Below are 60948 nucleotides of genomic sequence, written 5' to 3'. Positions count from 1 at the left end.
GGGCAGAATTATGTGCAAAAATGAAATCGATCTGTTTATTTATGGATGAGTGAGCACGCATCAAAGTGGGAAAATTAGTATTTTCAACGTCAGAGACTCATTTTAAAGGGTAATAAAGTGAATATTGGGGGCAAATTCGGTTTCAAATGTGACTTTAATTGCTGTTGTTTTTATCATCTACCATTTCTATCACCACGCACTTTCCGAACTTTAAACATTTTCATGGTTGAGCGAGCACATTCGAAAACTTAGGAATGAATACTCTTTATACTGCATAAATGTATTCTTTTCCTAACAATTTCTCATGATCAGTTTAATTTATGGACAAATCAGTGGTGGACCCAGAATTTTAAAATGGGGGAGGGGCCTATAATCGGGGGAGCCACCAACATTTTCAAATTTTAACATGATCTAACAAGTTGTAGAGATATACCATAAACCCCTATGATGATACGTCACAATACAGGGGTAGCGGAACGGTTTTCGAAGTGGGGGGGGGGAGGACTGAGCCAAAAGTGGGGGGGGGGCTGACCATGCAAAAAATCATTATCTTATGGTAATTTTTACATTTTTGTACATGCTTGAGGCTGAAGCCCTCCCGACCCAGCCCCCTCCCCCGCTTCCGCGGCCCCTGCAATACATTGTGCTCACTCAACCATGAACATACGATATCAAAATTGTGTGTGGAGTGGCTAAATGATGGATAGTTAAACAGCATAACACCATAAAATTTACCTAAAAACAACTTTTGCCCAACTTTGTATTTGCACAATCTGAAAAACGACTCTTGTGACTTTCAAAAATTGTCATTTTTAATTCAATCTTTAATTACTCATGCATGACTCAACCGATCAATCTCATTTTTCTTCAGGAGTTGTTTAATGAGTATACAAAACCACCTACGAAATATCATATCTCGAAATAATTCCGCTCAAAAGTTACAGCAATTTGATTTAGGGGGGACTTACTTTTTTTGTTGTGTATATATATATATATATATATATATATATATCGTATTTTTTACAACAAATTTTTCGTAAGGGTGAACTTCCCCTTTAATTCTGAATGTGTGATTAATAATTGCGTTTTATTAAGTACCGTATGGGTACTAGTATTCAACCCGGCATAATTCAAAGATTTTGACATATATTCCCCAAAATATTTAGAAATAGGGAATTTATCTTAATTTCACACCTTTGTTATTTCCAGGGTAATCTGTTGTCGATATTTTCTTTGTCAATCTGTCGACTGTATGCGCGGAGGATCGAATTATGCAGCGATGGCCTTTTGCACTGAATGGTACTAGTATTCAACCTAGTGAGGATTGATAGCAAATCTCAAAAGGGTTTAGATTGCTAAATTAGATCTAGATCTATGTAAGTCTCTGGCTTTGATTAATTCCCTGTTTGGTCTCATCTCAAATGGTCTAGTCCATAGTCGGATGGGACAAGGGCAGATTGAGAGACAGGGCCATCTTTCATCGCTAGGTTGAATACTAGTGCCGACGGGTTGAATACTAGTACCAAAATCTGTCGCTGTATAATTCGATCGCCCGCGCACAGTCAACTGGTTGAAGAAAAAAATAACGGAAAAAGAATAACCAGCATTTGCTCTTGGAAATAAGACGGGTCTGAAATTCAGGTAAATTCTATATTTCTATATATTTGAGGAAACTCTCCAAACGGGTTGAATATAGTGCCCTTACGGTAAATGTAAAATACTTGGTAAACCGCTATGTGGGAAACCTTATATCAAAGAATCATAGCAGTGTAGCTTTGTTACGTCCTACTAAAAGGCCAGTGTCGTCATCAAGTCATGCGCACATAATGTCCGTCGTCTTCGTCGCGCATATCAAGCGTACGCGTACAGAGCGCAGGACGCGCCCCATATGTATTTGTAAACAAAAGCGAAATGCATGATGGGAAAACAGAAAATGTACCGCCGCTACTCGTTACGATCATAACAAATTGTAGTTCTGTGATCGTGATTTAGGCCTCGTTTGAATTTTTGCACCATGCATTCCCATTTTTGCTCACCCTCATTTACTTTTCGCTGTCTTTCGTTTGTTATCTTTTTTTTTCTTTCCATATTTCTGTCCCATTAGCCCCCCCCCCCCATCCCATTTTAGATCCGAACCGATGAAAATCCATTGAATATGCTGTTGCCATAATTATAATACGATTCATGGCAATAATCAATTTGCTCAGATTAATTTGTAATTGTGGATTGCAATTTGGTTTCAATCATATACATTTTATAATTTTTATTATCATAGAGATAGCAGTCGGAATTGCAATCTCTCAACCTTTTTGCAATGTATGGGTTATCATTTAAAAGTATATTCCTTGTATTTGTGTAAATTTGCATAAATGCATATATTCTGACATTATCACATTTGACAACTGAAAGGGCCGTGGATGGGGGGGGGGGGGGTAGATGTGGGGCATAATCTCTAGGGGCACAACCGGCCATTAGGGTGTTAATCCTTTAATATTCTGTCTTATATTTCCAAGTTTATATCTTTTTTAACTCTATTATTTTTGTTCACTGTCTGAAAAAATAAATTTTCCCAATTCGAATTCGTGTTTCATCTTATTTCAAGATGATGTGAACTATGTACAATTGTGCATGGGCGGGAATCCCAGGGGACACGTCCCCCCAACCAACTTAGTAGGGGGACACAATATCAAATGTCCCCCTATTATTTTTCGGTTATTTATGATTGAAAGAAATACATCATTAAAAATCGAAATAAACATGTGTTTTGGACGAGATGACCTTACTTTTGGGGTATACCCTCTTTTTTACTTGTCAGATTTATTTTAGTCCAAATGACCTTTCATTTGGAATATTATATTTCCCTTTTTGGATCAAATTTTCCATATGTCAAAATCTAGAATTAACCATCGCAACTTTTTATAAATTTTGCCCAGATAGTCCCTACACTTATCCTGCCTCCCTAAAATTGTTGGCCCATTTATACGCCACTACTTCTCTTTATCTCGATCCTTGTCTTACATAATTTATCTGAGACGAGGGCAGCGTTTGTAGGGAATTGCGTCCTGTTCTGCGAACAAAACTTATATCGTTTTTAGTGTATTTTTTGTGTGCAAAATTTGAAGAAAATGAATTTATTTGAATGGAATTGTGAGCTAAAATTTGTTGATATTCAGACTCTGAAAACGAGACATTTAAAGCAGTTTTTTTTAAATAATTAATGCGAATATAATGCGATAATGATTATGACATGACTGAGAAAGGAATTGATATTTTAAGGACTTCTAAAAAAAAGTTGTGAAGAGAATTGGCGTGTACGATGCTGATTTTTCACAGCGCGAAGCTCGAGTATAATAATATAATTTGTCATATTTGTATCGGGTCAGTTTATTCTTCCCTTTTGACTTTTCTTTTTTATTTCCTCCTCTTTGGCTTTCCTTCCGGCTTTTTTCTTTTCTCCTCATTAGTCATTTGCCCTTGGGTATGTGCGTTTTGCAGTGGTACACACACTGCAGATCTATGTGGGTCTACATTTGTAGACTAACAAAACCTTGCTCTCAACTTTACACCAATCATCATAGCTCGTTTCATGCATGCAATAATCATTGAAGCGGCCGGAGTCGAGTTAACCCGCGGAGCTCCCGCCGCGCCCCCGCGCGCTCGCTGCGGGCGATCGCGAGAGCTAGAGCTCCATGTCCATGGTTAGAGTCGAGTGGACGTGTGCATAAAAAATGCTGTACAGATCAGAACCTGGTGTGTTTTACAACAACATGGACTCCGGGCATGGACTGCAAGATAATTATTGAACAGATGATCAAGACGAGGATTTCTTTGGTTGTATTCCTGTGTGCATTCGACTTTTTAAATCCTGTGATGTTGAGAATGGAACAGTTACAGTACCGGTATACATTACAGCATGCATTGGTATTGGAGTCGTGGACTCTCATCGCAGACAGGCCAAGCCAGGGCAAGGCACCATTCTCCCAACGCGACGCGATGCCTAACTTTGCCGTCTGAACATATCAGTATTGCAAATATTCACGAAATGACGAATTCATCGAGACGAGGTCATGATAATCCTAGTTAAGTCATTTTATCATCAGGAGTTTTATGCCTATTTGAATTAAACTAAGTAATACCTCTAAAGCCTTGTAAACTATTTTGCCAGATACCACATGGCAATACTACCATTTTCTTCGAAGAGCTCTCGAGTGTGAGAGCGTGCCTGCTATACATCGAATACGATGATGGCCACTGTTGACTTTGAGTCAGAAGACTACAAGAAATGGAGGGGCTTGTTTGTAAATGCTCTTCGAAAGGTGAGTATGGATTGTGTAATCTATCTGAACACTTTAGGAATCAGACATGTCAGAAATTCAAACAGATCGAGTGCCTAAATATTGGACAATGTCTTTAAGTTTAATAGCGTGATTCATTGGACCAAAACTAAAATAAAATCATCGAATCAATTAAAAATCATGTGTATGTGTATTTCCATATGAACTGGGGTTACTTTGGACACATGGATGACTTTGGACAAGACAGAAAAAAACGTATTGTTTTTACTTTCATTTACATTTCTCCCTTTTGCTTTTGCCAGTAATTTTTCCTATAGGGGAATGTATGAATATTATAAATGACTATTGTGCTCTTGTATACTGCATTGCCTTAAATGGTTTTTCTACTTTTCTTTGTAGGGTCCATAAAATTCTTGATTTTTATGGCCATCAAACTTTTGGTACTCAAGGAATATACACTCAGCAAACAAAGTTCTTGGACACTTATAAAAGTTAAAATATTCCATATAGATATTTGATTAAAGGCAAATTATTGTATGTCAACATGACCAGACAACATGGGTACTTCTTTAATGTCCAAAGTCACCACATACATGAAGACAAATCATGGGTGAAAATTGGACATGGCCTATTTTCAGATTTACAAGGGTCACGGTGGTTAAGTATCATGATTACGGTATACATGTGAGTTCATGAACCCTTTATGCTCACTATCCAATCAATAGGATTGAGCTTCCATTCTTCTACACTCAGCAAAAAAAGTTAAAATATTCCATATATTGCAAGAAATGGACCATTCAAATGCTAATGATTATGGCCATCCTGTAGGCATCATACATTAAGCAATTTCAACATGCGTTCATCATTTGAATTGAATGCTTAGGGATGCATCATGAGATGAATAAATGAGATGGATAATTTGGACACTCACTTTCAAGATGAAACTTTCCAACCAAGAGCATGCAAGAGCAATAGGAATGTTGCAGTCTGGGCAGTCATTTAGACAAGTGGCTCAATATTTCTAAGTTTCACCAACAACAATTTCAAATTTGAACCAGCAGTCTTTGGCTACTAATGAAGTTAGAGATCGTCCTAGGAGTGGTGGACTTAGGGCCACCACCCCTGCAGTTGATAGGAGGATAAGGATAATTTTATTTTGCTTAAATGCCAAGATACTGAAATTTGACATTTTGTTCATCGACTAACTTTGACTTAAAATTCCAGTGGAATAGTGATGCATCCAAGGTGGATAACTTTCTCTTCACTATTAGAGTGGTATTTGACTTTAAGTTTGCTTTTATCGTTTAATGGATATTTATGCCACACAAACTTTCACAACTGAAAGAATGACTGATCGTTTGCAAGCAATTTTCTTTTACTGACATTGCTGTTGTTAGGCCTGTAACCAGCCATGCACTGACTGATCCATTTCTTGCAATTTTCTTTTACTGACATTGCTATTGTTTAAAGCATTTAACCACCCATGCATGACTGTTCACATGAAAATGTCATATCATACTGGAAGAGGAATATTGTCTGGTCATGTTGACATACAATAATTTGCCTTTAATCAAATATCTATATAGAATATTTTAACTTTTTTCTAAAGGGTTCATGAACTCACATGTATACCGTAATCATGATACCTGACCACCGTGACCCTTGTAAATCTGAAAATAGGCCATGTCCAATTTTCACCCATGATTTGTCTTCATGTATGTGGTGACTTTGGACATTAACCCTTTGCGTGCGACGGGCTTCCACAGAAGCCCAGCGAGTCGTTCACTTAGCTACGACGGGCTTCTACAGAAGCCGAGATTTGTTTGGTTTAATTCGATGAAGTTTTTCAGCTTTTTCGTAATTGTTTTGTACTAAAACCTTTCCCACTATTTCCTTTATAAACCTATTTCGACAATCAAATGAAAAAAATACACAGCTACGTGGAGAAAAATCCCTAAAATAGGAAATCATTTCAACTTTACCCGAATTTTTCGTTGGAGTCAGACGGGGAGGATAAATTTTGTGACGTGCACGTACGCGCGCGCACACTAGGCCTGATCACGTGATTTGTTCTGATCACGTGATTTGATCCATATCGTTGTTCTGAAAGCCTAAGCTAAAATATTTTCTGGAAGATCGTCACGTAATAACCTACGCATTTATTCACCATTTTACGGTCTTATTTATTTCATCAAGACGATATCACTCTAGAAAGAATGATATCTCCTTGGTTTCATCGATCGATTGTATTTTCAGAAAAAACAAAACGCTTGTCATGTCTTGGTACTTTGAGCTGACCTTGGTGCACTTTTGAACTTTTTGCCTCCCCATCATCCCTCTTCTTCTCATTATTTGTGTCTACTATTCAAAAAAAAAGAGAAAAGAAAGCAGTTTAGCACACCATTCATCTTCTGCTCTTTTCAAAAAGGAAACGTCCATGTAGTTCATGATATCGGCACTATCCAAACAAAAGAATGTCTGGGCGGCCACTCAAACAAATTCCTTCCGAAAAGAGCAGGATACAGATGGTCAACGCCCCGAACAAAAGGAAGATTAGTGTATATCGGCAGGATGACCCGATGAATGCTTTTCGTACTTAGCAATACAAAAAGCTTTTATGAATACTTTTTTTTCGACCAACATACCTATAAAAAAAAAAATGTCCCATTTACCGATAACACAGGGGCTTATGACATCCGTCAGTGGTTCATATTGCATAAAAGCGCTTCCCCTGGGTGATGATGCATATAAGGATGAACGAAGAATCATTTAGGGAAATTATATTAAAAAAAAATATGTTCAGATGTCACGGAGAACGAGAGAGAATGAAAGACAGAGATAAAAATGAAAATAGACAAGTGCGCTGTTGCTAAAATTCCTTGAATATCTACTTAAACGAATAACAACATGACTTTATTTTTTGGTTAGATTACTTTTAAAAAATCCCACAACGTTTGTTTGTCGCAACTCGGTCCTCAGACCCTTGCCAAAGCAGCCAAACTGATGACTTTTTATCATTATTCTTGTTTGACCTTGCCCCCCCCCCCCCGATGGAAATGTTCTGACCTACACTCTAATATTGCTTGTTTGTCTCCTCTCTCCGATTTTCTGTTTTTAATTGCAAGTAACGCAGTAGAAAAGATGAGAATAAAGACCGTCCTGGCCACTTCATTTCCCCGTAACGACCGCCCCCCCAAAAAAAATCGCATTTGGGGCGCTTACCATGGTTAGCATATAAACCAAAATATTTGGAAAAAAGATGTTATACATGCAGGGACAGCATTTTTTTTTATTGTGCAGGGGTTGAGCTGTGGGCGGGGGTGAAGCGGCTAAAAAATCACAATTTGTTAATTCATGTCATTTTACAGAATGAATTTATAATAGGTTAGGTTTTAGAAGCTTTTCATCTTATTTCCGCGAAATGGAGGAAATAGAATGATACAGGATGAGAAATTACGTTTAGGCACCCCCTATAAAGAAAACACGTTTGTCTGGCGTGTCACGCGATAGAACCCTCTCAATCCTACAAACTTTTATTCATGTGTGGCCTACACACCTCCCCCCCCCCAAAAAAAAAAAAAAAAATTATACCGATCCAAATTTTATGGATTTTCCTACTTTTTCGCCAATTTCTTTTTTTTTACCGGCGAATAGCATGGAAGAAAAGATTCATAGAGGAAAAAAGTTTCCGTGACTGCAAACAATCATTTGGGGCGCTTACCTTGGTTAGCATGAAAACTAAAATATCTGATTTTTTAAATAAAAAAAACAGAGAAAGGGAAAACGAGGAAATCCCTAATTGGTACCGTTTTATAAATACATTATACATGTACATTTTATATTGACAAATGCGCAATAATTTAAACATTTACCATCCGTCAGTCAAATAGAAGGATTTCAGTAGCTATCTAGTCTTATTGAAAATTTTATATAAAACGGGCCCCTGGTAAATGTTTGACCCCCCCCCCTCCCGCTTTCTCTCGTTCTCTCATCCGATATTGCTCTTATTTTTGTCTTCTATTTCAAAGGAAACAAACATAAAATAAAGGAATTTAGAACACCGTTTATCCTCTGCTCTTTTGAAAATGAAAACGTCCATGCAGTTATTGATCTCGGCACTCCCCAAACAAAAGAAAGTCATGGCGGCCGCTAAAAAAATTCCTTATGAATAGAGCAGGGGACAAATAGCCAACGCCCTGAATAAAAGGAAGATGAGTGTATTTCGTCAGGATGACCTACTGAATGCTTCTCGTATTTAGCAATACAACAAGCTCTTAGGAATACTGTTTTTCATATTAGGACAGTAACATTAAAAAATTAAATGATTACTCATTTTATATTGACAAACCTGCTTAAGCTTAAGACATGGCAAATATTGGAAAAAGATGTATAAATAACAGGGGCCGCTGAGCGTGTTTTTTATAATGGAGGGGTTGAGCTGAATGTAGAAGGGAGTGATCCGGCCCCTAAAAATCACAAATTTATGGACTTCGCGTTTTTGTATACGTTTGCTGAATGGGGGGGGGGGGGTGGACTGACGCCTCCTACCGACTCCAACGCATCTGTATTTAATTGAACGATTAAAAGATAGAGACAAAATGGTATACAAATCTTTCATGGTTTATTTATTGCTTTTGTTTTCGGTTGTGAAAAAATCTAGAACGGTTAGAAAATGAATAAATGAAAGAACAAAATAAAACACTTTTAAATTAAAAGCATCTAAATTAATTTTAGATGCTACAAATTCTATAGATGAGAATAATTTACTTTCTCTCATTGTGGCGAACAGTAATCGGTAGCATGGTTATTTTGGAGGGAAAAGGGAGATAGAAAAATGAAACGTAGAACGAGACAACTTGGGAGAGCGTTGGGAGGTATTACAGATCCACTGTTTGAGTCACATTTACCCCCTTCGCTCTTTGAAATTGCAACAGATAACAAATCGAAGACTGGTATGCAATCTTCAGAAACAAAATTATATTTTATTACAAGCTATAATTCATGAAAAGAAGAAAATAAAGGCGATTTTTAGTGAAACATTGAGGCCACCGTCTTGAAGCCCAGAAGCCAAAAATCACAAAATAGTTTCGGACTTTCGTTGCGCAGCATCATCGTCGTACTTGCAAGGGAATATTCACCCTTTTTTATTCATTCTGGAAATAAGGTACTTGGTATGCTGTGATTTCACCCAAAACGGACTATCGTCGTAATTATACACTTTGCAAATGATCTGTATACAAGGGGGTAAAGAGACCATTCATGAGTAGCGTGACAATAGGCAATGAAAAAAGCACCAGAGCAGACAACAAAGCGGTATCGATCGAACTCGACTTGTCCGCGCGTGCTGATTGCCCTTACGCATTTTTGTACACAGTGCCCATTGACTTGGGAAAAAGCGAAGATTTGACAAAATAACGACTTTTTCATCTTAAATTTCTTAACTATTCTGTTGATTCGAGAAGCGAGACCTTTAATTCTAGTTAGAAAAATGTCTGATCGTTCATCTTTACATTTACTAAAAATCCTGAAAATACTTCAGTTTGGCGCAATTAGCAATAGATTAGGAAAACACCGCCACAGATCCAAAAACCAGCAATGTACAAAAACGGCTCCGCCGCAGGGAGAGGTATCCGGTTTCACGGGCCCGCACGCAAAGGGTTAAAGAAGTACCCATGTTGTCTGGTCATGTTGACATACAATAATTTACCTTTAATCAAATATCTATATGGAATATTTTAACTTTTATAAGCAAAAGAAAATTATCCTTATCCTCCTATCAACTGCAGGGGTGGTGGCCCTAAGTCCACCACTCCTAGGACGATCTCTAACTTCATTAGTAGCGAAAGACTGCTGGTTCAAATTTGAAATTGTTGTTGGTGAAACTTGGAAATATTGAGCCACTTGTCTAAATGACTGCCCAGACTGCAACATTCCTATTGCTCTTGCATGCTCTTAGTTGGAAAGTTTCATCTTGAAAGTGAGTGTCCAAATTATCCATCTCATTTTGCATCTCATGATGCATCCCTAAGCATTCAATTCAAATGATGAACGCATGTTGAAATTGCTTAATGTATGATGCCTACAGGATGGCCATAATCATTAGCATATGAATGGTCCATTTCTTGCAATATATGGAATATATATATGTCCAAGAACTTTTTTTGCTGAGTGTAGAAGAATGGAAGCTCAATCCTATTGATTGGATAGTGAGCATAAAGGGTTCATGAACTCACATGTATACCGTAATCATGATACCTGACCACCGTGACCCTTGCAATTGTAAATCTCAAAATAGGCCATGTCCAATTTTCACCCATGATTTGCCTTCATGTATGGGGTGACTTTGGACATTAAAGGAGTACCAATGTTCGACAGCTACATAACTATTCTTTCTTTTTTCAGAGTAGCAAGCACACTTAGGATAGTAAGGATAGGATAATTAGGATAGTTAAGATCTAAACAATGGGGAGATCACATAAAAGAAGAGATTGAGCCCTAAAGAACTATTTTGAAGAATCTCCTGAAAAGGCTGTAGTCATAATCTGGTGGCTGTTGAAAATAAGTGTATGTCAAACCAAGCTTCTGGAAAGAGTGTTTCTGTTGCAGAGGTCAACACAAGTCTCTTTCTGAAAAATAAAAGAGAAAAAACCAAAAAGAATGTTGAAAAGGGAACTTTGGCAAATAGTTCATCTAGTAGGGTGTCCAAGAAAAAGCCAGTCCATGGAAAGAAATTGAAGGAAGGTGAAATTGAAAGCAAATCTGAGGAAAGTTAAGGTGAAAATGAATCAGATGAACATTAGTTTGAAAGGGAATTAGAGGAAAGTGAGATGGAATGTGAATCTAGATGTGAGAGTGAAGAGGAACTGCCTATTCGAAAAAAAAAATTTGAACAAGGCAACTGAGTTCTTGTCAAGTTTACAGGGAAGAAGTCTGTGAAATATTTTGTTGGGCAGATCCTAGTCTTACTGGTGACTTTAAAGTAGACTTAAAGAACATGTTTGTTGGCCAGCTAAGAAAGATCTCTCCTAGGGAATTTGATCAAGTGGTATAAATAAGAAGCTGCCACAGCCAGAAAATATTATGAGAGCATTTATGCATGATGAGATTCATGGTCATAGCCATTTCAATTAATGACACAGAGGGCCAAGAATAGAGTGTTTATGTTTCCAGTAGGCAGTGCTTTTTAGGTTGAAAAGTTTTGCTCTCTTTCATGCAGTTTAAACTAGGGGAATTAATATGTCATTTAGAAGGCCCTGCCAATATCATCTTGATATTTTGCAAATGTGAAAAACTGACCTTTACAATTACCTTCATTCAAAGGAAGTTGGTATTTTGTGAAACTAATGTATAAAGGACAAGTCCACCCCAACAAAAAGCTGATTTTAAAAGAAAGAGAAAAAAATCAAACAAGCGCAACACTGAAAAGTTAATTAAAATCGTATGTAAAATTAGAAAGTTATAACATTTTGAAGTTTCGTTTAATTTTTCAAAACAGTTATATGCACATCCTGGTCGGTATGCAAATGAGGGAACCGATGATGTCACCCACTCACTATTTCTTTTGTATTTTATTAAATGAAATATAAAATATTTTGATTTTCTCGTCATTGTCTTGTGAAACAAAGTTTCATTCCTACCTTAACACATGTAATTCCATTATTTCAACATTTTGTGGTTCAAGCAAGGGGAACCTAATTGTCAAATTTGTAAAAATTGAAATATTGTATAATTCAAACAATAAAAAACAAAAGAAATAGTGAGTGGATGACATCATCAACTCTCTCATTTGCATATCACTGAGTTGAGCATAGAACTGTTTTGTGAAAAATAAGCGAAACTTCAAAGTGTCATAACTTTCTTATTTTACATCCGATTTTCATGAAATTTTCAGCGTTATTCATGTTTGATTTTTCTCTATATTATCTAAATAAACTTTTTTCTGATGTGGACTTGACATTTAATCTTGCCAACTAGATATATATATTTATTTCCTGGCATGCAATCAGAAACTCTGCTTAAAAATAGCATTAACGTGTTTCATGAACAAATTCAAATGTATTGTGGCTAGTTATTTGCACAGTTAAACGTACTGTGATAATATTGCAAGTAAAAAAACATGTCCACAGAAATTTACATGCCCTTTTTGCTACACTTTTCAAATTTCATCATTTACTATTTTGAATATTTAGGCCTATCAGAAATCAAAATATCAAATTTAATTTCAAAATCTACAGAAAAAAAGTGTGCAACCAAGTGTCTGTTAAGGCCCTTTTAAATTGAAATTTCTTTATTCTTAGCAAAATATGATAACATGTCCTCTTTATTGGTACTTGCTAACCCCCACATTACCCCTAGAATTCCTCTCTTCATAATGAAGATAGTTTAAATTTGTCCAAAGCCACCCCAGTTTACGGTTTTGTATCGTATTACCAAACACTTTTCATGAATTCAATCATATCAAACATAAACTCTCATAAATTTCACCAAACTTTCACCATAAATACAAAATTACCTACAAAATATAAATACCGGTATGTAAAATTTTTGTCTACGTCGTTTTTCCTTTTTACGATATTAGCTTCCAATCGCACCGCTCTTCGCATATGAAATATTTTGGTCACTTCAAAAGGTGTCGTATTATCGAACACTTGAAAACAACAAAATTACTGATGAGCTATTTTGCCCATATTTTATTATTTTTTTAATATTAAGACTTTGAAAATGTGTTTTGACCAGTTTTTCTCTTTAGAAGGATGTTTTGGTTAACTAGTGGTTTAAAAATATATTTTTTGTTATATAGTACTGTATGCCATGCTTTGTGAGTTAGTTTTGTGTAAGGGTGTAGCCTAGGCCTGATGTTTTTAGAGCCTTTGTGAGTTATTAGCCTGGCGGATTGCCTTCTGGGCAAGTTCCTTAAACTTAACAGGGCATTGAGATCAGGCACCAGTCCCTGTAGATACATTTTTAAGTCCTGTTCAATGTAATTTCATTGAAATTATTAGTTCTTCATTGTTAAGCGCTTTGATCATATTTTTGGAAAAGCACTATATAAGTACAGGTCTGTTATGTATGTATGCAAAGTTTTGAGCAAATGAAATCTTTTTCTGATGCGAACGATGCGTGCGCTATGTAATACAAGGGTGGTCGGTAATACAATCACTATGCAAATGTTTAATATTATTGTCATAAAAAAATAGAAGTAAAAAAGGATATATGGTAGATCGAAATGGAAATCATTGTGAACTACCAGAAGGCAGAAGCTTGTTTTTTAGCCAAATATCGGGTGCAGAATCCAAATATCCGACACGTAGAGTTGAGCACCGCGATCAATTTTGGCGATTTTAATCACGCTCTAGACCCCAAAATAATTGCTTGATTGTTGAGAATATAACTTGTTTTAGCTATGCAAGTGCCAATTTTTAATAATTTTGATACAGGAATCGGTAATGATTATTACCAAAGGGACCTCTTTCGGCTCTAAATATCGGACGTCTTTGCTCAGCTCGCGACTTCGTTCTGAAAATGAGTGTGCGTGCATCTACAGCATGCATTTCCAATTCAATCTGCTGATATTTCCGATTTTTAGGAGAGTGCCATATTTGGAAGGGTGTTGAATTTCGCGAGGATTCCCAATGGCGGCCATTGCAGATTTTTTGCGATAGATCGTACATGTGCAATCTTGGCCGCGATATTTTTGGCAGAGATCACTTCCACCTTACAAGATTTTTGGGGTCGTCAATCTTTTAGAGTCCATAATTAATCATAAGAAACTTTGTAAGTCAAAATCATGGATTTTACCCCTGGATTTAACCCCTGGAATATAGTTTTTGAGCAGCAACCTGCATCTGCAGTGCGTCTCACAAGAAACGAAGCCCAGGTTTAGCGATGATTTATCATAACTTAATCACAAATACAATAGACAAATTATGACCTATCATTGTACAGCTTAGAATGTCCTCTTTTAGCTGGTATAACATACAAGATTTTTTAGTCACGCATGAGTGAATAAAAACAATTTGAAAGAGGATAGTAAAAAGGGGTATCAAAATTTCAAAAAGAAAATCATATGCCTAAAATGTTCAATATCTGTTCTTTAATTTGAAAGCTAAATCGCAGAAAATGGTCAATACCATTAGATTTTATGCAAAATTCTTTATTTACAAACAAAAATACAATGAAAAATGCTGGTCTTCAATCACTTTCAAAATAATTATATTTTTAGATAAAGTATAGCGAGCAATCGCAGTAAAAAGGCAAACTCTCAGTTCACCCCTTTTGCTCATGTGTCTCTTGCAGATGAGAAGAAGAAGGGAAAGAAGAGTGAAGATGAGAAGAGCAAGCCGAGAGTGATCATTCTATCTTGCATCTACTCTGATCAGAATGATTGTAGTTATATCTTAGAGAGAGACTTAGAAGAGATACTGTATACCATTGGTGTTCATCTATCAAGGGCTCAGGTAGGTTGATCTTTGATCAGAATCATTGTGGTTATATCTTAGAGAGAGACTTAGAAGAGATACTGTATACCATTGGTGTTCATCTATCAAGGGCTCAGGTAGGTTGATCTTTGATCAGAATCATTGTGGTTATATCTTAGAGAGAGACTTAGAAGAGATACTGTATACCATTGGTGTTCATCTATCAATGGCTCAGGTAGGTTGATCTTTGATCAGAATGATTGTAGTTATATCTTAGAGAGAGACTTAGAAGAGATACTCTGTACCATTGGTGTTCATCTATCAATGGCTCAGGTAGGTTGATCTTTGATCAGAATGATTGTAGTTATATCTTAGAGAGAGACTTAGAAGAGATACTCTATACCATTGGTGTTCATCTATCAATGGCTCAGGTAGGTTGATCTTTGATCAGAATGATTGTAGTTATATCTTAGAGAGAGACTTAGAAGAGATACTCTATACCATTGGTGTTCATCTATCAATGGCTCAGGTAGGTTGATCTTTGATCAGAATGATTGTAGTTATATCTTAGAGAGAGACTTAGAAGAGATACTGTATACCATTGGTGTTCATCTATCAAGGGCTCAGGTAGGTTGATCTTTGATCAGAATGATTGTAGTTATATCTTAGAGAGAGACTTAGAAGAGATACTGTATACCATTGGTGTTCATCTATCAAGGGCTCAGGTAGGTTGATCTTTGATCAGAATCATTGTGGTTATATCTTAGAGAGAGACTTAGAGGAGATACTGTATAGGTTGGTGTTCATCTATCAAGGGCTCAGGTAGGTTGATCTTTGATCAGAATCCTTGTGGTTGTATCTTAGAGATTTAGAAGAGATCCTTTACATCATTGGTTTGCATCTACCTATCGAGTGAGTGAGAAAAAATGTATACCTCATGCATCACCAATTTAAAGGAAATTGAAACCCCAAAATTTGATACCACATAATATCATTGAAAATGCAGGATAATCAAAATTAATCCTCTTATTATACCCCAATCTGATTTCCTAGTGTGGAGTACCAAATCTTCTTCAAAAGAAAAAGTTAAAGCCAAACCAAAAAAATGGGGCAGAAACAGTGGTCTCAGAAATAGACTAGCGAATAGTTACAATATGTCATGTATTAGTTCCTACGTTAAAATTGAAACATTGACTTCCGAGCTTCTTTAGTTTTCACACAGTTGAAACTCCAAAGTCAGGGTTTCAATTTAAATGGGACCATATTATTCATGCAGACACACAAAATGGGCTTGCAGCTCACCAGATCAAGAGACATATCAACACTGAATAAAAAATATCTTGGCTTATAGTTATACTCATTTTTTTTCCAGCGATTCAAAGCTATATGTGGGGTAACTATCAATGTAAGAAGTCCTATTAATAAAATAAAGATGATATACAAAAGTATGCAAATGAATCAGCAATGACCAGAAATTCAAGCCATTCAGAATTAATCTGTGCTTGTGGTCATATTTAAAACCACAGCCAAGAACTGGTGATAGGGTATGTGTAAACAATATATCTTTGCAACTCCCTTCGAAATACAAGTCGATCATGTTCGTTTGTAGGGGGTTATTTTTTCATTTTAATATATTTCGACTGTTGCCAGTCCAATTTTCATGCTCTAAAGTTTATTTTGGGATATGAATGCTCCTTTTCAACTTTACAATTTACAATTTTAAGATAATTTTGGTCAAGGATAGTGACATTTACCCAGCATAGTCCTTTCTTTAAAGCAATTCAGTGGCTGCTTATCTGCGATTATCAGCCTTCCCTTGCACACGAGGGCATTCTGTGGTCTGGGAGATAGATGAGGTTTCTTCCACAAGTGTGGTAGGAAATCTAACTCAATGAGTCTCAATTCCGCATTTCAAGATTGTAACTCAGAGAAGTGTAACCCTAAAATGACTGGGCTATTTCAACGCCTTAGAGGACTGGGGGGCTGATTCAGCCCCCCCCCCCTTATGATCTCAGCTGCCAATCGTGTGATGGCGACAAATAACTTCACATGCATTGCCTATGGCATTATCTACAATATTGTAATATCAAATTCTTTGTAAAATCTCATTCCTAATTAATTATGATAATTTATGTGTCAAATAAAAATTTTGCTTTAATTAATTGAATTAGGCCCCCAAAACGCTATTTTGTGTTAACAAACTCGTTCTAGGATTCTGATCAAATGTACATTAATATCACAATCATTTTCTTATTCTAAATTTTTTATGTACAGTATGTCTTTGTTTTTTTCAATGGAAATGTTGAGAACTTTATTTTGACCATAAACAAGATGAAATTAATTCAGTTTAATAAGTAAAAGGAGAAATAATGATGCATTTATGAATTTTGGCTAAGAACACTATTTGCATTGACTTTGTGCACAAAATCATGTTTTTGACCAATTTTGGGTCTGACATACAAAATGTTGCATAATTGTGAACCCAGATGTCACATATTTTGTCTCAAATATATGCACAAGACCTGAAATTTTAAATTCAGTGAGCTGCACGTTAAAATGATACTAGCATGGATCCCAGGAATTATATTGATTTTGAGGTTAGAAGATCAAAGGTGATGTCACCACCTTCCACTTTTCTTACTCGACCAATAACTCTCATTTTCCATGTTATAGGCGGGCATATTATGTGCTTGCCTTAGTGACACTCGTGTTCTTTGATAATGTCATAAACAAAGCTTCTTGTAAATAGGCCTACTTGTAAATTATTTTTTGTTCTGAAATATCCTAGAAGTCTGGTTAACATGCACAGAAAAATATTTGAAATCAACATTCTTTTGTATTTCATTGCTTTTTTGTTACATTTTTTAGTACATTATTTTGATCAATATTATGTCAAAATGAATGATAAACAAAGCCAAATGTAAAGATTACTGATTTACACTCCAAATTTAAAATATCACTTTCCTATTGGCTTTTTGTACACAAAATGGGAAAAAAAAAAAATAAGTTTTCAGGTTGACCTTTGTCACAAAAGGTCGCATGACTCCGTAATAGATGGTCTGATTTTTACAAACTTGGTTCCAAAATATGTGCAAAGCTTCAAAGATCAAAGTTATAAGATCGTTCGGCACGAGGTGCAGTGGTGTGGCACGAATGATAAAAACTAAGGACCGTCATTAACTCGTTGATTTTTAAGGTGTAAAGTTTTTTCTGACTTATTCAGTAGAGCAACATCGCCACTACTACCACCATCATCATCATCATCATCAATACCATCAGCGTCATCATTACCATCATCATTGTTATCACTATCACCACTGATCCTTCCTTTCTTTTCTTCCAGGTTCGAAAGCCGTTCAGAAGATAGTCACCAGAGACTGTTGGAGTTACAGAAAGCTTACAGATGGACCTGAGAAGAAAAAAGATGACACAATAGATATTAAACATGAACCTCCTGATCTAGATCTTTCTAAGGGTAAGCTTGTGCTTGTGATCCTATCTATCATTGATTTCAGTAGTAAATAGGGAATGATATTGGCTTTATTTTTTAGGACCGAGTGCTCCAGTAGTCTGTTTAAAATTATAGTGGCTAGATTTTCTGAAGTGCAACTACTGTATTATCACACTGGCTTTGGTACAAACCTTCCTCTTAATTCTGGCTCTTGTTGCATTCAAAGAAATAATCATACTAGGTTCCCAACCCGGGGGGGGTACTCGACCAAAAAAGTGGCAGGGGTGTGCCGCGGGCGAGGCAAAAAACGGGGGCCTTGGAGCGGGCTTATTGTAAAAAGGAGGGTCCTCGGAACGGGCTTCGGAACTACAAATGTTTGTGAAAACGGGGGTCCTCGGAACGGATCTCCGTATGTCTGTGATTGCGTATGCATAGCTATGGAACGGGCAATCGTGCATGACGCAGCTAGCGCGGCCTCCGCCGGGTGCGCTCGGGCTTAGGCGATGGTCGAAAAGCGCTCTACGGCCGCTTTTCACCAAAATTGTAGCAGATCAATGCGACCGGAACAGCGTAACGAAAAATATGCGAAGCTTTGGAGCGGATTTCTTTCTTCTTTTTTTTCTCGATAAGAAGGAAATGCTATGCCTTGGAGCGGCTTTCTTTGTTCTTTTTCTCAATAAGACAAAAATGCTATGCCTTGGAACGGAAATTTGAGTGTAAAAATGGGGGTCCCCTCCGCGGCACATACCCACTATGCATTATATACTGAGTGCCCCCCCCCCGGGGTTCCCAACCACCTCACCTAGGCGGTATTCTTAAAATCGTGTCGACTTTGGTGTTAAATATTGTGTTATCTCTCTGATTTTACACGCCCCTTAACAAACCCCCAAATTGGTATTCTGAAAATGATTTCAATTTCAATGCTTGTAGGTTATACTTAATCTATCTCTCCTGCCAAAGAGGTCAATCTATGTTTCAGATGGGGAAGGGGGGGGTAAAGAAAACAACAAAAATTGCTGATTTGCTCTGCACAACAAATAAAGTTCTCAAAATTATTAGGGGAGGGGCAGGGGGCGATTGCCCCATGGAAATATGGGGTGGCAAACATATCGATTCACCCCCCCCCCCCATAATTTTGAGAACTTGAAAAAATAAACATGCGATGGAAAATTTAAAAGATATGAAAAGCACTTTAAGAAACATTAAACTTGACATAGAAATATCAAACATACAAAATTATATTTTTTTGGTGTGATATTTTATTTACACCCCCCCCCCCCCTCAGAAACATAGATGGACCTCCCTGGCAGGAGAGATAGGTTAAGTATAACCTGCAAGCATTGAAATCTTAATCATTGGAACTATAACAATTTTAAAAGGGTTCAACATTTTGTGAATAATAAGAGTTCCCCCAACCCCCTGTTCTTAACAATTTCATTCTTTTTAATTTGTGTTTGTGCTTTTAATTTTCATCCTCTCCCTTTTTTTTTTACAATATGGCAAAAAGTAACCAAATAAATCATTCATTAGCTTATTATAATGATTATTTAAATAATCCATATTTCAGATGCATTTGAAGGGTGTTTTAACAGGACGTTTCTTCTTGCTGAAGAAAAACATGCTAAGGCTTGGATTTAAAATAATGACCCTCTGTTTGAAAGACAGAACCACTAGACCACAATTTATCCTGCTCATAGTGAAAATTAATTCAATTCTTTCAATTCTAAGACAGTGTTTGTGTCTATTATTTATATGTAATCAGGTAATCAAGTGATCCTTGATAGTATGACATCCAATAAAGAAAGGATCAAAGACCATGGCCCCTGATGGAGTTACCAATGCAGAACAGTAATTGACATTAATACTAATCCATTGGAACAAGTACAGAAGGCTGATCAAGAGTGATCTATGGCAGAGAAGAAGATTGAATCTTTGGCGAAACAGATAGGTATGTAGTACCTTCATTGAAGATAGAAAATTGATGACATACCTTGATAGTGATTTTGTTTGACATTGTTATAAGCTACTGAGTTCCTTGCATCTGATTGGCTCAGGACAAATTAATCAGTGAAAATCACTGACATCTTTGAACTTGCCTTTATTTGAAAGATGTCCCTCAGGATTCATTATCTTCTGAATCAGTCTGTAACTTGAACAAGTAACTTGATTACATAAGTGCTTAATCACTACAGGGTTCATATGGGTCATTGAATACCTGGAAATCATGGAATTTTATGTCATTACTTCTGGGTGAGGCCTTGAAAGTCATGGAAAATCGTTTTCATGGAAAAGTCATAGAATATTGAAATTATAGACAAGTAAGGAGTTTCTCACTACAGGAGTGAATAAATTTTCAACCATGCTATCCTGATTTCTCACACATTTTACCCACTTTCCACAAGTCATATTTGCACTATTTTCTTTCATTGACACTCAAACACATACAGGTATATTAGTAAATTAAAAAAAACGTAATTTGTGTCAAACCAACTGCATCATTAAGCTGTGCAGCCAGCTAAGCTAGCCATGCTCAGCCCATCTACAAAGTAACTCCCGGTGCTGATTTGCTCTGTAAGAAATCTCCCACAGAACTGTCAAAGTTCACAAATGCTCTGTCATTTGCAAGCAGTAAAAGGAGAAATCACTTTTGTTGTAGCTCAAAAAGATTGGGTTTCAAAAATTATTGTGTGTATCAACAACTGTTCTGTACAATATCTGGATGGATGGTAAAGTGTCATGGACTATAAAAGCCATCGTCCGCCATCTTAGGACCATCAACACAGCAAACAAAGCTGTTTGTTTTGCACATAGTGTAATGCCTTTTCCCATATTTTAGCATCGCAGAAAATAAAATACTATCAATTTGACAAGGCTAATAGCCCTTCTCCATTTACATATTCTTTTTATTTTTCAAATAGTGAACTGATTTTTTATATAAGCCTTAATTTATAAACGTTTTACTATTTATCATTTCTTAGAGTTATTCACTTCCTTTTTTTCTTTTTACCTGCTCTTCACTTTGATTTTCTCAAGTCTCTCCCTCGTCTTTTTGCTCTTTGCAGTCGATCTCTGTGTTTCATGAAGTCTTAATTGACAGTGACGATGGTTGAAATATATATCTATTTCATCATATTCTTTATCAATTTTTATTCATTAAGTTAGGGATGGTCCATGCTGAAAATATAAATAGAGTAAAATTCGCATAGCAAAATGCTGAAAATTTCATCAAATCGGATAACAAATAAAGTTATTGAATTTAATGTTTATCAATATTTTTTTTAACAGTTATATGTACATCGTCATGAATATTCATTAGGTGGGCTGATGATGTCACATCCCCACTTTTTTTCTTATGTTATTACATGAAATCATAAATGTTTCATTTTTTCATACATGTGTTAATGATGTGTCTCCATTATGATGAAATAAGCTGTGGCATTAAATAACAAATGTACTTAATCAGTTGTCAATCGAATTGTTTTAGTTCTTGGTAGAAAAAATTTTAATAAACCTAATTTCATATAATAAAATACAAAAAAAAACAAATGGGGATATGACATCATCAGCCCATCTAATGAATATTCATAAAGACATGCCTAGAACTGTTTCAACGTAATAATGCAAATCTTTAAAATTCAATAACTTTGTTATTTTGTTATCTGATTTTATCAAATTTTCAGCATTTTGTTTTGTGAGTTTTACTCTTATTTATTGAGATATAAATATTTCCAGCCAGGACCATCCCTTTAAAAGCATATGCATTTGGATAACACTTGCTTTTAAAATTCAAGTTGACGACGGATGTAAACAAAATGATTTTTTCTATAATTATAGTTACTGATATTCATTCTACTTTTAAGTATATGTTACTATATTTTCATAGATATTATTATTATTGCAGCCTGGTTCCTCTTAAAAGCACTGGTTTTCCTTGTATCACCTATCATCAAAATTTATGAACAAATAGTACACACATAAACCAAGAGTCTAATACAAATTGATAGCGCAAAATTAAGTTGGAAAACCTCCAAATTATATAGAATTAGTGGAAAATTGATTGGAAGCCCATGCCTTAGTGCAAAACCGATGTGTTTTTTTATGGTCCCAAGATGGCCGCCACTCTGCATCAATGGCTTCATTTCTTAATATCCAATCAGATAGTATTCAGATCAGTGGTATCAACACACACTTAATACATAGGCGAGTGTTTTACAGTCCCGCCTGTACACTTGGTTTATTTCAAATTTCAAAACTGTCTTTTTAAGCCATAATGTGTTGACTTTTTGGTTTAAACTATCTTCTTTTTTTCCTTTCTGTCTTTCTCTCATTCTTTCTTTCCATTTATTTCCTTTTGGTGCCTTTACCAACTTCAGCGGTGAGCTCCTGGATGCTCTCATTGGCTCATCCACCTGCTCCAAGAAGCTCATGGACATCATTGGGACCGCTCAGAAAAACCTGGATGAAATCATGCTTAAGTTTAACAGGTCCCGGAGGAAGCCCTGCTGCCCCCTACAGTCAAGATTCTTGAGGTTATTGAGAAAGGCAAGGAAGATATCAAGGTCAAGACAGAGAGCAAACCTGTTGTTAAATAAAAAATCAAAAATCCCAAGAGTAAAGAAGTAGAGATTGCATGGGGTAGTTCAATACTGCAAGCACTAAGAAAAGGTAAAATAAACTAATGCTTTTTAACCTTTATTCATATAATATCACGTTTTTCATACATGCAAAAGACCCTAGAAATTATTATCTTGCATAATCAATCATAGAGGTTGAAATTACATCACAAAATATGTGGGAAAATGCATTCAATGATGATTGTAGTACAAAAGAAACTATAAATACTGTTGATAAAACCCCACAATACCATTCATTTTGAAAAGGAAAATAATTTAATCGATAAAGATTTTACTAGGTTAGGCCATCCATAACTGGACTCATATTTGTCGTTTTCAGACCCCTATTAACATTTTCATCAATACTATCTCTAATTTATACATAGAACTTGTCAAATCGTATGTTTCGGTATCAAAGATTCAAAAAGTTTATGTTAAACTATACAGTGCGTATAAAAAAACGGGACAGTTTTGAAAAGTCTGTAAAAAATATGTTTCAAATTATTATATCGATATTTTGATGTAAATAGGTGTTCTAAGATCTTATCTTTGAAATGCCATTAAAAAAATAAATTTTGTTCAAGCTTGAGCGAACACGGGCCTTTTTTGTCAGGGGTTCAAAAAAAGGTTTGCGCCAAAATGGCAGAAATAGGAAATTTGATGATTAGACTTTTGGCTAATCAGCAGACTTCCTCTTTATCTTTTCATTATCTTTGTCATAATTTTTTAATTATGCTGTCAAATTTCATTTACAAATTTATTTATTTACCCTGAATTATATTGTTTTTCATTTAAACTTCTTTTACCTTTGAATTTTTCTTCATAAGTTAGAAAAGAAGAGACTTTTTGTCAACCCAAGTAAGCAGATTTGCATTATTAATTGGGAGAATTTATAATTATTCAAATCCTTTTTATTATGTAAAACAAATAATGTTATGGTACCTTTAGTAATTATTATGTGAAACAAATTATGCTATGGTACCTATAAAGACATGAATTCTATTTTCAAAGGGTTATTGAATCCTTCACCAAGTTTAATTATGTTCTTGACATGACAAACAGGAGGGGATTCATGTCTTTCAATGGCAATGGTGCATTGAGTCAATTTTGAAGGAGCAAGATATGGCAGATCGGGTAAAATGTATTAAAAAGTTGTGAAGCGGGCAAGAACATTTTTTTATTAAAATATCAAATTTTGTGATTTTGACATAATATTCAGAAAATGATATCATATTTCTTTTTCTATGTTTTCTGTTATTTTCCTTTACACTTTTTTTTCCTTGGTCATAATTTTTTTATTTGGGGAGGGGGGGGGGAGCACCCCGAGCCCCCACCCATCAGTATGCCACTGTTCAAAGGCACCATAACCTTTGTAGCACACAATGAAAGGATTTGAAAAAAACATGCTCTCCCAAACTCCCCCATACTTTGGTTTAAAAAAATGTTCTTGCCTAAAGAAGGAATATTTAAAGCTAAACGAGAACATATTAAAAAGGAACAACAACAAAACTATTCAAGCAAATAAGTAGATTTGGAAATGAATTTTGGCCGCATAATTCGAGAATTATGGCAAAGATAATGAAAAGGTTAAGAGGAAGTCTGCTGATTATCAAGAAGTCCGACCATCATATTTATTGTTTTATGCCATTTTGGCACAAGCCTCCTTTTTTACCCCAGACAAAAACATTCTGTGTTCGCTCAAGCATGAACGAAACAAAATTATTTTAATGGCATTTAAAGGATAAGACTCCAGAGCACGTATTGACACCAAAATATAGAGATCATAATTTGAAACAAAAAATTTATAGATTTTTCAAATCTGTCTCGTTTTTTTTTTATATGCACTGTATTTTGATGATGTGTGGAATCTTAAAAGACTATGATTAGTAACATTTTACAAACTGTTATGGTTTACTTTCGTAAACTATTAAAATTGGATACCCTTTTCAATGTCCACATGTGATTTTTTAGTCATGAAGTGAATTGTTCATAATTTAATTTTCTCAGCAATTGAATGCTCCAGTCTTCATGGTCCAAGTATTTATGATGCATAATATACCTGAGCTATTATTTTGAAAAGATGTATTTCCCAATTCATCACATTATCTGCAATTTTGTCATAATTTTTCTTTTTGAAAATAATGCTATTTTGTGACTAAAGCTGTCTGCTCTTTTTACTGATAGTATCGATATCAAGGTATTCTAGTTAGGAACCCTTTTGTGAAACAGGTTTAGTAAGATTGCTCAGTGGTTGATGGATAAAGATATGACTAACTTGTCAAGGTGTTGAGAAATGGGCCCCAGCTTTGTTCGCAGCGGTGCTAACCATTAGTTGAATTGCCAAATATGCTTTGACATTGTCAGTAAGATAATGATTGGTATCACTTTTTATTTCATCCTGAATAAACTGTTAAAAATGCTTTCCCCACCAAAATTCTTGTCTTATCCCCAAATCTATAAATTGTTTGCTAATGTTTTGCCCCTTGATGTATGAATAAGATGGTGCTGTTACTGGTGAATCCATTTCAGTTCAAGGCAAACTTACTCTGTTTGGGTTTTTTGTTTGTTTGTTTTTTGCTAATTATTGACTATATATGAAAATGTCTTTTCTTATACAGGAAACATTGCAAACTCAACATCAGGATAAATTTTATTTGCTTTAGTTCAATCTCTGTAGCCACTAGGATATTGTACTGTACAATCATATTCTCACACTGTCAGCTATTACACATTCAATGACATCCAGGGATGATCTTAGTTACCACTTCCTATCAGCAATACAAGTAACTCTGCCTAAGTCAAATCTCTTGGGACCAAATAATAATCAATATGTTCGACTTAGGCAAAATTCAACTGAAAAGAGGTATGTAACACATTTTGAATCTGATCTAAAAGATTGCTTTGACTTTAATAGGCAGAGTTACCTGTATATGATACTTTGCTCATTATTGTGACCCTGCTAAATGATAGAGACTTTCTAAGTTGCATGACATGTAATAATTACATTTTCACTATTCAATTCAATCGGATTGCATTTTTCTCTCACCTGTGAACTAGAGTGAGACTATAGGTACCGTTTTTTCCGACGGTGGCTGCGGCGGCGTCAACACCAAATCTTAACCGAAGGTTAAGTTTTTGAAATGACAGCATAACTTAGGAAGTATATGAACCGAGCTCATGAAAGTTGGCCATAAGGTTAATCAAGTATTACTATAGATTCTGCTTTAGTTTCAGGTCACATGACGGAGGTCAAAGGTCATTTATGGTCAATGAACTTAGACCATGTTGGGGGAATCAACACCAAAATCTTAACCTAAGGTTAAGTTTTTGAAATGACAGCATAACTTAGAAAATATCTGGACCTAGTTCATGAAACTTAAACATAAGGTTAATCAAGTACTATTGAACATCTTGCTCGAGTTTCATGTCACATGACCAAGGTCAAAGGTCATTTATGGTCAATGAACTTTAGCCAAAGGTATCTGTTGAATTACCATAACTTTAAAAGTTTATGAATCTGATTCATTAAACTTGGACATAATAGTAATCAAGTATCACTGAACATCCTGTGCGAATTTAAGGTCACATGACCAATGTCAAAGGTCAATGAACTTTGGCCAAGTTGGGGGTATCTTTTGAATTACCATCATAACTTTGAAAGTTTATAGATCTGATTCATGAGACTTGGACATAAGAGTCATCAAGTATCGCTGAACATCTCATGCGAGTTTCAGGTCACATGACGAAAGTCAAAGGTCATTTTAGGTCATTGAACTTTGGCCATTTTAGAGGTAATTATTTGATTGCTGTCATAACTTTCAAAGTTTATACATACAGTGTACAAAAGGTGGATATAAGGATAATCAAGTATCACTGACAAGTTTTAGGTCACATGATCAAGGTCAAATATCAATGAACGTAGTATTGTATCATTATATGAATGTTTTTTCTTGTGAATAATTATTTTATAGTAGTTTTCAAAGTCAGCACTGCTGCTAAATAGAATCACGTGATGCAGGTGAAACCGCCAGAGGCATTCCACTTGTTTGACCCTTTGAAAGCATGTGTGGTTATTTGTTGGAAGTACCAATTTTTCTGTATGTAACTTACATTTAAACTTGGATATTGTTGATTACGGTATTGCTTAACATTCCAATATTTTAACATTTATTTTTATGGATGTTTTATCAAATATGAGTTTACCCTATCTTAACTGGGCTATTTCAGACCAGCGGTCAATTTGACCCCCCCCCCCTCAAATCTTGGCCGCGAAAATTTGCAAGCACGTAGAGCCAGATTTAAACTACAAGAGTGTATAGAAACTTTTTCAAAATTTTTTTTTTTAATATCTCTTATTGATTAATCAAAATAAGCATATGAAATTTGCCATAAATTTCTTTTTTGTGTATGTGTATGTATTTGCCTTTAACTCAAGTTATATAGCTAGTAGAATGCTAATTTTTGGTGGGAGTATCAATTATTACATTTCTAACAAATGTCTACAAAATATAGTAAAAATATAATGAATTTCTTATGTATTTTATTGTTTTTAAATTCTTATGTATTTCTTTGTTTTTTTTCAAAGTTGAAACCTTTGTTTTTTATTGTTTTTCCCAATGAACTCTGTCGAGAACACTTTTGCGATCATAAAAGGCATAAAATAAATCCATTTAAACCAACAAAACCCTATGATTTTTGGTTGAAAAACACAATTTGCATTGACTTTTTACACAAAATCACGTTTTTGAGCAATTTCTGGTCTGACATGCACTTACAGAACGTTGCGTAATTTTGGAACCGCGTGCCTGGGCGTCGCAAATTTGGTCTCAAAAGATGCGCAAGTAAAAAGTCAGTGAGAAGCACAGTAAAAAACAATTGTGCCACGGCGTAGTGACAACATTTGTTGAGGGGGGGTCAAATTGACCATCTCCCCCCAGTTTAATAAGTGTTAATATTGAGTAGGATGCAGGTGATTCATTGATAGTCATAATTTATTGACCAGCTTTATTACTTGAATTATGAATGATGACAAAACATAGAACACTGAATCTTAGTGAAATTGTATGCTATTTTGGGGGAATAAAAGTCAGATTTTTTCATTATGCACTTAAAAAGAGATTACTAAAATATGCTTGTAAAATTAGGGATTTATTTGAATCTATAAAAGACAGATTTTTATTGTTCTTTTACAGGATTAGGGATTGCAAAGAACATACCTGCTCAATTAATACAATATTTTCCATACTATATTATTTGTATAAAGTAATCAGTGTAATTGATAATTGAAAGTTTCACAATTTGAAAGGGCGTGGAATTGCGATACATTATAATAGTTCTTACATATGCTCCAAAAAACAGAAATTGGTTTGTAATTGTGAAATGAAATAAAATAATTTGGTCATCCTTCTATGATCAGGAAGGGATGAAATATATTATTTTGTTTTAGAGAGTATGCGGGGATGAATTCTTTAATAGTTTGTTAATTTGCTCTTTGAATGATACATTATGATTACATATTGTAAGGCAAATATTGTCTAAGTTTAGAATAAGGGGGAACCACATTCTCTGATAAGTAATAGCATATTTGTGAAATGCTAAATCTACCCATAGATAGGATATTCAAAATGGACATGATAGATTGATTGAAAGTATATATTTTTCTTGTGAGAAAAAACATTCCTTTCCTTAATGTGGAACTGGAAATATTTGTTTACTTATTAGCTTTCATAAAGTGTTCTGTAGTTCACAACCTTAATATTATAATATGTAGAATAAGAGGGAGAATGGTGAGAGGGGGAAAGAAAGAAAGAAAGAAAGAAAGAAAGAAAAAAGGAAGGAAGGAAAGTAAGAGAAAGAATGAATGAAAGAAAGAAAGAAAGGAAGGAAGGAAGGAAGGAAAGTAAAAGAAAGAAAGAAAAGAAAAGAAAGAAAATAGAAAACAAATATTTATATAAACTAATAAAGGAAATCAATCAATAAATTAATAAATTAATAAATTATCAATCAATCAATTAATTAATTGATAAGAATTGCATTAAGGAAGGAAGAAAAAAAGAGTGATGAAGAAAAACAGGGCATACAAATGCAAAGAAATTTCCAAATTGATAAAGAAGTATAAAAAAATAAAATAAAAATAAAATAAAAAAAAGAACAAAATGGAAGACTATAAGAAAACAGAAACAATGCTACAGACTGGTGTCAACAAGACGAGAGATGGCGCTTATTTGACTGGTGGCTTTACTTTAGGTAAGGGATTAATTCTATAGTATAGAGTATTACTGGATCTGTTCTTGATGACTTTGACTCTTTTCATTGGATTATGATTATAATAGAACCAAGTCATTGAATCACCCAGACACCAAAATGCCTTATATTGCAAAATTTTAGTAGTTAAAGGGTAAGAGAGGAAGAAAGAAATGAAGATATAAATATAGAGAAAAAAAAGAAAAGAAAGATTGATAAAAAGAAAGTGAGAAAGAAAGAAAGGAAAGAGGGAAGAAAGTAAGAAAAAAATTAATAAACAAAAATAATTAAAAAGTAAAATATCAGTATGAATCTGTTTTATTTTATTTAGTCAGTGTCATATTAAAGATGATGTAGTATGTGCATCCAGAGCAAGAAAGGAAGCATGAAATAAAGATATGAATAGAGGAAAAAGAGAAAGATCAATAAAAAGAGTGAAAGAGAGGAAACTAATAGAATATAAACCAATAATCAAAAATTGAAATAAATAAATAAATGAAAAATAAACGAGTAAAGAATTATAAAAAAAAAATAATAAATTGATTCATTGAAATTAAATACTAATGAAAGGAAAAGAATAAAGATAGATATTAGATACATGTAGATAGATAGATAGAAAGATAGATACATGTAGATAGATAGATAGAATGAGAGAAATTTGGAAAGCTAGCTTGAGCATACAAAATAAATAAACCAGTAAAAATAAAAAAATAACGAAGTAAAAACAAATAAGAAAAAAAAATTGAAAGAAAGGAAAAAACCATAGAGATATAATGTACTAGTATATCTCTATGGAAAAAAAAAAAAAAATGCTACAGACTGGTGTCAGCAAGACGCAAGATGGCGCTATTCCACTATTCTTCATGGTGGCTTTACTTGAGGTGAGTGATTTAGAGTCTATTTCTTATTTTCATGAATGAGAATAGTGTGATATGTTCTTGATGGCTTCGAGTTTTATCCTTGGATTGTAATTATAGTTTAACTAAATCATTTAATAAAAATTAGTTTATATTGACAAGCCGTGCTAGCCGTATTCTTCAACTTCAGTTCAAGACCTCAGAGCTAACGTTAGACTTTAACCTGTAACTTAGAGTGTACCAGTGTTACTGTTAGTGTTAGACTTAGAGATACGATCTTTATACGTACCGGTACGGTATACACGTTAGGCAAGCTCCCGAATATAATGGAACTAGTACTAGTAGGTCATTGAAAGAGTATTAAATCTCTAAGGGGGTGTTGCAAGAAAATATTTGCAATCAATCACAAATTTTCTGTTGCAATTTTACAATTGATTGATCACTTTTAACTATATCAAATCAGACTACATTCCTTGTTCCATGGAGCAAGTAGCAACGCCCCATTACCATTAGACTATGGTCTAGATCCTGTTAGAGATCGAGAGGGAACTCTTTAATTTTGCGCGTTTTTATTTTCCACAGGTTCTGCACATAGCCAACATGTCTGCCGATGCAATTTTAAAGGTTGACTTTGGAGGTCAATGTTTTTCTTTTCATGAGAATAACGTCAAATTACGCAAAATCTATGATCTATGTTTCTCAAAAAAATATCATCAGAATGCTCATGTAGGTCACCTGTAGTGTAGTGTAATCTGTATTTCAGTTTTATTGTCAATCATCAGGGGTAGATGTGGACTTGTTTCTGACCTCCTGTTTTACTAGTATTAGTAACGAAAAACTTTCGATTTTAGGCCTAGTCTATTGTTGGGCCTATTAAAATTTTGGTCAATGTAGGGATATGGTCAGAGCGGCAGCGGGATCCGGCCTTTGACATCGCAGGTGTTAGCCGGCTAGCGAGATTGTCGATGTAGTCCTGGGGTATGAAAATAGCTCGGACGGGCTAGGCCCAAGCCTTCAAGTTGAAGTTTAGGCATAGTCTGCCCCCGCTATTTCATCTTCATATGAAGTATAACTCTCAGCACAGCAGTTTATTTTATTCATGAACGTTTTACTTCAGAATAATCAGTGTTGAAATACAATTCATTTAGCCTGAAATGACTTGGCCTAACGTTAGACCTAAATCAAGTCTCTATTTGAACAGGATGCCCTGGGCCTTGGCTAGGGTGGTACTGGTATTCTTAAAATATGTTTACTTCATTTAGATGTGATTTGATTCGTTAGTTATACAGGCCATGTGTAGACCAGCTAGGTCCTGATTCAGCTATACAGCTGCAGCAATATGTGGTTAAAATCATTTACTTTAATAAACAGAGTCAGGTACGGTATGCCTCTTTGTGAAACTTTATGATAGAGAGAGAATTAAGTTTTGGGTCCAGATATTTTTTTTTTCTAGTTTGAATATTCATAGGCCTAGGATATGGGCAGCTGGAAATTTTAGAAATATTTTTTAAGGAGAGTAATTTTATTCATCTCTAAAATTCTCAACTGTAAAATGTTAATTTCAGATCCAATGGGACCAAGTTCTTAGCAGTTCTTACCCAGTCAGAAGTACAAATTTGAGAACCATTCAGATATGCTTGCTGTTTTAATAATATACAGGCTGTATCTTAGCTCATCACCCCCCCCCCCCAAAAAAAAAAAGAGTAAATAAATAAATATTCCCCCTTTTGCTTTTTTGGGGGGGGGGAGGGGGCTGTGGCCAATTGTCAGATATCATGATGTGATATTATGTAAAATTAAAGCTCCATTGTGAGTTAATATTTGTTTGAATTCAGATTCACCAGTTTTTCCATTTTCACCAAATTATCATATCTCCTGTCAATTTTGCACTCTTCATTATCAAAACATGCTGTAAATCATAATTATATTGATCTATCAATTCTTCTGGATGTACATGTAGGACAAACATGACTGTATGTGCTAAACTTGTTTTATCACTGAGGAGTATTGAACAGAGTTTAAATCTTCTTTATATCAACAGCTCATTTTGTTCTTTTTAATTTTTTTTAACATGCATGTTTCCCACTTCTCAAGCTGTTAAAGTATACTGGTATCACAACAAGTACCAAGAAGAAATATTAAGGCCAAGTTAATAAAAGTAGTTACTTCATTGCAATAACACATTCAAATATGAATTAATTTGAATAAATACATTGATAAAGCATTGAATGTTACTAAAACTACACATCTGTAGAAAAGACTGCAGTACAAGCAGGGGTGTGGGTGTTCAGGTTTTTATTTGATTTCAATTTTTTTTTTTCAGCTTTTTTGGTTTTCTTCTGTCAGTACAAAAAGTATGGGAGCTTTTTATATTTCACCCCTGAGTACAAGTTCAGGTTCATCACCGGGCTATGAAATTGAAGTACACAAGTTAAGGTGCAAAATTTCACTCATAATACAAGTAAGAAATATTCTCCAACGGGCAAATGCATCACCTTTTATTGATATTTTTGCTTCTACTATTTCTTAGTAGTTTTCATGAAACTGAATATTATTTTCCTGTTTAAACGCCTATTCAATATCAGAATAGGTCTTCTTTTAGTGACATACTTAGGGTTTTATATAAGACAGAAATATTGTATTTTGAAATTAAAATCATGCATAGTTAAATGTTAATCAAGGTAATCAGAGGATTAAGGACCTCATTTCATAAACAATTTATTACTATTGCAATCTTGTCATAATGACAATTACCATGGTAACAGGGCTGAGCAAGAAATCAAGGTTTTTATGGTAGCTGCAACAGGCTGGGGCCAAGTTACCATAATTGCAAGTCTTCATAATGCTTGAATAATTATGTAGGGATATTAAGTTGCATTTATTTTTTTCTAATTGAAATGGGTTAGTTTTGCAAAAATAAATATAAGTATATAAGTATACTATATTTAAAAAAATAGATTGAATTCTAACCACAGTGAAAGTAGACAATATCAAATTTTGTTAATGATTCACTAATGTATTAATTGGGAAAGGAACTTGTGCACCCCCCCCCCCCCCTTATGAAGGTGCTCTCAAGTAGACTATTTCCTTGTCAGCAAATTTGAAAGGAATTTACCAAATTTTTTGAGTGAAAAACTTTTGTAAAAAAAAAATATATATATCAAAAAATTGTATGCTCTTTTCAAAAATCCTGGATACATGAATCACATTACCTATTAGGCCTCATCGACATATTTTGAATGAAATTTGATTAAACATTGTACATTATGACTTGGGTCTAGGAAATTTACTTAATCTTACGTTGATACATTTACCCCCCCCCCCCCATACTACCCAGCCCAGTAACAGCCTTTTTAGATATGAATGGCCTTCATTTTCTTTTTAAATATAATTTAAATCTTGGTAGACTATAATTATTACTTTCTATGTTATTGTACATGTTTTAAAAAATGGATTCCTTAATAAACATGTTAATTTTGAATATAATTATAATTGAACTAAATCATCGGATCACCCAGACACCAAAAGGCCTTTTATTACTAAATTCTAGTAAAAAATGTATTGATATCTCATTTTCTCTAGTCAATGTCATAGCAAAGATGAGGTAGTTTGTGCTTTAGAAGCAAGATAGGAAGCATGAAATAAAGGAATTAAAAAAGAACATAAGAAAGATCGATAAAAAGAGAGAAAGAAAGGAAAAGGGAAGAAAGTAATAGAAAATTTATGAACCAATAATTAAAAATCAAAGTGTATAAGATATTATTAAAGGAATAAAGGATTAGTAATAAATCAATTGATTAAAAATCATTTACTGAATAAAACAACTGATAATCCATATATCAGTGGATTCATCAAAATCGATAAAACGGTTCGACAGATGCATATAAAGTCAGGGGCGGATCCAGCTTTTTATAAAGGGGGGGTTGGGGTGGTATACGAGGGAGCGTAGCGACCGAGTCCAAGCGAGGGGGGAGGGTGTGGGAGGGGGGTGTCCCCCCTCCCACAGTAGGGAAAATTTTTGAAAATCTGTGTGTGAAAATGGCGTTTTCTTGCATCTAAAACACCACTCTTTTTGGTATAGAGGTCGTTGCCAAATTAACCCCCATGAAAAAAAAGATGCGAGACTGGATTGCCGCAACTTCTTTGCCCTGTTTGCTTCCATATTGCTTGTCACTACATGTACACTCAGATCAGACTGATAAAAAAGTGAGCAACTTGAACAAGTAATCCAGGAAATGAGCAGCCCAGCTCAGCGTGCGTTGCCAGGTTAAATCTTCACAAAATCCCTACCCAAACGACACTTAAAATATCCCCAAAGTTGCCAAATTTTGACAGAAAATCCCCAAATTCGTTTTTCATAAAACTCAATATTATTTTCATTCCCAAATATTTATTTTTCATCCCCAAAGACTTCAACAATCCCCCAATTTTTTTTTTTTTTTTTAATGTGGGGATTTTGGGGATGAGAATCGGCAACGCTGGCCTAGCTTGTCACTTCGGCGGTGGCCCGTGTCCTAAAAAAAGCTGATGGGGGGGGGGGGCAAGGGACTCTGTGACATTTGTTCGCCCAACCCCCCCCCCCAGGCCTCCCCCCCAAAAGAAATAATAATAATAATAATAATAATAATAATAATAAATGAAATAAATACATAGAAATAGAATAAAATAAAATTACAAGTTTTAAAAAAAAGATAAGATTTAAAAAAATGGTCCCCGGATTTTTTTTTGGGGGGGTTGCAACCCCCCAACCCCCCCCCCCTCTAGATCCGCTTCTGTAAAGATAGATAGCAAAGAGTGTATAGTGTATATACAGGTACGTTAGATTCATATATAGGGCAGTGTGTCAATGTCTGTAACAGAGAACATGACTGCACGGAGAATCATTGAAGCATCCATGTCTAAACAAAGAAGTGAAATTTACAAACACTGAGCAGATGAACTGAATTCCATCAAACATTCCAACTTGTTTATAGAAAGTTCTCTGACCTATAGAATACAAAAGTGAATCTAACCTGTACATGACTTGTATGTAATTATACAAAATTCTCTGACCTATGAAAATAAGGCTCTAACTAATTAGTATGATATCTTTATGGTAATTTCTTTCTAATTTCTATGATTGAGAGGAGTGTGATATGTTCTTGATGAATTTGAGTTTTATAATTAGATAAGGCTTATGAATTGATCTAAATCTTTGAATCACCCAGACACCTAAAGGCCTTACATTGCTAAATTCCATTTAAAAATATTTTCACGTTGACCAAAAAATCTGTTGCATATTATTTAGTCATTGTCATATCAAAGATGAGGTGATATGTGCATCCCGAGCAAGAAAGGAAGTATAAAATAAATAAAGAAATGAATAGAGAAAATAAGATAGATCGATAAAAAGAGAGGAGGTAGGGAAATGGAAGAAAGTAATAGAATATTAAAAAAATAAGCAAAAAGTAAAATGCATTAAAGAATGGTAGATACCAACGAACAAAATGTTTATTTTGATTAAAAATCAGTCAATACTGATAATCTAAAAAACAGACAGACACAGAGTGGGGAAAAGCAATAAAAAATAATGAAAAAAAGAAAGCTAGAGTATACAAAAGAAATGAACCAGAACGATTTAGATACAAATAATAAATAAAAAACCTTTGAAAGATATGAAGAAAAAAAACAATGCTACCACTGGTGTCAGCGAGACGCGAGATGGTGCTATTCCACTATTCTTCATGGTGGCTTTACTTCAGGTGAGTGATTTATTTCTTATTTTCATGATTGACAAGAGTGTGATATGTTCTTATTGACTTCGAGATTTATCATTGGATTTCAATTATAATTGAACTAAATCATTTAATCACTCAGACACCGGAAGGCCTTATTATTGCTAAATTCTAGTACAAAATATTTTAACGTTGACAAGAATCTGTTGCATTTTATCTAGTCATTGTCATATCAAAGATGGGGTAGTATGTGCATCCCGAGCAAGAAAGGAAGCATGAAATAAAGAACTGTATAGAGAAAATAAGATAGATCGATAAAAAGAGAGGAAGAAAGGAAAATGGAAGAAAGTAATGAAAAATTAAACTAATAATAAAAAATTAAAATCCATTAAAAAATGTTGGATACCAACGAACAAAATGTTTATTTTGATTAAAAATCAGTCAATACTGATAATCTATATCTCAAGTGATTCATAAAAGTCAATTACCTATTATGAATAATGGAAGGAAAGGGAGATAGATAAACAGATAGGCGGTTATATATATTTATAGATAGATAGAATGAGAGAAATTGAAAATAGAAAAACAAACAGACACAGAGTGGGGAAGAGCAATAAAAAAATATGGAAAAAAAGAAAGCTAGAGTATACAAAACAAATGAACCAGAATGAAGAAAGATCGAAGTAAAAACAAATAAGAAAGAAAACCCTTTCAAAGATACGAAAAAAAAAACAATGCTAAATACTACGGGTGTCAGCAAGACGCGAGATGGCGCTAATCCACTATTCTTCATGGTGCGTGGCTTTACTTCAGGTGAGTGATTTGTTTGCGTTATGAGTGTAGGGTGGCTATACTGAAGTTAGATCGCTAATTTTAGGGTTCAACTACACAAATATATTCTTAAAACGATTGTCCGGGCTGGAAATAGTTATATCTAAATAAAGAAAGGTTAATTCATAACGCAAAATGCTGAAAATTTCATCAAAATCGGATAAGAAATAAGGTTATTGAATTTGAAGGTTTATCAATATTTTGTGAAAACAGTTACATACACGTCGTCATGAATATTTAGTAGGTGGGCTGATAATGTCACATTCCCCTTTTCTTTTGTTATTACATGAAATCATAAATGTTTCATTTTTTCATACACGATTGTGTAATATGTGTCTCCATTATAGTAAAATAAGTTGCGACAGTAAATAACTCACGTACTTAATCAGTTGTCAATTTATTTATTTTAGTTCTTGGTAGAAAATTTTTGAATAAATCTTATTTCATAAAATAAAATACAAAAGAACAAGTGGGGATATGACATCATCAGCCTACCTAGTACATGTTTACCTAGAACCGTTTCACCGGAATAATTGAAATCTTTGGAATTCAATTACTTTTTATTTGTTGCCCGATTTTGATCAAATTTTCGTGATTTTGTTTTGTGAATTTTATTCTATTTATTGAGATATAAATATTTCTAGCGCATGGACCATCCCTTTAACAAATTAAGACAGAAGTCTCTCAGTTCAAGATTAGGGTAGAACTGCCCAAGAGCACAAGACCCACTTTATTCCCCTCTCCTTTCCAAAATCATATCGCATAATTATTGACCAACTTTTTAAGCAAATATTGTATCCTCTGATGGGCGGACATACACTCTATCCACATTACATGAAACATAGAACAAATTAATGACCAATCAGCATAGAGTGTATAAAGTATATTTTGTATACAGGTACGTTAGATTCATAAATAGGGCAGTGTATCAATGTCTGTAACAGAGAACATGACTGCACAGAGAATCATTGAAGCATCCATGTCTAAACAAAGAAGTGAAATTTACAAAGACTGAGCGGATGAACTGAATTCCATCAAACACTCCAACTTGTTTATAGAAAGTTCTCTGACCTATAGAATACTAAAGTGAATCTAACCTGTACATGACTTGTATATATTACAAAATTCTCTGACCCATGAAAATAAGGCTCTAACTAATTAGTATGATATCTTTATGATGATTTCTTTCTAATTTCCATGATTGAAAGGAGTGTAATATGTTCTTGATGAATTTGAGTTTTATAATTGGATAAGGCTTATAAATTGATCTAAATCTTTGAATCACCCAGACACCTAAAGGCCTTATATTTTTAAAATTCCAGTTAAAAATATTTTCACGTTGACAAATAAATCTGTTGCATTTTATCTAGTCATTGTCATTTCAAAGATGAGGTGATATGTGCATCCCGAGCAAGAAAGGAAGCATGAAATAAAGATCTGAATAGAGAAAAGAAGATAGATAGATCGATAAAAAGAGATAAAAAGGAAAAGGGAAGAAAGTAATAGAAAATAATAATAATAATGCTCAATATTTATAATGCGCTTTTCCCAAATGGCCCAAAGCGCTCACAATTTCAATTAACATATTTATACAAACAAAAATCAGAATGATATGTTATTATAATGATGAAGGCAATTGCCTAGAACAAGAGAGTTTAAGGGACTTCTTAAAGGACTTGATTGTTCGGGATTGTCTTATTGCGAGAGGGAGCTTGTTACATTAATTCCATTGAGGATGCAACGGTGAATGTTCTATCTCCAGTTAATAAACTAATAATTAAAAATAAAAAGTGTATTAAAGAATATTAGATACCAACGAACAAAATGTTTATTTTGATTAAAAATCAGTCAATACTGACAATCTATATCTCAAGTGATTCATAAAAGTCAATTACTTATAATGAATAATGGAAGGAAAGGGAGATAGATGAATAAATAGACGGATAGATATAGATAGATATAGGTAGATAGATAGGTAGAATAAGAGAAATTGTAACATAGAAAACAGACAGACACAGAGTGGGGAAAAGCAATAAAAAATAATGAAAAAAAAGAAAGCTAGAGTATAGAAAAGAAATGAACCAGAACGATATAGATACAAATAATGAAAAGAAAAAACATTTGAAAGATATGAAAAAAAAAAACAATGCTACTACTGGTGTCAGCAAGACGCGAGATGGCGCTATTCCACTATTCTTCATGGTGGCTTTACTTCAGGTGAGTGATTTATTTCTTATTTTCATGATTGAGAAGAGTGTGATATGTTCTTATTGACTTCGAGACTTATCATTGGATTTCAATTATAATTGAACTAAATCATTTAATCACTCAGACACCGGAAGGCCTTATTATTGCTAAATTCTAGTACAAAATATGTTAATGTTGACAAGAATATGTTGCATTTTATCTAGACTTTGTCATATCAAAGATGGGGTAGTATGTGCATCCCGAGCAAGAAAGGAAGCGTGAAATAAAGAACTGAAAAGAGGAAATAAGATAGATAGATCGATACAATTAAAGAGAAAAAAGGAAAAGGGAAGAGAATATTGGAAAATTAATAATAAAAATTAAAATGCATTAAAGAATGTAAGGTACCAACAAACAAAATGTTTATTTTGATTAAAAATCAGTCAATCCTGATAATCTATATCTCAAGTGATTCATAAAAGTCAATTACTTATAATGAATAATGGAAGGAAAGGGAGATATATAAATAAATAGACGGTTAGATAGATAGATAGATAGATAGATAGATAGATAGATAGATAGATAGATAGATAGATAGATAGATAGATAGATGGATAGATAGATACATAGAATGAGAGAAATTAAAACATAGAAAACAGGCAGACACAGACTGGGGAAAAGCAATAAAATATGATGGAAAAAAAAAGAAAGCTAGAGTATACAAAAGAAATGAACCAGAACGATTTAGATAAAAATAAGAAAGAAAAAAGCCTTTGAGAGTATGAAAAAAAACAATGCTACTACTGGTGTCAGCAAGACGCGAAATGGCGCTATTCCACTATTCTTCATGGTGGCTTTACTTCAGGTGAGTGATTTATTTCTTATTTTCATGATTGAGAAGAGTGTGATATGTTCTTGATGACTTCGAGATTTATCACTGGATTGTAATTATAATTGAACTAAATCATTTAATCACTCAGACACCGAAAGGCCTTATTATTGCTAAATTCTAGTCCAAAATATGTTAACGTTGACAAGAATCTGTTGCATTTTATCTAGTCATTGTCATATGAAAGATGGGGTAGTATATGCATCCCGAGCAAGAAAGGAAGCATGAAATAAAGAACTGTATAGAGAAAATAAGATAGATCGATAAAAAGAGAGGAAGAAAGGAAAAGGGAAGAGAGTAATGGAAAATCAAACTAATAATAAAAAATTAAAATTCATTAAAGAATGTAAGATACCAACGAACGATTTTTTTTTTCAATTAAAAATCGATCAATACTGATAATCTATATCTCAAGTGATTCATAAAAGTCAGTTACCTATTATGAATAATGGAAGGAAAGGGAGATAGATAAATAGATAGGCGGTTGTATATATATATAGATATATAGATAGAAAGATAGATAGATAGATAGATAGATAGATAGATAGATAGATAGATGGATGGATGGATGGATGGATGGATAGATAGATAGATAGATAGATAGATAGATAGATAGATAGATAGATAGATAGAATGAGAGAAATTGAAAATAGAAAAAGAAACAGACACAGAGTGGGGAAAAGCAATACAAAATTATCGAAAAAAGAAAGCTAGAGTATACAAAACAAATGAACCAGAATGAAGAAAGATCAAAGTAAAAACAAATAAGAAAGAAAACCCTTTCGAAGATACGAAAAAAGAAAAAAAAACAATGCTATATACTACGGGTGTCAGCAAGACGCGAGATGGCGCTATTCCACTATTCTTCATGGTTAGTGGCTTTACTTCAGGTGAGTGATTTGTTTGCGTTATGAGTGTAGGGTGGCTATACTGGAGTTAGATCGCTAATTTTAGGGTTCAACTACACAAGTATATTCTTAAAACGATTGTCCGGGCTGGAAATATTTATATCTAAATAAAGAAAGGTAAATTCACAACGCAAAATGCTGAAAATTTCATCAAAATTTATTTATCAGTTAATGCTAAATTATCAATACTTAACATCCCCCCCTTTCCCGGGCCTGGCTGGTCTCTGTCCTCATGTCCCCTTTTTTGTCCCTTTTGTACATAAATGTGTCACTCTTCTCTCCCGTCCTCTCTCTTTAGTTATCATATTATATTATATTGCCATTTCTTTGTTGTTTATCCAATGTTCTTTGAATTCGTAATGAGGAACCTTAATTTACAAGCATTGCTTCACTTAGGTCTCCTCGTCTTCCTTTAAAATTATTTCTTTTCTGTCTTAAGCTGTATAATGTATTTAAAAACAATGTTTTCTGCATACTCTGTTTTATATATACCTGTTTTATCATGTACTCTGCTCATTGTTTCATACACACTTATATGTTTGTCATGTATTCAAACTCAAAGTTGGAAGATAAATAAAATGAACTTATGAACTTATGAACAAAATCGGATAAGAAATAAAGTTATTGAATTTGAAGGTTTATCAATATTTTTTTTTAAACAGTTATATACACGTCGTCATGAATATTTAGTAGGTGGGCTGATAATGTCACATTCCCCTTTTCTTTTGTTATTACATGAAATCATAAATGTTTCATTTTTTCATACACGATTGTTTAATATGTGTCTCCATTATAGTAAAATAAGTTGCGACAGTAAATAACTCACGTACTTAATCAGTTGTCAATTTATTTATTTTAGTTCTTGGTAGAAAAATTTTGAATAAATCTTATTTCATAAAATAAATTCAAAAGAACAAGTGGGGATATGACATCATCAGCCAACCTAGTACAGGTTTGCCTAGAACCGTTTCACCGGAATAATTCAAATCTTTGGAATTCAATTACTTTTTGTTTGTTGCCCGATTTTGATCAAATTTTCGTGATTTTGTTTTGTGAATTTTATTCTATTTATTGAGATATAAATATTTCTAGCGCCTGGACCATCCCTTTAACAAATTAAGACAGAAGTCTCTCAGTTCAAGATTAGGGTAGAACTGCCTAAGAGCACAAGACCCACTTTATTCCCCTCTCCTTTCCAAAATCATCTCACATAATTATTGACCAACTTTTTAAGCAAATATTGTATCCTCTGATGGGCGGACATACACTCTATCCACATTACATGAAACATAGAACAAATTAATGACCAATCAGCAAAGAGTGTATAGTGTATATTTTGTATACAGGTACGTTAGATTCATAGATAGGGCAGTGTATCAATGTCTGTAACAGAGAACATGACTGCACAGAGAATCATTGAAGCATCCATGTCTAAACAAAGAAGTGAAATTTACAAAGACTGAGCAGATGAACTGAATTCCATCAAACACTCCAACTTGTTTATAGAAAGTTCTCTGACCTATAGAATACTAAAGTGAATCTAACCTGTACATGACTTGTATGTATTACAAAATTCTCTGACCTATGAAAATAAGGCTCTAACTAATTAGTATGATATCTTTATGGTGATTTCTTTCTAATTTCCATGATTGAAAGGAGTGTAATATGTTCTTGATGAATTTGAGTTTTATAATTGGATTAGGCTTATAAATTGATCTAAATCTTTGAATCACCCAGACACCTAAAGGCCTTATATTTTTAAAATTCCAGTTAAAAATATTTTCACGTTGACAAATAAATCTGTTGCATTTTATCTAGTCATTGTCATTTCAAAGATGAGGTGATATGTGCATCCCGAGCAAGAAAGGAAGCATGAAATAAAGATCTGAATAGAGAAAAGAAGATAGATAGATCGATAAAAAGAGATAAAAAGGAAAAGGGAAGAAAGTAATAGAAAATAATAATAATAATGCTCAATATTTATAATGCGCTTTTCCCAAATGGCCCAAAGCGCTCACAATTTCAATTAACATATTTATACAAACAAAAATCAGAATGATATGTTATTATAATGATGAAGGCAATTGCCTAGAACAAGAGAGTTTAAGGGACTTCTTAAAGGACTTGATTGTTCGGGATTGTCTTATTGCGAGAGGGAGCTTGTTACATTAATTCCATTGAGGATGCAACGGTGAATGTTCTATCTCCAGTTAATAAACTAATAATTAAAAATAAAAAGTGTATTAAAGAATATTAGATACCAACGAACAAAATGTTTATTTTGATTAAAAATCAGTCAATACTGACAATCTATATCTCAAGTGATTCATAAAAGTCAATTACTTATAATGAATAATGGAAGGAAAGGGAGATAGATGAATAAATAGACGGATAGATATAGATAGATATAGGTAGATAGATAGGTAGAATAAGAGAAATTGTAACATAGAAAACAGACAGACACAGAGTGGGGAAAAGCAATAAAAAATAATGAAAAAAAAGAAAGCTAGAGTATAGAAAATAAATGAACCAGAACGATATAGATACAAATAATGAAAAGAAAAAACATTTGAAAGATATGAAAAAAAAAACAATGCTACTACTGGTGTCAGCAAGACGCGAGATGGCGCTATTCCACTATTCTTCATGGTGGCTTTACTTCAGGTGAGTGATTTATTTCTTATTTTCATGATTGAGAAGAGTGTGATATGTTCTTATTGACTTCGAGATCTATCATTGGATTTCAATTATAATTGAACTAAATCATTTAATCACTCAGACACCGGAAGGCCTTATTATTGCTAAATTCTAGTACAAAATATGTTAACGTTGACAAGAATACGTTGCATTTTATCTAGACTTTGTCATATCAAAGATGGGGTAGTATGTGCATCCCGAGCAAGAAAGGAAGCGTGAAATAAAGAACTGAATAGAGAAAATAAGATAGATAGATCGATACAATTAAAGAGAAAAAAGGAAAAGGGAAGAGAATATTGGAAAATTAATAATAAAAATTAAAATGCATTAAAGAATGTAAGGTACCAACAAACAAAATGTTTATTTTGATTAAAAATCAGTCAATCCTGATAATCTATATCTCAATTGATTCATAAAAGTCAATTACTTATAATGAATAATGGAAGGAAAGGGAGATATATAAATAAATAGACGGTTAGATAGATAGATAGATAGATAGATAGATAGATAGATAGATAGATGGATAGATAGATAGATGGATAGATAGATACATAGAATGAGAGAAATTAAAACATAGAAAACAGGCAGACACAGACTGGGGAAAAGCAATAAAATATGATGGAAAAAAAAAGAAAGCTAGAGTATACAAAAGAAATGAACCAGAACGATTTAGATAAAAATAAGAAAGAAAAAAGCCTTTGAGAGTATGAAAGAAAAAACAATGCTACTACTGGTGTCAGCAAGACGCGAGATGGCGCTATTCCACTATTCTTCATGGTGGCTTTACTTCAGGTGAGTGATTTATTTCTTATTTTCATGATTGAGAAGAGTGTGATATGTTCTTGATGACTTCGAGATTTATCACTGGATTGTAATTATAATTGAACTAAATCATTTAATCACTCAGACACCGAAAGGCCTTATTATTGCTAAATTCTAGTCCAAAATATGTTAACGTTGACAAGAATCTGTTGCATTTTATCTAGTCATTGTCATATGAAAGATGGGGTAGTATATGCATCCCGAGCAAGAAAGGAAGCATGAAATAAAGAACTGTATAGAGAAAATAAGATAGATCGATAAAAAGAGAGGAAGAAAGGAAAAGGGAAGAGAGTAATGGAAAATCAAACTAATAATAAAAAATTAAAATTCATTAAAGAATGTAAGATACCAACGAACGATTTTTTTTTTCAATTAAAAATCGATCAATACTGATAATCTATATCTCAAGTGATTCATAAAAGTCAGTTACCTATGATGAATAATGGAAGGAAAGGGAGATAGATAAATAGATAGGCGGTTGTATATATATATAGATATATAGATAGAAAGATAGATAGATAGATAGATAGATAGATAGATAGATAGATAGATAGATAGATAGATAGATAGATAGATGGATGGATGGATGGATGGATGGATGGATAGATAGATAGATAGATAGATAGATAGATAGATAGATAGATAGATAGATAGAATGAGAGAAATTGAAAATAGAAAAAGAAACAGACACAGAGTGGGGAAAAGCAATAAAAAATTATCGAAAAAAGAAAGCTAGAGTATACAAAACAAATGAACCAGAATGAAGAAAGATCAAAGTAAAAACAAATAAGAAAGAAAACCCTTTCGAAGATACGAAAAAAGAAAAAAACAATGCTATATACTAAGTTACGGGTGTCAGCAAGACGCGAGATGGCGCTATTCCACTATTCTTCATGGTGAGTGGCTTTACTTCAGGTGAGTGATTTGTTTGCGTTATGAGTGTAGGGTGGCTATACTGGAGTTAGATCGCTAATTTTAGGGTTCAACTACACAAGTATATTCTTAAAACGATTGTCCGGGCTGGAAATATTTATATCTAAATAAAGAAAGGTAAATTAACAACGCAAAATGTTGAAAATTTCATCAAAATTTATTTATCAGTTAATGCTAAATTATCAATACTTAACACCCCCCCCCCTTTCCCGGGCCTGGCTGGTCTCTGTCCTCATGTCCCCTTTTTTGTCCCTTTTGTACATAAATGTGTCACTCTTCTCTCCCCTCCTCTCTCTTTAGTTATCATATTATATTATATTGCCATTTCTTTGTTGTTTATCCAATGTTCTTTGAATTCGTAATGAGGAACCTTAATTTACAAGCATTGCTTCACTTAGGTCTCCTCGTCTTCCTTTAAAATTATTTCTTTTCTGTCTTAAGCTGTATAATGTATTTAAAAACAATGTTTTCTGCATACTCTGTTTTATATATACCTGTTTTATCATGTACTCTGCTCATTGTTTCATACACACTTATATGTTTGTCATGTATTCAAACTCAAAGTTGGAAGACAAATAAAATGAACTTATGAACTTATGAACAAAATCGGATAAGAAATAAAGTTATTGAATTTGAAGGTTTATCAATATTTTTTTTTAAACAGTTATATACACGTCGTCATGAATATTTAGTAGGTGGGCCGATAATGTCACATTCCCCTTTTCTTTTGTTATTACATGAAATCATAAATGTTTCATTTTTTCATACACGATTGTTTAATATGTGTCTCCATTATAGTAAAATAAGTTGCGACAGTAAATAACTCACGTACTTAATCAGTTGTCAATTTATTTATTTTAGTTCTTGGTAGAAAAATTTTGAATAAATCTTATTTCATAAAATAAATTCAAAATAACAAGTGGGGATATGACATCATCAGCCAACCTAGTACAGGTTTGCCTAGAACCGTTTCACCGGAATAATTCAAATCTTTGGAATTCAATTACTTTTTATTTGTTGCCCGATTTTGATCAAATTTTCGTGATTTTGTTTTGTGAATTTTATTCTATTTATTGAGATATAAATATTTCTAGCGCCTGGACCATCCCTTTAACAAATTAAGACAGAAGTCTCTCAGTTCAAGATTAGGGTAGAACTGCCCAAGAGCACAAGACCCACTTTATTCCCCTCTCCTTTCCAAAATCATCTCACATAATTATTGACCAACTTTTTAAGCAAATATTGTATCCTCTGATGGGCGGACATACACTCTATCCACATTACATGAAACATAGAACAAATTAATGACCAATCAGCAAAGAGTGTATAGTGTATATTTTGTATGCAGGTACGTTAGATTCATAGATAGGGCAGTGTATCAATGTCTGTAACAGAGAACATGACTGCACAGAGAATCATTGAAGCATCCATGTCTAAACAACGAAGTGAAATTTACAAAGACTGAGCAGATGAACTGAATTCCATCAAACACTCCAACTTGTTTATAGAAAGTTCTCTGACCTATAGAATACTAAAGTGAATCTAACCTGTACATGACTTGTATGTATTACAAAATTCTCTGACCTATGAAAATAAGGCTCTAACTAATTAGTATGATATCTTTACGGTGATTTCTTTCTAATTTCCATGATTGAAAGGAGTGTAATATGTTCTTGATGAATTTGAGTTTTATAATTGGATTAGGCTTATAAATTGATCTAAATCTTTGAATCACCCAGACACCTAAAGGCCTTATATTTTTAAAATTCCAGTTAAAAATATTTTCACGTTGACAAATAAATCTGTTGCATTTTATCTAGTCATTGTCATTTCAAAGATGAGGTGATATGTGCATCCCGAGCAAGAAAGGAAGCATGAAATAAAGATCTGAATAGAGAAAAGAAGATAGATACATCGATAAAAAGAGATAAAAAGGAAAAGGGAAGAAAGTAATAGAAAATAATAATAATAATGCTCAATATTTATAATGCGCTTTTCCCAAATGGCCCAAAGCGCTCACAATTTCAATTAACATATTTATACAAACAAAAATCAGAATGATATGTTATTATAATGATGAAGGCAATTGCCTAGAACAAGAGAGTTTAAGGGACTTCTTAAAGGACTTGATTGTTCGGGATTGTCTTATTGCGAGAGGGAGCTTGTTACATTAATTCCATTGAGGATGCAACGGTGAATGTTCTATCTCCAGTTAATAAACTAATAATTAAAAATAAAAAGTGTATTAAAGAATATTAGATACCAACGAACAAAATGTTTATTTTGATTAAAAATCAGTCAATACTGACAATCTATATCTCAAGTGATTCATAAAAGTCAATTACTTATAATGAATAATGGAAGGAAAGGGAGATAGATGAATAAATAGACGGATAGATATAGATATATATAGGTAGATAGATAGGTAGAATAAGAGAAATTGTAACATAGAAAACAGACAGACACAGAGTGGGGAAAAGCAATGAAAAATAATGAAAAAAAAAGAAAGCTAGAGTATAGAAAATAAATGAACCAGAACGATATAGATACAAATAATGAAAAGAAAAAACATTTGAAAGATATGAAAAAAAAAACAATGCTACTACTGGTGTCAGCAAGACGCGAGATGGCGCTATTCCACTATTCTTCATGGTGGCTTTACTTCAGGTGAGTGATTTATTTCTTATTTTCATGATTGAGAAGAGTGTGATATGTTCTTATTGACTTCGAGATCTATCATTGGATTTCAATTATAATTGAACTAAATCATTTAATCACTCAGACACCGGAAGGCCTTATTATTGCTAAATTCTAGTACAAAATATGTTAACGTTGACAAGAATATGTTGCATTTTATCTAGACTTTGTCATATCAAAGATGGGGTAGTATGTGCATCCCGAGCAAGAAAGGAAGCGTGAAATAAAGAACTGAATAGAGAAAATAAGATAGATAGATCGATACAATTAAAGAGAAAAAAGGAAAAGGGAAGAGAATATTGGAAAATTAATAATAAAAATTAAAATGCATTAAAGAATGTAAGGTACCAACAAACAAAATGTTTATTTTGATTAAAAATCAGTCAATCCTGATAATCTATATCTCAAGTGATTCATAAAAGTCAATTACTTATAATGAATAATGGAAGGAAAGGGAGATATATAAATAAATAGACGGTTAGATAGATAGATAGATAGATAGATAGATAGATAGATAGATAGATAGATGGATAGATAGATACATAGAATGAGAGAAATTAAAACATAGAAAACAGGCAGACACAGACTGGGGAAAAGCAATAAAATATGATGGAAAAACAAAGAAAGCTAGAGTATACAAAAGAAATGAACCAGAACGATTTAGATAAAAATAAGAAAGAAAAAAGCCTTTGAGAGTATGAAAAAAAAACAATGCTACTACTGGTGTCAGCAAGACGCGAGATGGCGCTATTCCACTATTCTTCATGGTGGCTTTACTTCAGGTGAGTGATTTATTTCTTATTTTCATGATTGAGAAGAGTGTGATATGTTCTTGATGACTTCGAGATTTATCACTGGATTGTAATTATAATTGAACTAAATCATTTAATCACTCAGACACCGAAAGGCCTTATTATTGCTAAATTCTAGTCCAAAATATGTTAACGTTGACAAGAATCTGTTGCATTTTATCTAGTCATTGTCATATGAAAGATGGGGTAGTATATGCATCCCGAGCAAGAAAGGAAGCATGAAATAGAGAACTGTATAGAGAAAATAAGATAGATCGATAAAAAGAGAGGAAGAAAGGAAAAGGGAAGAGAGTAATGGAAAATCAAACTAATAATAAAAAAATAAAATTCATTAAAGAATGTAAGATACCAACGAACGATTTTTTTTTTCAATTAAAAATCGATCAATACTGATAATCTATATCTCAAGTGATTCATAAAAGTCAGTTACCTATTATGAATAATGGAAGGAAAGGGAGATAGATAGGCGGTTGTATATATATATAGATATATAGATAGAAAGATAGATAGATAGATAGATAGATAGATAGATAGATAGATAGATAGATAGATAGATAGATAGATAGATAGATAGATGGATGGATGGATGGATGGATAGATAGATAGATAGATAGATAGATAGATAGATAGATAGATAGATAGATAGATAGATAGATAGATAGATAGAATGAGAGAAATTGAAAATAGAAAAAGAAACAGACACAGACACAGAGTGGGGAAAAGCAATAAAAAATTATCGAAAAAAGAAAGCTAGAGTATACAAAACAAATGAACCAGAATGAAGAAAGATCAAAGTAAAAACAAATAAGAAAGAAAACCCTTTCGAAGATACGAAAAAAGAAAAAAACAATGCTATATACTAAGTTACGGGTGTCAGCAAGACGCGAGATGGCGCTATTCCACTATTCTTCATGGTGAGTGGCTTTACTTCAGGTGAGTGATTTGTTTGCGTTATGAGTGTAGGGTGGCTATACTGGAGTTAGATCGCTAATTTTAGGGTTCAACTACACAAGTATATTCTTAAAACGATTGTCCGGGCTAGAAATATTTATATCTAAATAAAGAAAGGTAAATTCACAACGCAAAATGTTGAAAATTTCATCAAAATTTATTTATCAGTTAATGCTAAATTATCAATACTTAACACCCCCCCCCCCCTTTCCCGGGCCTGGCTGGTCTCTGTCCTCATGTCCCCTTTTTTGTCCCTTTTGTACATAAATGTGTCACTCTTCTCTCCCCTCCTCTCTCTTTAGTTATCATATTATATTATATTGCCATTTCTTTGTTGTTTATCCAATGTTCTTTGAATTCGTAATGAGGAACCTTAATTTACAAGCATTGCTTCACTTAGGTCTCCTCGTCTTCCTTTAAAATTATTTCTTTTCTGTCTTAAGCTGTATAATGTATTTAAAAACAATGTTTTCTGCATACTCTGTTTTATATATACCTGTTTTATCATGTACTCTGCTCATTGTTTCATACACACTTATATGTTTGTCATGTATTCAAACTCAAAGTTGGAAGACAAATAAAATGAACTTATGAACTTATGAACAAAATCGGATAAGAAATAAAGTTATTGAATTTGAAGGTTTATCAATATTTTTTTTTAAACAGTTATATACACGTCGTCATGAATATTTAGTAGGTGGGCCGATAATGTCACATTCCCCTTTTCTTTTGTTATTACATGAAATCATAAATGTTTCATTTTTTCATACACGATTGTTTAATATGTGTCTCCATTATAGTAAAATAAGTTGCGACAGTAAATAACTCACGTACTTAATCAGTTGTCAATTTATTTATTTTAGTTCTTGGTAGAAAAATTTTGAATAAATCTTATTTCATAAAATAAATTCAAAATAACAAGTGGGGATATGACATCATCAGCCAACCTAGTACAGGTTTGCCTAGAACCGTTTCACCGGAATAATTCAAATCTTTGGAATTCAATTACTTTTTATTTGTTGCCCGATTTTGATCAAATTTTCGTGATTTTGTTTTGTGAATTTTATTCTATTTATTGAGATATAAATATTTCTAGCGCCTGGACCATCCCTTTAACAAATTAAGACAGAAGTCTCTCAGTTCAAGATTAGGGTAGAACTGCCCAAGAGCACAAGACCCACTTTATTCCCCTCTCCTTTCCAAAATCATCTCACATAATTATTGACCAACTTTTTAAGCAAATATTGTATCCTCTGATGGGCGGACATACACTCTATCCACATTACATGAAACATAGAACAAATTAATGACCAATCAGCAAAGAGTGTATAGTGTATATTTTGTATACAGGTACGTTAGATTCATAGATAGGGCAGTGTATCAATGTCTGTAACAGAGAACATGACTGCACAGAGAATCATTGAAGCATCCATGTCTAAACAACGAAGTGAAATTTACAAAGACTGAGCAGATGAACTGAATTCCATCAAACACTCCAACTTGTTTATAGAAAGTTCTCTGACCTATAGAATACTAAAGTGAATCTAACCTGTACATGACTTGTATGTATTACAAAATTCTCTGACCTATGAAAATAAGGCTCTAACTAATTAGTATGATATCTTTATGGTGATTTCTTTCTAATTTCCATGATTGAAAGGAGTGTAATATGTTCTTGATGAATTTGAGTTTTATAATTGGATTAGGCTTATAAATTGATCTAAATCTTTGAATCACCCAGACACCTAAAGGCCTTATATTTTTAAAATTCCAGTTAAAAATATTTTCACGTTGACAAATAAATCTGTTGCATTTTATCTAGTCATTGTCATTTCAAAGATGAGGTGATATGTGCATCCCGAGCAAGAAAGGAAGCATGAAATAAAGATCTGAATAGAGAAAAGAAGATAGATAGATCGATAAAAAGAGATAAAAAGGAAAAGGGAAGAAAGTAATAGAAAATAATAATAATAATGCTCAATATTTGTAATGCGCTTTTCCCAAATGGCCCAAAGCGCTCACAATTTCAATTAACATATTTATACAAACAAAAATCAGAATGATATGTTATTATAATGATGAAGGCAATTGCCTAGAACAAGAGAGTTTAAGGGACTTCTTAAAGGACTTGATTGTTCGGGATTGTCTTATTGCGAGAGGGAGCTTGTTACATTAATTCCATTGAGGATGCAACGGTGAATGTTCTATCTCTAGTTAATAAACTAATAATTAAAAATAAAAAGTGTATTAAAGAATATTAGATACCAACGAACAAAATGTTTATTTTGATTAAAAATCAGTCAATACTGACAATCTATATCTCAAGTGATTCATAAAAGTCAATTACTTATAATGAATAATGGAAGGAAAGGGAGATAGATGAATAAATAGACGGATAGATATAGGTAGATAGATAGGTAGAATAAGAGAAATTGTAACATAGAAAACAGACAGACACAGAGTGGGGAAAAGCAATAAAAAATAATGAAAAAAAAAAGAAAGCTAGAGTATAGAAAATAAATGAACCAGAACGATATAGATACAAATAATGAAAAGAAAAAACATTTGAAAGATATGAAAAAAAAAACAATGCTACTACTGGTGTCAGCAAGACGCGAGATGGCGCTATTCCACTATTCTTCATGGTGGCTTTACTTCAGGTGAGTGATTTATTTCTTATTTTCATGATTGAGAAGAGTGTGATATGTTCTTATTGACTTCGAGATCTATCATTGGATTTCAATTATAATTGAACTAAATCATTTAATCACTCAGACACCGGAAGGCCTTATTATTGCTAAATTCTAGTACAAAATATGTTAACGTTGACAAGAATACGTTGCATTTTATCTAGACTTTGTCATATCAAAGATGGGGTAGTATGTGCATCCCGAGCAAGAAAGGAAGCGTGAAATAAAGAACTGAATAGAGAAAATAAGATAGATAGATCGATACAATTAAAGAGAAAAAAGGAAAAGGGAAGAGAATATTGGAAAATTAATAATAAAAATTAAAATGCATTAAAGAATGTAAGGTACCAACAAACAAAATGTTTATTTTGATTAAAAATCAGTCAATCCTGATAATCTATATCTCAAGTTATTCATAAAAGTCAATTACTTATAATGAATAATGGAAGGAAAGGGAGATATATAAATAAATAGACGGTTAGATAGATAGATAGATAGATAGATAGATAGATAGATAGATAGATAGATAGATGGATAGATAGATAGATAGATGGATAGATAGATACATAGAATGAGAGAAATTAAAACATAGAAAACAGGCAGACACAGACTGGGGAAAAGCAATAAAATATGATGGAAAAAAAAAGAAAGCTAGAGTATACAAAAGAAATGAACCAGAACGATTTAGATAAAAATAAGAAAGAAAAAAGCCTTTGAGAGTATGAAAAAAAACAATGCTACTACTGGTGTCAGCAAGACGCGAGATGGCGCTATTCCACTATTCTTCATGGTGGCTTTACTTCAGGTGAGTGATTTATTTCTTATTTTCATGATTGAGAAGAGTGTGATATGTTCTTGATGACTTCGAGATTTATCACTGGATTGTAATTATAATTGAACTAAATCATTTAATCACTCAGACACCGAAAGGCCTTATTATTGCTAAATTCTAGTCCAAAATATGTTAACGTTGACAAGAATCTGTTGCATTTTATCTAGTCATTGTCATATGAAAGATGGGGTAGTATATGCATCCCGAGCAAGAAAGGAAGCATGAAATAAAGAACTGTATAGAGAAAATAAGATAGATCGATAAAAAGAGAGGAAGAAAGGAAAAGGGAAGAGAGTAATGGAAAATCAAACTAATAATAAAAAATTAAAATTCATTAAAGAATGTAAGATACCAACGAACGATTTTTTTTTTCAATTAAAAATCGATCAATACTGATAATCTATATCTCAAGTGATTCATAAAAGTCAGTTACCTATTATGAATAATGGAAGGAAAGGGAGATAGATAAATAGATAGGCGGTTGTATATATATATAGATATATAGATAGAAAGATAGATAGATAGATAGATAGATAGATAGATAGATAGATAGATGGATGGATGGATGGATGGATGGATAGATAGATAGATAGATAGATAGATAGATAGATAGATAGATAGATAGATAGATAGATAGAATGAGAGAAATTGAAAATAGAAAAAGAAACAGACACAGAGTGGGGAAAAGCAATACAAAATTATCGAAAAAAGAAAGCTAGAGTATACAAAACAAATGAACCAGAATGAAGAAAGATCAAAGTAAAAACAAATAAGAAAGAAAACCCTTTCGAAGATACGAAAAAAGAAAAAAAAACAATGCTATATACTACGGGTGTCAGCAAGACGCGAGATGGCGCTATTCCACTATTCTTCATGGTTAGTGGCTTTACTTCAGGTGAGTGATTTGTTTGCGTTATGAGTGTAGGGTGGCTATACTGGAGTTAGATCGCTAATTTTAGGGTTCAACTACACAAGTATATTCTTAAAACGATTGTCCGGGCTGGAAATATTTATATCTAAATAAAGAAAGGTAAATTCACAACGCAAAATGCTGAAAATTTCATCAAAATTTATTTATCAGTTAATGCTAAATTATCAATACTTAACATCCCCCCCTTTCCCGGGCCTGGCTGGTCTCTGTCCTCATGTCCCCTTTTTTGTCCCTTTTGTACATAAATGTGTCACTCTTCTCTCCCGTCCTCTCTCTTTAGTTATCATATTATATTATATTGCCATTTCTTTGTTGTTTATCCAATGTTCTTTGAATTCGTAATGAGGAACCTTAATTTACAAGCATTGCTTCACTTAGGTCTCCTCGTCTTCCTTTAAAATTATTTCTTTTCTGTCTTAAGCTGTATAATGTATTTAAAAACAATGTTTTCTGCATACTCTGTTTTATATATACCTGTTTTATCATGTACTCTGCTCATTGTTTCATACACACTTATATGTTTGTCATGTATTCAAACTCAAAGTTGGAAGATAAATAAAATGAACTTATGAACTTATGAACAAAATCGGATAAGAAATAAAGTTATTGAATTTGAAGGTTTATCAATATTTTTTTTTAAACAGTTATATACACGTCGTCATGAATATTTAGTAGGTGGGCTGATAATGTCACATTCCCCTTTTCTTTTGTTATTACATGAAATCATAAATGTTTCATTTTTTCATACACGATTGTTTAATATGTGTCTCCATTATAGTAAAATAAGTTGCGACAGTAAATAACTCACGTACTTAATCAGTTGTCAATTTATTTATTTTAGTTCTTGGTAGAAAAATTTTGAATAAATCTTATTTCATAAAATAAATTCAAAAGAACAAGTGGGGATATGACATCATCAGCCAACCTAGTACAGGTTTGCCTAGAACCGTTTCACCGGAATAATTCAAATCTTTGGAATTCAATTACTTTTTGTTTGTTGCCCGATTTTGATCAAATTTTCGTGATTTTGTTTTGTGAATTTTATTCTATTTATTGAGATATAAATATTTCTAGCGCCTGGACCATCCCTTTAACAAATTAAGACAGAAGTCTCTCAGTTCAAGATTAGGGTAGAACTGCCTAAGAGCACAAGACCCACTTTATTCCCCTCTCCTTTCCAAAATCATCTCACATAATTATTGACCAACTTTTTAAGCAAATATTGTATCCTCTGATGGGCGGACATACACTCTATCCACATTACATGAAACATAGAACAAATTAATGACCAATCAGCAAAGAGTGTATAGTGTATATTTTGTATACAGGTACGTTAGATTCATAGATAGGGCAGTGTATCAATGTCTGTAACAGAGAACATGACTGCACAGAGAATCATTGAAGCATCCATGTCTAAACAACGAAGTGAAATTTACAAAGACTGAGCAGATGAACTGAATTCCATCAAACACTCCAACTTGTTTATAGAAAGTTCTCTGACCTATAGAATACTAAAGTGAATCTAACCTGTACATGACTTGTATGTATTACAAAATTCTCTGACCTATGAAAATAAGGCTCTAACTAATTAGTATGATATCTTTATGGTGATTTCTTTCTAATTTCCATGATTGAAAGGAGTGTAATATGTTCTTGATGAATTTGAGTTTTATAATTGGATTAGGCTTATAAATTGATCTAAATCTTTGAATCACCCAGACACCTAAAGGCCTTATATTTTTAAAATTCCAGTTAAAAATATTTTCACGTTGACAAATAAATCTGTTGCATTTTATCTAGTCATTGTCATTTCAAAGATGAGGTGATATGTGCATCCCGAGCAAGAAAGGAAGCATGAAATAAAGATCTGAATAGAGAAAAGAAGATAGATAGATCGATAAAAAGAGATAAAAAGGAAAAGGGAAGAAAGTAATAGAAAATAATAATAATAATGCTCAATATTTATAATGCGCTTTTCCCAAATGGCCCAAAGCGCTCACAATTTCAATTAACATATTTATACAAACAAAAATCAGAATGATATGTTATTATAATGATGAAGGCAATTGCCTAGAACAAGAGAGTTTAAGGGACTTCTTAAAGGACTTGATTGTTCGGGATTGTCTTATTGCGAGAGGGAGCTTGTTACATTAATTCCATTGAGGATGCAACGGTGAATGTTCTATCTCCAGTTAATAAACTAATAATTAAAAATAAAAAGTGTATTAAAGAATATTAGATACCAACGAACAAAATGTTTATTTTGATTAAAAATCAGTCAATACTGACAATCTATATCTCAAGTGATTCATAAAAGTCAATTACTTATAATGAATAATGGAAGGAAAGGGAGATAGATGAATAAATAGACGGATAGATATAGATAGATATAGGTAGATAGATAGGTAGAATAAGAGAAATTGTAACATAGAAAACAGACAGACACAGAGTGGGGAAAAGCAATAAAAAATAATGAAAAAAAAGAAAGCTAGAGTATAGAAAATAAATGAACCAGAACGATATAGATACAAATAATGAAAAGAAAAAACATTTGAAAGATATGAAAAAAAAAACAATGCTACTACTGGTGTCAGCAAGACGCGAGATGGCGCTATTCCACTATTCTTCATGGTGGCTTTACTTCAGGTGAGTGATTTATTTCTTATTTTCATGATTGAGAAGAGTGTGATATGTTCTTATTGACTTCGAGATCTATCATTGGATTTCAATTATAATTGAACTAAATCATTTAATCACTCAGACACCGGAAGGCCTTATTATTGCTAAATTCTAGTACAAAATATGTTAACGTTGACAAGAATACGTTGCATTTTATCTAGACTTTGTCATATCAAAGATGGGGTAGTATGTGCATCCCGAGCAAGAAAGGAAGCGTGAAATAAAGAACTGAATAGAGAAAATAAGATAGATAGATCGATACAATTAAAGAGAAAAAAGGAAAAGGGAAGAGAATATTGGAAAATTAATAATAAAAATTAAAATGCATTAAAGAATGTAAGGTACCAACAAACAAAATGTTTATTTTGATTAAAAATCAGTCAATCCTGATAATCTATATCTCAATTGATTCATAAAAGTCAATTACTTATAATGAATAATGGAAGGAAAGGGAGATATATAAATAAATAGACGGTTAGATAGATAGATAGATAGATAGATAGATAGATAGATAGATAGATAGATAGATGGATAGATAGATAGATGGATAGATAGATACATAGAATGAGAGAAATTAAAACATAGAAAACAGGCAGACACAGACTGGGGAAAAGCAATAAAATATGATGGAAAAAAAAAGAAAGCTAGAGTATACAAAAGAAATGAACCAGAACGATTTAGATAAAAATAAGAAAGAAAAAAGCCTTTGAGAGTATGAAAGAAAAAACAATGCTACTACTGGTGTCAGCAAGACGCGAGATGGCGCTATTCCACTATTCTTCATGGTGGCTTTACTTCAGGTGAGTGATTTATTTCTTATTTTCATGATTGAGAAGAGTGTGATATGTTCTTGATGACTTCGAGATTTATCACTGGATTGTAATTATAATTGAACTAAATCATTTAATCACTCAGACACCGAAAGGCCTTATTATTGCTAAATTCTAGTCCAAAATATGTTAACGTTGACAAGAATCTGTTGCATTTTATCTAGTCATTGTCATATGAAAGATGGGGTAGTATATGCATCCCGAGCAAGAAAGGAAGCATGAAATAAAGAACTGTATAGAGAAAATAAGATAGATCGATAAAAAGAGAGGAAGAAAGGAAAAGGGAAGAGAGTAATGGAAAATCAAACTAATAATAAAAAATTAAAATTCATTAAAGAATGTAAGATACCAACGAACGATTTTTTTTTTCAATTAAAAATCGATCAATACTGATAATCTATATCTCAAGTGATTCATAAAAGTCAGTTACCTATGATGAATAATGGAAGGAAAGGGAGATAGATAAATAGATAGGCGGTTGTATATATATATAGATATATAGATAGAAAGATAGATAGATAGATAGATAGATAGATAGATAGATAGATAGATAGATAGATAGATAGATAGATAGATAGATGGATGGATGGATGGATGGATGGATGGATAGATAGATAGATAGATAGATAGATAGATAGATAGATAGATAGATAGAATGAGAGAAATTGAAAATAGAAAAAGAAACAGACACAGAGTGGGGAAAAGCAATAAAAAATTATCGAAAAAAGAAAGCTAGAGTATACAAAACAAATGAACCAGAATGAAGAAAGATCAAAGTAAAAACAAATAAGAAAGAAAACCCTTTCGAAGATACGAAAAAAGAAAAAAACAATGCTATATACTAAGTTACGGGTGTCAGCAAGACGCGAGATGGCGCTATTCCACTATTCTTCATGGTGAGTGGCTTTACTTCAGGTGAGTGATTTGTTTGCGTTATGAGTGTAGGGTGGCTATACTGGAGTTAGATCGCTAATTTTAGGGTTCAACTACACAAGTATATTCTTAAAACGATTGTCCGGGCTGGAAATATTTATATCTAAATAAAGAAAGGTAAATTAACAACGCAAAATGTTGAAAATTTCATCAAAATTTATTTATCAGTTAATGCTAAATTATCAATACTTAACACCCCCCCCCCCTTTCCCGGGCCTGGCTGGTCTCTGTCCTCATGTCCCCTTTTTTGTCCCTTTTGTACATAAATGTGTCACTCTTCTCTCCCCTCCTCTCTCTTTAGTTATCATATTATATTATATTGCCATTTCTTTGTTGTTTATCCAATGTTCTTTGAATTCGTAATGAGGAACCTTAATTTACAAGCATTGCTTCACTTAGGTCTCCTCGTCTTCCTTTAAAATTATTTCTTTTCTGTCTTAAGCTGTATAATGTATTTAAAAACAATGTTTTCTGCATACTCTGTTTTATATATACCTGTTTTATCATGTACTCTGCTCATTGTTTCATACACACTTATATGTTTGTCATGTATTCAAACTCAAAGTTGGAAGACAAATAAAATGAACTTATGAACTTATGAACAAAATCGGATAAGAAATAAAGTTATTGAATTTGAAGGTTTATCAATATTTTTTTTTAAACAGTTATATACACGTCGTCATGAATATTTAGTAGGTGGGCCGATAATGTCACATTCCCCTTTTCTTTTGTTATTACATGAAATCATAAATGTTTCATTTTTTCATACACGATTGTTTAATATGTGTCTCCATTATAGTAAAATAAGTTGCGACAGTAAATAACTCACGTACTTAATCAGTTGTCAATTTATTTATTTTAGTTCTTGGTAGAAAAATTTTGAATAAATCTTATTTCATAAAATAAATTCAAAATAACAAGTGGGGATATGACATCATCAGCCAACCTAGTACAGGTTTGCCTAGAACCGTTTCACCGGAATAATTCAAATCTTTGGAATTCAATTACTTTTTATTTGTTGCCCGATTTTGATCAAATTTTCGTGATTTTGTTTTGTGAATTTTATTCTATTTATTGAGATATAAATATTTCTAGCGCCTGGACCATCCCTTTAACAAATTAAGACAGAAGTCTCTCAGTTCAAGATTAGGGTAGAACTGCCCAAGAGCACAAGACCCACTTTATTCCCCTCTCCTTTCCAAAATCATCTCACATAATTATTGACCAACTTTTTAAGCAAATATTGTATCCTCTGATGGGCGGACATACACTCTATCCACATTACATGAAACATAGAACAAATTAATGACCAATCAGCAAAGAGTGTATAGTGTATATTTTGTATGCAGGTACGTTAGATTCATAGATAGGGCAGTGTATCAATGTCTGTAACAGAGAACATGACTGCACAGAGAATCATTGAAGCATCCATGTCTAAACAACGAAGTGAAATTTACAAAGACTGAGCAGATGAACTGAATTCCATCAAACACTCCAACTTGTTTATAGAAAGTTTTCTGACCTATAGAATACTAAAGTGAATCTAACCTGTACATGACTTGTATGTATTACAAAATTCTCTGACCTATGAAAATAAGGCTCTAACTAATTAGTATGATATCTTTACGGTGATTTCTTTCTAATTTCCATGATTGAAAGGAGTGTAATATGTTCTTGATGAATTTGAGTTTTATAATTGGATTAGGCTTATAAATTGATCTAAATCTTTGAATCACCCAGACACCTAAAGGCCTTATATTTTTAAAATTCCAGTTAAAAATATTTTCACGTTGACAAATAAATCTGTTGCATTTTATCTAGTCATTGTCATTTCAAAGATGAGGTGATATGTGCATCCCGAGCAAGAAAGGAAGCATGAAATAAAGATCTGAATAGAGAAAAGAAGATAGATACATCGATAAAAAGAGATAAAAAGGAAAAGGGAAGAAAGTAATAGAAAATAATAATAATAATGCTCAATATTTATAATGCGCTTTTCCCAAATGGCCCAAAGCGCTCACAATTTCAATTAACATATTTATACAAACAAAAATCAGAATGATATGTTATTATAATGATGAAGGCAATTGCCTAGAACAAGAGAGTTTAAGGGACTTCTTAAAGGACTTGATTGTTCGGGATTGTCTTATTGCGAGAGGGAGCTTGTTACATTAATTCCATTGAGGATGCAACGGTGAATGTTCTATCTCCAGTTAATAAACTAATAATTAAAAATAAAAAGTGTATTAAAGAATATTAGATACCAACGAACAAAATGTTTATTTTGATTAAAAATCAGTCAATACTGACAATCTATATCTCAAGTGATTCATAAAAGTCAATTACTTATAATGAATAATGGAAGGAAAGGGAGATAGATGAATAAATAGACGGATAGATATAGATATATATAGGTAGATAGATAGGTAGAATAAGAGAAATTGTAACATAGAAAACAGACAGACACAGAGTGGGGAAAAGCAATGAAAAATAATGAAAAAAAAAGAAAGCTAGAGTATAGAAAATAAATGAACCAGAACGATATAGATACAAATAATGAAAAGAAAAAACATTTGAAAGATATGAAAAAAAAAACAATGCTACTACTGGTGTCAGCAAGACGCGAGATGGCGCTATTCCACTATTCTTCATGGTGGCTTTACTTCAGGTGAGTGATTTATTTCTTATTTTCATGATTGAGAAGAGTGTGATATGTTCTTATTGACTTCGAGATC

The 60948-nt window shown here is 33.2% G+C and overlaps 1 long non-coding RNA gene across 2 annotated transcripts; it reads left to right on the top strand.

Moving 5' to 3' along the window:
- The first annotated feature begins 15356 nt into the window (after positions 1–15356).
- Positions 15357–28467, top strand: LOC135156398 (uncharacterized). 2 transcript variants are annotated; one of them, XR_010295525.1, is made up of 4 exons: positions 15357–15438; positions 18057–18188; positions 19927–20112; positions 22538–28467. It is a non-coding gene; the product is annotated as an uncharacterized LOC135156398 (long non-coding RNA). The 2 variants fall into 2 exon arrangements; XR_010295526.1 differs by lacking the exon at positions 15357–15438 and adding an exon at positions 15468–15535.
- Positions 28468–60948: the final 32481 nt, after the last annotated feature.

This window comes from Lytechinus pictus, chromosome 13 (genome assembly GCF_037042905.1).
Source record: "Lytechinus pictus isolate F3 Inbred chromosome 13, Lp3.0, whole genome shotgun sequence".
Lineage (NCBI taxonomy): Eukaryota > Metazoa > Echinodermata > Echinoidea > Temnopleuroida > Toxopneustidae > Lytechinus > Lytechinus pictus.
This window is presented reverse-complemented; position numbering and strand designations above follow the sequence as displayed.